We start from the raw sequence: 60,948 nt of genomic DNA on the forward strand, positions 1-60,948 counted from the left end.
TGACAAAGCTACAGCAGAGCAAATAGCAGAGCTGATAGCAGAGAAGCCTGCTGACCCACTGCTGAACCAGCTGCTCTGGTGCTCTGACAAGAACCTGACAGAGGCTGACTTTCTCCTCTGAGCTCCACCAGCATCACCAAAAACTAAACAACAGCGCCCTCTGGCGGTCAATGATAAAAGCAGCGAATAGTCAACAACCAGAATAAACTTGTCTGCAGAGCCCTTCTGGACCATCAGATACAGACCTTTGCCCTGAAAGAACAGAGCTTAAAACGTCTGTTATTTTACAACAATCAGTTTAACATCAAGCCTTTGATTAAAACTGTTACTCTAGTTTTTTATATATCACACCACTATTTTGTTCAGTAAACTGTTTCATTTGCAGAGTTTGAGATAGATCTTTATTTTTGGGGTCAAACTAACTAAAATAATTTAGCAATACATTACAGTAATTTAAAAATTCAGTTACAACATTTTTTTAATGGCACAGCTGTAGTGGACCTGTTGTTGTTAAATTTGTTTTAACTACAAAGGTTCATGAGCTCATAGTAAGCACAGCGGGTTAGAGTAAAGTTGAAGTGAGGTTAAGCATTACAATATGAAGCTGTATCCTGTTACATTTAAGACTATGTGAGGTTTAAGTTAAGGGGAAACAACTTCAGTTTCTAAATAATCTAATTCCACCCACAGGCTGCAGCTGTACATATTTTTTTTCAGCTGCTGCAAAATCTGACCTTCTTGTTGTTCATGTAAACTCTGAGTGACAAAAAGTTGAAGGCCATCCAATACTGTTAATATTTTTGCTTAAGTTATTTATGTCAATTATGACAGGGCATGACATTCAGTTTTATTTTTACATAGGTAAATATTTTTAAAGATGATTCTATGGGAGAATTTTCAACCTGCAACAGGGCACAAGAGTTATTTTTTATTATTATTATTATTATTTATTTATTTATTTATGGTTAAGTGAATACTCTGGAGAAAAGAGTAGGACACATTCACCCCACCAGTTGTGAATTATCCACCAGAAGCACTGGACACACTTCATGAAACTGCCACCACCATCCCCCACCCCCAGGACCCTAAGAGGTGAGATTTTGATGTAGTTGATGGTCAGTAATCAGTAATCATGATTAGCATTAGAGGTATAAAATGTGTAGCTGATTGCAAACTGAAAATAATACTTTCCAAATTGTGGTACCCTAATTTGATTACTTTAAGAATGTTTTTTTTATTATAAATTTTAATTGTAACATCTGTCCAAGGCAGCCAATGGGATTCTTTCCCTCCAGGTGGTTGGTGATGTAACCTCACGTTTCTATAACAACCCACAGCATCTGCAACAGAAGTTCTTTTGTGGTTCATTGACAATAACACGGGTGTGGGAAACTGAAATTAAATTGCTACTCATGCTCACTATATGGCACGTGTCAAAAGACATGACTGCATCTGGTCGGCTACATGATTATTTTCTAGAGACATTATGATTTAATTAATTGGTACAACACCAAAATATATTCTTGCATTTGTAAAATATATATATAAAACAAAATTTGTAACTCTTTATACAATAGTATAAATGAAATTATCAGTTAAAATCAAATTGATGTTTACAGTTTCCCTTAATATTAATCTCATTATAAACAACACATGCGAAATAAACCATTAATCCCATTATTTTATTTTTACCCATAATTTTTACATTAAAACATGAATGTTTTTCCCTGACATGTGATGGGATAATCAGCGTGTGCTCGGTCAAAACCATTGATCCCAGTATCAGGCAGCAGATCTCCTTTCCCTACAGGGTCACCACTTTCCCATAATCACACAGAGATCTGTTACACTCCCTTCGTTTACCCACAGTCTTCCACCTGTTCCCCTGAGACCTCACTATTATCCCCCAGGCATTAACGGCAGCATGCTGCTGGCTCCACATGGCTTATTGTCTCGCAGAGCACTCTGATTGGCTCAGACTGTGGGAAACCTCAACCAGACTAAGACCCACACATTCATATGGAGATGCTGGAGTATAAATGGGAGGGATGAAACCAGTAGAGATCAGATTCTCTCTACAGAGATCTCCACAGCACAGAGATCCAGGCATGGCACCTAAAATCCCTGCAGCAATTAACAGTTCTGAGGAGCATCTGACTCTGACTCACAAGGTAAATCAAAAATTAATGGAATTTGTTTTCTATAAAATTGTATCAATTATATTTTCTTGCTAACACAAAACTCCCGAACAAATTTATTAATTGCATTATTCTTCTTTGCAGCTCAGAAAGCCTCTGGTGGAGAAGTTACGCAGAGAGCGAATCAACACCTGCATTGAGCAGCTCAAGTCTCTCCTGGGTCCAGAGTTCCTCAAACAGCAGCCAGACTCCAAACTGGAGAAAGCAGACATCCTGGAGATGACCGTTTGCTTCCTGACACAGCTACAGCAGCAGAGAAACCTGCTGACGCACTGCAACAAGCTGCAGACTGCCTCTGATAAGAAGCTGAAAGAGGCTGACTTCTCTCCTCTGAGCTCCACAGTCCAGAACATGATCACCAAAAAAAACAAATGTCCGATCAACAGCGCTCTCTGGAGGCCATGGTAGACACGACAAACTGGAGTTAATACCAAGAAAAAAGAGACCATATTGGTCAAACGTGACAGGACTGAATTATTTGAACTTTCTGTGTTCTTCTGTGTGTGCAAGACGACATTTCCTGAGGAAATGACAGCAATAGAGCCTTTCGTGTTAAGGAAGAAAATATCTTGTCATGCATGTAGCATGAATGAAATCTGATTGCATCAGCGATTATTATCAATGCCTAATGTACGTGTTATGGTAACATAGTTGTATATATAGTACTATAGTTTTTGTCTGTTTTTTTTCTGTGCAAGATGACATTTCCTGAGGAAATGACATCTTGCACATTAAGAAAGAAAACCTCATGTCATGCATGTTGCATGAACCAAATGTAGTATTTTGTTTGTTGGTTTTTGACCCTTGTGATCTAAGATTGAAATGTCCTTTTTCTGGACTGATTGTAAAATTAAACTTGACCCCCATTTAATATCAAAACAGATCTGTTCTAAGATCCAGTTGTTTATCCTTTTAATTATAAAAGGCTTGATATGACCATTTTAACCCCCACTTCACTGAGGATTAAACAGTATATTATTTGTACCTTTTGACAAACACTGATCACTTTGTGATTACTGAAAACCAATCTGTTTTAAGATTAATATTTTATGTTTCACACTGTCAGCTTTTTTGTGATAGGTGTTTCTTTTTTTCCTTTGGGAACGTAAATGTGATCTGTTTGAAGGTCGATATTAATAGTTTTCATATTGATTAATGTGTTCTTAAATGCTGTAAATATTTTGTCTTTCACAAAGATGGTGTCCCTTCACTCTCTCTGAGCACAGTGTGCCTTGTAGAAATCTACAAGTTGTCGTTGTGATGTGTCATCACTTCCTGTTTAAAGCATTTATGTTTTATGTGGCTCTTGTTAAATAAACAAACACTGCCAAGTGAAAACTGTATTTCCATGTTGTTTGTTGTGGTTTTCATAAGTAATGGCAAAGATGTACTCCATTCACTTCCAATTTAGGTCAATTTAAGGGGTGTTTATCACAGATCTTTGTTTAATTTACATATCCAATTAAAAATGCTGCAGTCTAAAAACTATTCAGGTTAGAGCATACAAAAGAAAAACAAGGTTCAATTCTTTTTTTAATGAGGGGAACTTTCTGGATATTTGGGTTTTTAAAACAAAAATAAAAGACACTTTTTAGACACTGCTACTTTGATAAAATTAAGTGTTTCTGTTGTAGCTCTCACTTCCATGAAACCGTCACAAATGAAATCTAATGACATGCAGACTAAGACACACTTCTATTGTTCCTGTAGTGAAAGCACTGAAAGGACGGACTGTGGGAAACCAGAAGAAACTCACTCACAGAGCCTCAGAGGAACAATAGATCCAGACCTTTGCCCTGAAGTGACAGGGGATAAAAGGGAGCCTGACTCCCTATTTCTAATCGTTTTGTTGTTGTCTTTTTGGCCATGATTTTGTCCACACTGAAAAAAATATGTTGTTGGATTTACTTAATTCAATGGTGGACATTTGTTGCACACAGATGTTTTGCTTTGGCAGCAACTTAAACAATTGAGTTAAATTAACACAATTTATTCATGTTCAATAAACCTGTGCAATTTGTGTTGATAAAATGTGACTTAAACATGTTTTGATGAAGTAATTTGAGCTCTTGAAATATTTTAATCCTTCACAATTTTCTCACTTTATCCCAACACCATTCAATAACTTTTACCCAATACTACTTGGTCACTTAAATACTACATGTTATCTTCAAATTACATTTTGCTATTATATTCTAGTATCAAATACACAATTTTCAAATGGAGGCCTTATAACAGATTATATTGTCCTCTTCCAAGATGGTTGCTGGCATCCACCAGTAACCTTTCAAAACAAAATGTCTAATTTCACTGCATTGACAGTAGGTAAAGAATTAAACTGACATTACTCCACTACTGAATCTACATAAATCAACAGTTAAATAATGTCAGTTCTTCCGTGTTCTCTGGAATCAATCACAGCAAAGAAATTAGACTCTTTCTTTTGAAAAATGTTGGGAAAGAACAAATCAAAACATTCTATTTAAGGCCTCTGACGTCAAGATTCAGTTAAACAACAATTATAACTAAACAATTTGAGGTAATGTTAGTTTCCATTAACATTAAATTAGGTTACTGAATTGGCAAACACCTTCCTATTAACATTACCCATTTTACCCCAATAACTAAAGAAATTAGCACTTGCAGGTCAAAACCTTTATTCAAGAGATGCAAAAATAACATTGATACAGTGACTGTCAAAAATTACAGCACTGATCATACTGTGACATCTTGGTTCAAAACAGCACACTTAGAAATATTCAACGTTCCTTACTTCAACTGAATGAAACTGAAAATACCATTTCACACGACCCATATGGGATATTTAGACTGTATAACTGTTCACGCTACATCTCTTCACTAGTAAAAGAAAGAAAAAATACAAAGAGAAATTTAAAAATGCTGCCAAACAGAGAACTTGTACAGAGCAAAAGGAAAAACAAACAACAACAACAACAAAAAAACGGCTCGTCCTCATGGCAGTTGCAGTGTATATAAAAATGAACCCTGCGATCTGTTCCTGGAATTGAGCTTCAAAAATGCAGCAGAACAAGTGTGAGATTTAAATGTCTTCTCACCTAGAGCTGGTCACCTCACATGCATAACAGTGAGCTTTCGTTGCAGGAGCAGTTTTGTCTTAGTTGTGAACTTTTCTTGAGAGCTGAGTTGCTTCCAACTCCATTACCACCCTTTGAATCACCTCAAAAGTGTAGCAGAGTTGTGATGGGTAACTCATATTGAAGGAATAAAAAAGGTCCAAACAGCATGGCTACTGCAAAGGTCACGTTATCCAGATCTTGAAGAACTACTATACCCTCGATGATGATGCCAACATCAGAAAAGTCATTGCCTGGTGCATCCTCTGGAGACAGATGTTCATTGTGGTTTTCTCAATCTGTGCAGTGGCCTCAGTCAAGTCCTGGTTAAACACAAAACATTTTTTTAAGATTCCCTTTTAAACTCATCTCTTTTGAATCTACCAGTTCTAATGTTAGAGTAATTTAAACCAATGCAAGCAACATAGTAAATAGCTATAGCCAAAGAGTGGCCTGCCATGCTGCCATTCATGGTCTAACAGAGTTTCTAAGAGAGGGTGAAAAACATAATTTTACATTAGTTTTTGTTAGAAAGACACCGGCCCATCAGAAATCCAGGTTTTGTCACTCAGAAGATGTTAGAATTTAGACTTTCAGCCCCACAATTTGGTTAGCTGTTGGTCTTTTTTTTTTTTTTCAAACAAAAGCTAATGTAAATATTGGTGGGATTTTCCTTTGTTCACTAGAATGACAAATTTAAAGTTTTTTCACACTGATGTGACCCCTAATACAGGGGTGGGGCCTCAAGGGCCAGTGGCCGAGTTCACTACTAGGCCTCATGTGAACTTCAAATTATTAAAGAGGACTACTGGTCCTAACCAGTCCAATGAGGATCAAGTGGATAACTAAATGCATTTTTAAATGTTGCAAAGCCACAATCTACTCATAAAACACTCACCATGAACTCCTGCACCAAGATGTTGCAATTGTCTTTCACACAGATGCGGAGCACTTTGATGAGGGACTCCCTTCGAGCATTAATGTCATCCTAAAGTATTATAACAAAGAAAACAGAGATTTGTGAACTTTTCAGTAGCACAGAAGAAAATGATCCCAGACAAAAACTTAAACCAGTCAACATGCAACACCAGCATCTACAAAGCAATATCAAAAGTTCCTGTTTGACATCAACTTTATGGATATATAGTTTCCAGAACATTTATTTTTTTAAAAAGATCAATTTTTCTCAGTGGGCCAGTAAATGCATGACGAAAATTATGGCATCCTTTCGGTGGAATCAGTACTCACAGGTAATAGTTGACTGTTTCAATGGATGCAGCATAAAAATCTTTTACTGACCTAATGCAATACATATACACTTTGTAGTTAAAGAATTTTAAAGTTCTTACTGTCATTATGGCAGCTACATCCTTTAGCTTTGTGCCCTGTTCCCCTCCCCCGATCACTTTGCAAACACTTTCAGCAGACTGTCAGAGAGAAACTCAGCTCCGTCAGAAACCTTGACTGTAAAGGCATGGTTGGGATGCACTGGAATGCTGCATTTCATCTGAAATGACATAAAATTATTTTGAAATAACAGCAGGCACTGTGCTTGGTTAATAATCAGTAATGTTTTGTTGAATAAAAACTGTGTTTCCAGATCTTATGGGATTAAAAAAATCCAAAGATGTTTATTTCTGATTTGCAACCCAAGAACCCACAAGTTACAACCTCATTTTAGTTCAAGTGTGCATTAATGTGAGTCCAGTAATCACCTTTCTGACAATACATACAGGTATAAGTTAAACCTATGGCAGATTTTGGATTTCTCAGTTGTATTAATAGGGTGGTCTATTTGAGTATGCATGCACCTAATAATTATAAAAAACCTATTATAATTAAGTTACAGAAACCTTAAGCGAAAATAGAATATACTTTCTTACCATAACACCTTGAACCCACAATCCATCAGCTGACTCCTGGTGAAATGCAGAATAGATGTGGTCTCTCAATGTGCATCAACAAAAACAAAAACAAAAACAAAAGGACAGCAGGTGAGGGCAGGAGGGGTAGGGATGTAAGCTAGCATAATACCGCTGATGATATTAGCTAAAGCTGTTCAATGTCCAAAATCTCACTAACACCACGGTGCAGTAAATACACAATGTAACTGAAGAGTCAGTTGACAAATCTATTCACACAGAAAACCAAATTATGTTATGAGTGCCTCGCAATTAGGTTTAATGTGATATTACGGCTCTTGTGCCAAAGACAAATTCAAATGAAAAAGCGCCAATTCTTTGACAACAGATAAAACAGCAAATAAGCTAACGGCTCTTTTTTAGCATGTTACATGGCGGCACTTTAGACGTTTAACTACATTTGGCTGAAATATGGTAAACATTAATTCAAAAAATCAAGACATACCAAAAAACGTAGAGTTGGCTGCTTGACTTGACTGAGATGGATGCATTTTTTAAACCACGATCCAAAGCCCGCGAGATGAAATCACGCGTGGTTTCACGAGATTTAACGTTGCTATCTTATTGACTTACTTCACCTGAACATGATATGAACAATTTAATACACCCTTTCTGCATATCATGTAGTTTTTACACTATATAGTTACATTTATCTTTAAAACATGAGGCAATTGTGTTAAATACATGCAAGATGCTTACATAAATCCAAGAGATGGCCAGTCCCTTTTTTTCAGTGCATTCCTTACATAAAACAGTAACACCATTTTTTTTAATTGTCATTTCTTATTGTTAATCTCTATTTTAACAAGAGATCTTCGAAAGTGTCTTGTGTGGATTTAAATTAAAGACACGAATGAAAGAATAATTTTGTTATTGACAGTGCAAACTGCTCAACGTGTCACACATTCAATCGTTGTTAATTTTTTGGGGTCTAAAAATCTATTCGTCATAACGCCTATTGTAAGTTCAAGCCCAAATGAAGAAGCTCCCTGTCACAGATGGTTTCATAAGTATTTGTGGATCCAAGTTAAACTGAACAAACTAGAGGTCTTTAATTAAAAGTGCCCATGCAAACTCTTTAAGTAGGCATATAAAGGTTATTCAAAATGAACTGCAAGAAGCCTGAAGTTTACTTCAGCATTTCTTCTCATTCATTCACTTGACCCTTTGCCAAGTCTGTAGACAGTCTTTCTCTCTCTTGTCATGTTTATGTCTTGTTGGCGCTCAAATCAAAGTCGTTTCTTTCTCAGGAATATATTTTCCAAGATAATATGAAACAGAGAAACCAGATGAACATGTAACAGCTTGCCTCCATGCCCCTGACAGAAGGGAATCTTGCTCAACAAGACATACTGTTTCTAGAAACATGCTATAGATACAGCTTTACATTGGATGGATATCACTAATTCTTAGGTTCTGCAAGTTATCCGGTTAACATAGTCGATTTTATTAGTACCCCACTTTTCTGAGAGAAAACACAAGCTAATATTTAAAACTCACAAATCACCACTTTAAAAAACAATGAAAGTCACTGGGGATTTCTAGAAAACAGCTGTCTAATTAGATAGCTAGCTGGAAATTTATTGCAAAACACTGATGTTGTCTCAGTCTGCACAGGAGAAAATAAAGCTAGAGGATACAGAAAAGTTAAATTAATAGGGGTAGTGATGGCATCCATTCATAACATCCTAATAGAGGGGACTACATACAAATTCTGTACATAAAGGTCTCATGTTGGATTCAAACCACTGACCTTGTTAATATCAAGTATCAGTGCTGACCACCACACCAGTGAGCTGCCCTGCAGTCTTAACATATACAGCATAAGGTTTACAAAAGATTTAGCATCTCAGCAAAAGGCCAGAGGATGAAGAAATACTCAAACATTACCCATTATTAGCTGAGGTTAACCTACTGTAGTTGAATTCACTTATTACAGATCTTGAACCTCTGTATGCTTCTTCGTATGCTGCAGTATCTGGCCTCCCCATTCCTGATGTAAAGCATTCTAAGTCCCTTTCCAGTTTGTTGGAGTGATAATAATTTCAACTTTCACAAATTGAACTATGGGTAAATAATCTTCAAGATGAAAATTAACTTGTAAATTGGGGCATGCTTATTTAGGCAAATGATAGAAGTGTGGGAAAACCCATGAGACAAGAGTTCAGTGGCAATCACTCCACCAGCAGCCTGTGAATTCTCCAAAGGGATTTGACACACTTCATGAAAATTGTGTCACCCAGGAAGGCTCCCACCATCACAATCCCAAAATTTCAATCCAGCTCTCAGTCAGTTATCAGTCACAGATACGAACCGAGGATCAAAATGTGTCAAAGATTAAAAAAGTAGAAATTATTTTGATATAATCTTTTCAAATGTTATTATCCCAGCCAACCAATGGGATCCATTCCCACCAGATGGTTTGTGATGTAATTCACTGTCTCTATAACAACACACAACCAGCATCTGTGACAAAAATCCCCTTGTGGCTCAATGGCCACAGCACGGGGGTAAGTGTGGGAAACTGAGATCGACCTGCTACTCACAGTGGTTACAAGACACGTGTCACAAGACACAGGAGCATCTGGATTGAGTTTGTTTTGAGTATTTTAATGTATTATATTGAGTAATTCAAATTAAATTAGATACAGCATTCAAAAATCTTATGGAGTTTTCAAAATGTATTTTTTTGAATAAATTAAAAAAAAAAAGATGTTTAAGCTCTATGATAGGAAATACAAATTACAAAATTTTCCATTAAAATCAACAGAAGCAGACAATGCAGAGAAATTCACCTAGTCTATCACTTTTTTTGCTTACTTGAAATTCATACATTACAGCTTTGTTATTCCCGCACACGTGCACTGGGTGCTCAGTCAGAATCATTGATCTCAGCATCTGGCAGCAGATCTTCTACAGGGTCACCACTTTCCCAGCTTCATACAGTGATCTGTGGGCATGTCTCAGTCTCCCCCCAGTCCTCCAGCTGTTCCCCTGAGACCTAACCATTATCCCCCAGGCATACAGGAGCATGTTGCTGCTCCACATGCCTTATTGTCTCACAGAGCTCTCTGATTGGTTCAGACTGTGGGAAACCTCAACCAGAGTAAGACCCACACATTGATATGGAAATGTGGGACTATAAGTAGGAGCCAGGAAGCCAGCAGAGATCTTCTTGCTACAGAGACTTCTGCAACACAGAGATCCAACCATGGCACCTACAATTGCTGCACCAATGACCACTTCAACGGATCATTTGACTCTGACCCACAAGGTAAATTGAACACTGCCTGGATTTAAATTATTATTAAGTTGATAGTCTTTCTTTTCTTTTTCTAACAAAAAACAAACAAACAAGGTTATTTATGACTCTGTTCTTTTTTCTGCAGCTCAGAAAGCCTCTGGTGGAGAAGTTACGCAGAGAGCGAATCAACACCTGCATTGAGCAGCTCAAGTCTCTCCTGGGTCCAGAGTTCCTCAAACAGCAGCCAGACTCCAACCTGGAGAAAGCAGACATCCTGGAGATGACCGTTTGCTTACTGACGCAGCTACAGCAGCAGAGAAACCTGCTAACGCACTCCAACAAGCTGCAGACTGCCTCTGATGAGAAGCTGAGGGAAGTTGACCTTTGTCTTCTGAGCTCCACAGTTCAGACCAGCATCACCCAATGCTCTCTGGAGAGAAAACACAACAGCGTCCTCTGGAGGCCGTGGTAGACCACTCACACTGGACTCCATACCAGACAAGCTAAACAGACCATATCGGTCAGACATGACTGGACTGAATTGTTTAAAATTCTGTGGACTTTTTCTTCTGTATGTACAGAAGGCTTTACTTTGTGTGTTCTTGTGTATGTGTGTGTGTGTGTGTGTGTGTGTGTGTGTGTGTGTGTGTGTGTGTGTGTGTGTGTGTGTGTGTGTGTGTGTGTGTGTGTCGGATGATATTTCCTAAGGAAAGTGTAGTAACAATATCTTTCATGTTGAGAAAGAAAATTTCATGTCATGCATGTTGCATGAATTGAATCTGATTGCATCAGCAATTTTAATTGTTTCTTTCTGTACTTCATGTACTGATGATGTTATAGTAATGCTTTTTACTATTATTGATTTTCTTCAATTGACATTGACGTTACCTTTTATTGGTTTTCGATTTTTTGGATCGAAATTTTAAGTGTCCATTTTAAGGATTTATTGTGATTGTAGATATTAATCACACAAAATTGATCTGTTATAAGATCCAAATGTTTAGTATTTCTTTCATGAAGATTTTCTAACTATACGACTCAATGTGGGCAAGTCGTGTAATTGTGATGTTTGTACCTCTTGACTGTTTCTGATCAGTTTAACATTAATCTAAATTCAAGGTTGAATTTGTTATAAGATCTAAGTGTTTACAGCTTCTTTCTAAAAGGTTTTCTTAATATCACAATTTTCTTAGTCGGTAAAAACTTGACAGTGATATTGGTACTTCATGATCATTATTGATCAGTTTAATATCTTAATTGTTCTATGCGGACATTTAGATGACGTGTATCTCAATGTATGTCATTACTAAAACTGATCTGTTTTAAGATCAATATGTTTATTGTTTTACTGAAAACATTACTGTTTTTGTTAATGTCAGGTTTGAGAAGACAAAGTAATATTTACTTTGTGAGAAAAAATTGAATTTAGCAGTTAATAACAATGTATTTTAAGGTCATTTGCTGTTTAGTGAAAGTGGAAAAAGAAATCAAATGTCACTGAGTACTGGGTTTTTGAATATTGTAAATTCATTGTCTTTCATAAAGACAGCTTTTCCTCTACTCTTTCTGAGTACAGTGTGTCTTGTAGAAATCTACAAGTTGTTGTTGTGATGTATCATCACCACCTGTTTGAGCTTTCGTCCTTGTTGAATAAATAAACACTGCCAGTGTAAAACATTGTGCTTGCATATAATTTTTATGCAGTTGATCTGTTATCTTTTTACATTGATGCTAGTCAGACAGTGACTAACAAATTTATTAGAACACCACCCAGTGTAAGTGCATTGACGCATGCTCAATCATCAAGCTAATGAAATCCCAAAAAGCCGATTCTGTTTATCTGGACGTAGCGTTTTCAGAATGAAGAAGTCCATGTAACGTCTTTTTGGGGCACCCAAGGTTTACATTTGGTGGAACAGCTGCTATAAATGAACAGAATTGGTAATTGTGTTATTGTTAATCCACCAGTATGCTCAAACTCATTATTTAAAATTATATTTTTAATGCTAAAATATAATTGTTATCAATACATTTTTTGTTTTGTTTTTTACAAAAAAAAGTAAAAAAAAAAAAAGTAAAGCACATTATTATTTTTGCTTATGATACTAAATTACAATTACTTACTTGGATTCCAGAACAGAAAAAAAAAGTTTTAGTGATTGATTGTAATGCTCAATTAACTTCTGACTTCTCAGAGGCACCCAGTGCGCCGGCTCATATTTATAATGTAATTTCTAGTTTCTAACAAGTTTTTGACAGATTTCTAAGATGTCTGTTTTATTGTTTTATAACAGGCGGTTCAATAAATTTGTTGAGCACTGTATGTTCTTCATTTTCTGTCATGTGTCTCTATCTTTGTCTCCATTTGTTGTAGACAAATACTTCAAACCTTTAGAACCTTATTATAATTGTTTATCCAAAAAATGCACATTCAGTGAAAAGCCAACATTTGTAATGAGAAGGGCCATCGATGTTATTTCAATTTGTTCAGTTGGAAGTCAAATCTTTAAACTTAAAGATCAAATATGCAGTGTTTTAACTTTTCTGGTAAAATCATCAGATTCACATGTTTTAATAATTGTTTCAAAGTTAATCATTTAAATCTTAAAAGATGATGTATATTTTAGCTTATGTGGTGCTCAATAAGGCACACTTCTATTGTTTCTCAAGTGACAGCACTGAAAGGACTAAGTGTTGGAAAGCAGAAGAAACTCATTTACAGAGCCCCAGTGGAACAATAGATCCAGACCTTTGCCCTGAAGGGACAGAGGATAAAAGGGAGCGAGACTCCACAAGCGGAAAGATGTTTTAAATCATCATGATGGCTACGCTTCCTTTGAAAAAAGCAGCAGTACCATTTCCATCAGAAAACTGTTATATGATCTTCTTAAACTAGAAGCACTATTTAAACACAAGGTGTTTGAGAACGATTCAGCTGTGGACTAGAATCAAAGAGGTGATGTGGAAAATCATTGTACAAACCTTGAAAAAGAGTCATTCAGAAAAAGCTAAAGTTTTTTGAATAACAGGAAGTCTACAGGAACTACAGGTCACAGTAATTTTTTAATCTCTCTTCTTATTTTATATTTTTTAAGCATCCACCACCTGAAACCTGTGTTTTGCAGGTTGGGGATTCAGTGAAAAAGTTTTGCTATAACAATAAAGTAAAGCAAACATCAGAGGATGCTATATGCCGTGTGTACCAGTTTAGCTTAAGTAGCAAACATGCAACTCTTATTTAAAACTAATTATCAGAAATCTGTTTTGTTTTTTTGTTTTTTGTTGTAAGATTATTGAATTTTAATTTTTCTCAAAAAGGTTTGAACAACCAGTTTTTAAAAAAAAAAAATAAACTGGCAAGATTTTTCAGAAGATTTCACACACCTTTGCAATAAAAAAATATGTTGACTTACACACTGGCACATGTCAATTTTTTTTACTAAAGTGTGGGAAAACTCTGGAGAACAGAGCTGAGAGTGAATAACGATCAGCCGACCAGCAGCCGGCTAATTCTCCTGAGGGATTTGGCACACTTCAGGAAACCTCCCACTCTCACAGTTAAAATGTTGATTACTTTGATACTCAGTAGTGAGTGAGTGATTATCACCAAAGTTCAAAATGTATTATAGTGTTAGAAAACTTAAAATGTGACAGGTTTAAACATTCTGAGTTTAGTTTTGATAAACTTTTTAACAGCAGTTTTAAATTGAAACTGTCTGTCAGAGCCAACCAATGGGAACTTTTCCCTCCAGATGGTTGGTGATGTAATTCTTTCTTTGTATAACAACACACGGGCAGCATCTGTCACAGTAGTCCCTTTGTGGTTAATTGAACACAGCGCGGGGAGTCAGTGTGGGAAACTGAGATCAACTTGCTACTCACACTGGATATACGGCACGTGTCAAAGGATGACTGCATGTGGTCAGCAGCATGATAATCGTGTTGAGTAATTTCAGTGAGAAAATCACAGGCTCTTGCACTCAACCATGTTATTACAGGAAAAATTGGATTTTTTTTATTGAAAAAAGGTTTGATAAAAGTTTAAATAAAGTATCAAATGAAATATCTTGATAAATTACAAATTAAATATAACAATACATTCAATACACAATTCACTCTTCAGTTTTTTTGGTAAACAAGCAAAGAGCTAATGTCATCTACCTATCAGTTAGAGCTATAATTCATTAATTAGATCAAGTAAACTTGCACGTATTTGATAGGATGTTAAGGGTGTGCTGAGATATCAGATCTGCTCCCTTTCACAGATTCACAAAGCGCCCTCTTGCACTCTCTTTATCTCCTCCACCTGCTCCCCTGGGAGCTAACTATTATACTCCCGGTGGTAATGACAGAATGTCGCTGCCTCACATGCCTTATTGTCTCAAGCAGCTCTCTGTTTGGCTCAGACTGTGGGAAACCTCAACAAGACCAAGACTCACACATTCATATGGAGATGATGGAGTATAAATAGGAGGGATGAAATCAGAAGGGATCAGATTCTCTCTACAGAGACCTCTACAGCATAGCGATCCAGCCATGACCAGTTCTCGGGATCTGACTCTGAACCACAAGGTAAACTGAAGGTTTCGTTCATGTAAACTGTCAAATTGTAGAAAATATATTTTGTTGCTAACAAAAACAAAACTCCTGAACAAGTTTATTAATGACTTTGTTCTTTTTTCTGCAGCTCAGAAAGCCTCTGGTGGAGAAGTTACGCAGAGAGCGAATCAACACCTGCATTGAGCAGCTCAAGTCTCTCCTGGTTCCAGAGTTCCTCAAACAGCAGCCAGACTCCAACCTGGAGAAGGCAGACATCCTGGAGATGACCGTTTGCTTTCTGACACAGCTACAGCAGCAGAGAAACCTGCTAACACACTCCAACAAGCTGCAGACTGCCTCTGATGACAAGCTGAAAGAGGCTGACTTCTCTATTCTGAGCTCGAAAGACCAGACCAGCATCACCCAATGCTCTCTGGAGAGAAAAGACAACAGCGACCTCTGGAGGCCGTGGTAGACCACTCACACTGGACTCCATACCAGACAAGCTAAACAGACCATATCGGTCAGACATGACTGGACTGAATTGTTTAAAATTCTGTGGACTTTTTCTTCTGTATGTACAGAAGGTTTTACTTTGTGTGTTCTTGTGTATGTGCAAGATGACGTTTCCTAAGGAAATGACATTGACAGTATCCTGCATGTTAGGAAAGAAAAACATCATAAGATGCATATTGCATGAATGAAAACTGATTGAATCTGCAATCATTATTATATCTGAGAGGTACTTCTTGTACTGATTATGTTATAGTAATACTTTTTACCATTATTGATTTTTTAATCTAAAATTAAAATGTCCTCTTTCTGACCAGAAAGTAATAATGAACTTTACCTGAACTGGACTCACTAGAACCCATTGTGGGTTGAGTTGTGTAATTGGGTTATTTATAGCTTTTTATCATCAGTGAGAGTTTTTATTTGTATCCTTTGTGGATAAAACTTTTTTTTCATCAAGTTTACTTTAATGTAAGTGATTAATGAAAAGGGATCTGTTTTAAGATCAAATTAAATGTTTTGCAGAAAAGTCATTCTCAGATTTGAAGAGACAATGCAGTTTATTTTAATGGTTTTACCTGACCTGTTTTAAGGTCAATTTTTGTAAATTTTTTGCTTTGTTTGAGGAAAACATTGCTGTGGCTTCCTAAATACTGCAAATCCATTGTCTTTCATAAAGACAGCTTTCCCTCTACTCTTTATGAGTACAGTGTCTCTTGTAGAAACTATGAGTTGTTGTTGTGATGGATCATCACCTTCTGTTTAAGCTTTCATTCATGCTAAATAAACAAACACTGTACGATGAAAACACTGTGCTCTAATATTATTTTATGGCATAACTGACCTATCTGCTGAAAGATATGCATTCTTCATTTTCCTTCATTTTAAGTCTCCACTTTTTATAAATACCTAGAAGGTCCAGCACTCATTATAATTGTTTCTCAAAAAGACATGTTCACAGGAAAATAAAGCACAAAATTCTGTGATGAAGAGTGTTATTTAATTTAGTTTAGGTCATATTGAACCGAATAACAACTGGGGAACTGTGGGAAACCAAAATAAAATCACTTACAGAGCCCCAGTGAAACAATAGATCCAGAACGATCAGATTATAAATGGGAGCGTGGCTCAAAGTGAAACTTGTTTCTTATAAATTGTGTTTTTTGGCTCTTCCTCTGTTTAAAAAAAGCAGTGTCAACAGTACTTTTAAAACATTATAATTTAATATTGTTAAACAAAACAACCATTTCAAGCATTAGCTTCTGGAGAACTTTTTTTAGGTGGACCAGAGTTGAAAACATGTATTAAACTCGATTCTTTGATCCCCATGATAGAACAGAGAAAACCCGACTCAGGAGTGGTCAAAACATTTATAATTCTTTATTCAATCATCTTCCGGAAGAGAGAGCCCTGCACAGCCCAAAGCCAGTTGCAGAATCTCCAACATTAGAAGCTAAAAATGTGTCTCATATAGGTGTTATTTTGGTACTTTACACGTCACACATCGTTTCGATACAAACAACTCCTTATATGTTACTAGTTCCTCTTTTTCTGCCTGGTTTCCTGTATTTATTTATATGCTTGTACAGCTCTACACTAACTTCCTGTTTTTCAGTCTGGCTGAGCACTTGGTTTAGGAGTCAAAAGTGGCCTTGCTTTACAAGCCTTTATTATTAAAATACATAAAACAATATAATCAGAACATAAGCACTAAGAACACATATTGATCTTGTAACACATGGTCTGAAAGTATTTGTAAAGATGGTGATCAATGCTGTTTTATATGATTCACTACAAAGTCAAGTGCCACCATAAACCTCACTACCCCAAATGTGTTAGCTGCCGGTTTGTGAGTCCTGATGAAGTTCTTTGAGATTAGTTTTTCTGGGGCTATAGCAACTCATCTAGTCAATGATAATGTTTGTCAACGGATATTTTCACAGCGACACACTGAAAATTAAGGATTTAGCTCTAGCTGTGTATAGTCTAATTCACAGAATGAAAAGCTCATTTCAACTCAAGCCTTCAGGAGTAGACAGAAACCTACCACACAGGACTCAGGCGCAAAGACGTTATTTAAAACAGAAATACCTCAGCATAAAAACCACCAGGCCAAAGATTAGTGAAAGTATTCTTGTAGTATTGGTGACTTACTTAAGAAACCCTGTACAAGCATACTTTGGGGAAAAAAATACAAACTCCATGGTGTTAGAAACACAGTCCTAGCTTGTTAGCCAGTTAGCTACACAACTGAATTCATTGGTGACATTCTTACAACTGCATACAGTCAAATGTTGCAAAGCTTACTTCTGCAGCACAGCAAGGAAGAGCTTGTGGTAAAACAAAACGCTTTAGTCAACATAAACGTAAAAACTTGAGGGGACTGTTCTGAAACTTCTCCGAATAATTACCTCTTGTGAATTATGAATAGTTTGATATTAAATCTGCTCTCTTCTACTGGTTTTGCAAATAAACAGAATAAAGTTAAGGTTAATGACAACCAGGCTTGTTCTGGAAATTACCCATTATGCCTTGTGGGCTTTTTGAAATTATGCAGAAACACATTATTGTTAGATTCAGCACTGAAAACAAACCTTTGAGTTATATGACAGAGGCTCACAAGGCTCTCCTCCTTTACAATCTCTGATGGTTTCCTGGTTGAATTCAAAAATAGTTTTCTTGATAACGACTTCCATCAAAGACGATCAAATAATATAGTCTAATTGTTACACTTTTAGATTTTATTTGTTAGCTGAATGTCTGTATGTTCATGCTGTGTAATAAAGTGTTCACCTAAATGTTGTGACCCAGATTTAGAAAGCAAACACAGAGACTTGTCATACTATATTTTCCTGTATAAAGAGCACATATACAGCTGTTTAACAGAAGGGATACTGTCCTGGGTCAGATACATATTTTAAGAGGTTTGTCACACTTTGGCCCAAAGAAAAACAATCCTCAAACTAATTTGGAAATGGGCACATGCCAATTTTCTGTTAAAGGAGGAAGTGTGGGAAAAATCCAGAATATCTAGTTATCTTTCCACCAGCAGTTTGCTGTTTCTCCAGAGGGAAATGGCACACTTGAGGAAACTGCTTGCTCACAGGAAACCTTCTACCCTCCCATCCATTTGGTGGCTGGTAATTATCAGTCATATTTATGCCTTAAAGTAGAAAATGTAGTGAACTGAAAGTAGGACCTGCAAAACATTTTTACTTTGCTTCTTATAGAGTTTTCAAACTAATTTTAAAAATTTCAAGCTGTCAGAGCCATCCAATGGGATCTTTTCCCTCCAGATGGCTGATGATGTAATGCTGTCTTTCTTCAACAACACACAGGCAGCATCTGTCACTGAAATCCCTTTGTGGTTCATTGAACACAACACAGAGAGTCCGTGTGGGAAACTTAGATCAACTTGCTACTCACACTGGATATATGGCATGTGTGAAAAGACACAAAGGACACCAGTAAGTTTATTGCACTGAGTAATTTAAACTAAAACAATGGGAACAACACTCAGCTTACTAATGGTGCAGTTGCAAAAAATATGTTTAGTAATACTATAAACCAGCCCAGGTCTAAGCACTTTGGCCTTCCTTTAATATTCATTACATAAATGTGTACGATAGACGTTCTATACACTTGGAAGCCTATGTGAACTTATAATGATGGAGCCAAGTCTAATTATCTTTTCTTTCTCTGTTCAAGCATGAGTTTTAAAAGGAGTTTATGGGAGTGTGCCATTTTTCTGTACTTACAGGGTAAGAATAGGAAATATTGTTTGTTTTTCAAAAAGATTAGAGAAAGAAATTTTGCACTTAAAATTACTAATTCTGTACTAAACATTTTACAGCATAATCTGAGTTACCTTGCCTGCAAAACACACAGAATTTAGGCACTATTTAAATTGGCTTGAAATATAATTACTACTTCTTTCCTCTAAAACAAAATTACTTATGCACCACCTAAAATTACTTCTACATATTTCAAATTACATACAGACTACTTAAATTTACTTAAAGCATAATTAATTCCTTATTTCCTGTAAAAACGTGGCTCGTTACCCTCTTATTCTAGTGTACATCCTCTACCTATTTGCAGGTAAATATAATTACTTTGTAATTTGACATAAAATATGCTAAAATTTCACTTAATTACAAGTACACCCTTAGTTGTGGGACATGTTAAAAAGTGCCACCAAAAGTTTGTCATTCCCCACTCATGCAATGGGATCATGAGTGTTAGCTTAGTCAAAGTTATTGATCCGAGCATCAGGCAGCAGATCTGCTCACTGTAAGGTCACCACTTTCCCTGATTCACATAATAAGTACCTCTCCATCTCCCTCCAGGTCTCCTCCTCTGGGACTTAATATCACCCAGGCACACAGGACTAAGATGCTGGCTCCACATGCTTTATTGTGTCAGAGAGCCCGCTGATTGGTTCAGACTGTGGGAAATCTCAGCCAGACTTAAACCCACACATTCATATGGAGATGGTGAAGTATAAATAAGAGGGATGAAGCCAGCAGAGATCAGAACACAGATCTCCACAGAGATCTCTGCAGGACATAAAACCAGGAATGGCGCCTAGAATCACTGCAGCAATGACCAGTCCCCAGGAACATCAGACTCTGGCTCACAAGGTAAACTGAGGATTTTATTTGAACCAGTTTTGATATTGATTATAGGCACTTGCATTTTTAAAATTTTAACAAGTTTATTAACAACTTTGTTCTTCATTCTGCAGCTCAGAAAACCTCAGATGATTACGCATAGAGCAAATCAATAGCTGCAACGAGTCCAAGTCTCTCCTTGGTCCAGAGTTCCTCAAACAGCAATGTGAGAAGGCAAACATCCTGGAAATGAGAGTTTGTTTCCTGATGCAGCTATAGCAGCAGAGAGACCTACTGACTGGATTCAAGAAGATGCAGTTTTCCTCTGAGAAGAACTCTCAAGAGGTTGAGTTCCCTCATCTGAACTCCACAGTCCAGACAAGTGTCCAGTCAACAGCGCCCTCTGGGGGTGTGGTAGACACCTACAGACTGGAGTTAATAGATGAGCTAAAAAGGCCACATTGATCAAACATGATAGGAGTGAATTCTTTGAAATTCAATGAACTTCTTCTTCTGTATGCTCAGAAGGCTTTACTTTGTGTGTTCTTGTGTGTGTGCAAGATGACATTTCCAGGGGAAATGACGGCAACAGTACCTTTCGTGTTAAGGAAGAAAACATCTTGTCATGTATGTAACATGAATGAAATCTGAAATATTCTTTATCCTTACTGTACATGTTATAGTAGCTTTCATTACCTTTTGGTTATGATATTTGTGACTTAAGTGTCCTCTTTAAGGACAGATTGTAACAAAAATGTAATAATGATTCAAAGCTGATCTGTTATAGGATCCACATGTTTACGAGGTTTTTTTTCTAAAAGGTTTTCTTACTGTCACAATTTTCTTGATCCTTATTGTGGGTTAAAAATGTGATTGTGATATTTGCACCTCTTGATCAATATTGACCTGTAAGGTCAGTTTTTGTTTAGTGAGTTTTTAATTAATATTTTTGTGTTATTTCAAATTAATTTGTCAAAGACACTGAGTACTGTAACTGCTGTAAACTTTGTCTTTCATAAAGACAGCTCTTTCTGATTACAGCTTTTCTTGTCGAAATCCACAAGTTGCTGTTGTGATGTATCATCACTTCCTGTTGGAGCTTTTATCATTGTTGAATAAACGGACTGCCTGCTGAAAACAATGTCTACTCATTATTTTATGTCATCACTAACATCTTTATAAAGATCAAAGACAAATGTTCTTCTATTTCTTAACTGTTAAGTTGACTGTAAATGCCTGTAAAATGTTGCTGTTGTAGCCAAACATACATGTTTAGTGCAAAACAAAGCACTTTTATGTTATTATTAGGAGTGTTATTAATATAATTTTACTCTGTTTGATTATAGTAAGTCATGTCATCAAACCAAATAAAATTCAAACACATGTTGTGCATATCTATTTATATCACCTTTAGGTGAATAAGAAGTTTAACGTTTTTGGAGTCTGGATTCACGTGACACTCTGATGTGACACTCAATAAGGCACACTTCTATTGCTCTTCCATGGAAAGCAGTCAAAGGACAGAGTGTGGGAAACCAGAAGAAGCTGACTCACAGACCCCCAGGGCAACAATAGATCAAGACCATTGCCCTGAAGGGACAGAGGATAAATGGGAGCATGACTTCAAAAACTGATGTTTTTAACTGTTATATTGGCTATTCCTCTTTTACCCAAAGTAGGATCACCATATCACTGTCTTGCACTACAACTACAAATTTTATAATAAGGTGTAAAACCTATTTCATATGTAAAGTAGGAACAATGATGTGATGTAAAACAAAATTTGAAGACAAAACATCTTTAAAGTGTATGCAATTTTTAACAGAAGGGACAATTCAAGAATATTTGTATATTTTAAGAGATTTACCAATCATGGACAAAAAAAAGAATCAAGAATAAAGGAGGAAGCGTGGGAAATTTTTGGAGAACAGTGTTGACTGTAAATGACTATCACTCCACTAGCAGCTTGATAATTCTCCAGAGGGATTTGGCACACTTCGGGAAATTTTTCCCTCCCGGAAAGCTTCCCACCCTCACAGCTGAAACTACAGTCAATTATCAATCGTGATTGTAAATTTAAGTAGGACAGGCCAAAATATTTTGATCTTACTCTTGGTGGATTTTACAGTGTAATTGTAAGTTTAACTATCTGTCACAGCCATCCAATGGGATCTTTTCCCTCCAGATGGTTGGTGATGTAATGCTGTCTTTCTTTGACAACACACAGGCAGCATCTGTCACAGACGTCCCTTTGTAGCTCATTGAACACAGCACAGAGAGTCAGTGTGGGATACTGAAATCAACTTGCTACTCCCACTGACTTTACAGCATGTGTCAAAAGGACAGCAGAATGGTTCAGCAGTAATTTTAATAAAATCAATAGGCACAACACTTATAATGGTTTATTAAAAGATTAGGTTGTAATAAATTGAATATTTGATTAAATTTTCCATTAAAATTACACCAATTTATATATATATATATATATATATATATATATATATATATATATATATATATATATATATATATATATGTGTGTGTGTGTGTGTGTGTGTGTGTGTGTGTTCGATACAGTGCTTTCGGGGTTCGGTACCCATATGTATCGAACAATACAAAATAAATTTTTAATTTATTTTATCAACTTTCCTTCTGACTATGCTGTCTGTGTTGAGCGCTCAGTGGATCTGCGCTTGACAGTGCAGCCTAGGCGGAGTAGTCGAACGCAGATTCACTGAGCGCAGGGCAAGCTAGCGAGACAGAAGTTAAGCTCTCCTTGCAACATGGCAAATTGAACCTCCCCCACCCTCATTCAGATCTGGCGTTTGGAACTATTTTGGTTTTCATGTGACGTATTACCCTGAAGGTAAGCGCGTCATGGACTAAAGTAAAACAGTATGTTGGATGTGCCACGCAATGCTCAATTACATTGGTGGGAGCTAGTGTGTTAGCTCGTTCCAGCCCCATGCACAGGCCATCCGCATAGCTCATTAACGGAGATTTGCCGTGTTGTGGCGTTAACGTCATTTCAATGAGATTTACGCTGACAGCACTAGTGGGAACACAACAAATATGACTGCACATTTACACCGACATCATCCTAGTGCAAAGACAAGTGGAAGCAGACAAAAACAACAAGCACGCATGCTACAAACTTTACCCGAGTCATTTAGACAGCCGTTAGCACATGATTCTCCTTATGGGGACCTGATATGTTTAATATGCTGCTGAGAATATAGCCCAGAAGAAGCGTATAGTATAGCTTTTATTTTGGAAAGAGACATTTCTTTGTAATAAACTCTCTTTTCCAAAGATGAGTGATTCCTCAATCAGATACAGGGCTCGCAAAATCGCCTGCCCGACTTCCCGGGGCTAGCGATTTTTCCAGTCGGGCTACCAAAATCTATCTCTGCCCTGCCCGTCAGGCTATTGTAGGAAGGAAAAATATATGTCAATGCTTTTGCATTCTTTCGGAAATGTAGCTGGGTAATTATGTCTTTGGCATCGGTGAGCCACTGTCAATATGTGACATATTGAAATCGCGTTTGAATTTGCGCTTGTTTTTTGCTTTCACTTTGCAATCGCGCTAACTGTGTATAGAGAGCGACAGCACTGATTGGTGAGTGATGATAATTTGTGCACCAATTCCTCTGACATCGTCTTATCAATCGTTAGCTTACTATGCAAACATGACAAGTGAAATCTCCCGCAGCAAGCTTAAACATGTGAGAGGTTGATCGCGCAGAGAATCGCTGAGCGTTATGTGAGTGCGTGTGTAAAAGCAGCAGGATATATATTGTAGCAGGTCAGGGCTGTTCGGGGTTCTGTTTGTACAGTTATGTTTTGTTTATGTTGCCATAGTGACGGGTGTCTTGCTTCCCGTGAGCTAGCCAGGGAGCACAGCCGTTTATTGACATCTGCAGAAGAACACTGCCGCTAGCTAACTGCTCAGTGCAGCAACAGCACAGCAACAACAACAACAACAACACACAGGGCGCCCTCTGACCCCGGAAGGACACACCGTCGCAGTGAGAGGGCGTCACCCGTCACTATGGCAACATAAACAAAACATAACTGTACAAACAGAACCCCGAACAGCCCTGACCTGCTACAATATATATCCCGCTGCTTTTACACACGCACTCACATAACGCTCAGCGATTCTCTGCGCGATCAACCTCTCACATGTTTAAGCTTGCTGCGGGAGATTTCACTTGTCATGTTTGCATAGTAAGCTAATGATTGATAAGACGATGTCAGAGGAATTGGTGCGCAAATTATCATCACTCACCAATCAGTGCTGTCGCTCTCTATACACAGTTCGTGCAATTGCAAAGTGAAAGCAAAAAACAAGGCAAATTCAAACGCGATTTCAATATGTCACATATTGGCAGTGGCTCACCGATGCCAAAGACATAATTACCCAGCTACATTTCCGAAAGAATGCAAAAGCATTGACATATATTTTTCCTTCCTACGATAGCCCGACGGGCAGGGCAGAGATAGATTTTGGTAGCCCGACTGGAAAAATCGCTAGCCCCGGGACGTCGGGCAGGCGATTTTGCGAGCCCTGTATCTGATTGAGGAATCACTCATCTTTGGAAAAGAGAGTTTATTACAGAGAAATGGCTTTTTCCAAAATAAAAGCTATACTATACGCTTCTTCTGGGCTATATTCTCAGCAGCATATTAAACATATCAGGTCCCCATGAGGAGAATCATGTGCTAACGGCTGTCTAAATGACTCGGGTAAAGTTTGTAGCATGCATGCTTGTTATTTTTGTCTGTTTTCACTTGTCTTTGCACTAGGATGATGTCGGTGTAAATGTGCAGTCATATTTGTTGTGTTCCCACTAGTGCTGTCAGCGTAAATCTCGTTGAAATGACGTTAATGCCACAACACGGCAAATCTCCGTTAATGAGCTATGCGGATGGCCTGTGCATGGGGCTGGACGGCCAACACGTTAACGAGCTAACTGCACTAACACACTAGCTCCCACCCATGTAATTGAGCATTGCGTGGCACATCCAACATACTGTTTTACTTTAGTCCATGACGCGCTTACCTTCAGGGTAATACGTCACATGAAAACCAAAATAGTTCCAAACGCCAGATCTGAATGAGGGTGGGGGAGGTTCAATTTGCCATGTTGCAAGGAGAGCTTAACTTCTGTCTCGCTAGCTTGCCCTGCGCTCAGTGAATCTGCGTTCGACTACTCCGCCTAGGCTGCACTGTGGAGCGCAGATCCACTGAGCGCTCAACACAGACAGCATAGTCAGAAGGAAAGTTGATAAAATAAATTAAAAATTCATTTTGTATTGTTCGATACATATGGGTACCGAACCGAAAGCACTGTATCGAACGGTTCAATATCGATACGAGTATCGTTGCACCCCTAATATACACACATATATATATATATATATATATATAAAATTCCCCCATAGGTGAAAATTCCCCAACGGGATGATAAGCGTGCGCTTAGTCAAAGTTATCGATCCCAGCATCAGGCCTCCCTGGGAGGTCACCACTTTCCCTGATTCACATAGAACTCTGAACCTATCTCTCCCTCTCCCTCCAGTCCTCCAGCTGTTTCCCTGAAACCTATTATCCCCTGGGCATACTGGAGCATGTTGCTGGCTCCACATGCCTTATTGTTTGACAGAGCCCGCTGATTGGTTTAGACTGTGGGAAACCTGAATCAGAGTAAGACTCACACATTCATATGGAGATGCTGTAGTATAAATAGGAGGGATGAAGCCAGCAGAGATCGGTGCTATCTACAGAGACTTCTAGAGCACAGAAATCCAAGCATGGCACCTAAAGTCACTGCAGCAATGACCAGTACCCCAGAGCATCTGACAATGACTCACAAGGTAAGTGGAACATAGAATTTACATAATATTCACAGCATGCCAGTAATCATGAAAGCTTGTGTTCTGTTAAGGCTAACTTCATCCTCCCAAATGATGTTATTAATGACTTTGTTCTTTTTTCTGCAGCTCAGAAAGCCTCTGGTGGAGAAGTTACGCAGAGAGCGAATCAACACCTGCATTGAGCAGCTCAAGTCTCTCCTGGGTCCAGAGTTCCTCAAACAGCAGCCAGACTCCAACCTGGAGAAGGCAGACATCCTGGAGATGACCGTTTGCTTCCTGACACAGCTACAGCTGCAGAACCAGCAGCAGAGAAACCTGCTGAACAGCTTCAGCAAGCTGCAGACAGCTTCTGATGAAAATCTGAGAGAGGATGACCTCTTTCCTCTGAGTTCCACAGTCCAGACAAGCACCACGAAAGACAACAGCGCCCTGTGGAGGCCGTGGTAGAGACTCACATAAAGTAGTCCCTAATACAATGGTTTAAAAGACCATATTGGTCAAAGATTACTGGACTGAATTCCTTGAAATTCTTTGTACTTTTTCTTCTGTAGTTACAGAAGTCTTTACTTTGTGTGCTTAATGTGTAATTTCCTGGTAAATGACACCAGTACTGTTTTTCATGTTAAGAAAGAAAACATCTTGCCATGTATGTTGCATGAATCAAATTGATTGCATCAGCAATGATTATTATTTCTTTATTATTATTATTATTTACATTTTTATGTAGATGTTATTATTACATTGTGATTAGAACCTTTGATCTGTTTTAAGGTCACTTTTTATTTTGTTTAGTAATTTGGCGTTTTGTCTTTCATAAAGACAGCTGTTCCTTTACTCGCTTTGAGTAAAGTGTTTCTTGTAGTCATTTACAAGTTATTGCTGTGATGTATCATCACCTGCTGTTTGAAGATTTATACTTTATGCGCCTCACTTTGTCTCATTGAATAAACAAACACTGCCAGATGGAAACGATGTCTCCTGATATCTTTGGGTATTTTTTAAGGGCATTTGATCATTTTTGAGTAGAAGCTGAAGTTTCACTCTGCACGTTTAATCTAACTCTCTGCTTTCAAGACGCTTTATGGTCAACCTTTCAAAGAGAAGAAGCAGTTTCTGATAGGTTACAGCTTTTGGAACTTTTGAATTCATTTTCAGATCTCTTTTACTTATTTGTAGTTTATATTTTTTATTTAAACGAGATACAGTTAACATGACAATTCAAAAGTCTACATCAAGAAACACCATCATTCCTATGGAGTATTATCTATGCAAGGTTTTATGCTTGTACCAAAGAAAAGTTAAGATAAAAAGCTGGTTTACAGTGTTTTGTTTTTTCAAAAAAGCTAAACTTTTGTTGTCCATGTGTCCATGTGAACTGTAGACTCAGGGTCTTGGTCTTAACTGAGAGGTGGGGCCCTCAGTCCGACAGGTGTGGTCTTCTGCTGCTGTAGCTCATTTTTTTTTCAAGGTTTAACAAAGATGCTCTTCTGCATAACTTGGTAGTTATAATAATTGGTTTCCCCTCCTCTCAGCTCCTCTGAGGAACACAGATTAACACACAAGGGATCTGAGAGGTGCACAGAAGTGAGCTACACAATTTGCAGAAGGGGCAATTTGAGATAGGAGACTTAAAGGTACAGTAGTGGCAGAGGAGAATGTAGCATCTGATGGTATCCTGTAGGATGGCTTTGGAAGTGATGCTACATAAAACAGCGCTCACTTCAAGAAAAATAAGTGATGATAGAGGCAAAAATTAAACAGTGTAAGTTGAAGAACATTGTCCATAGTTTTTGTGGAATGAGTAAGTACAGGAAAGTATTCAAAGGTTAAGGCGATTAGGGACATAAATAGACATGGGAAGAACAAGTGAAGAGCGTGTGTTGACAAAATAGAAGGAGCACTTTGAGGAGCGGATGAATGAAGTAAATGAGAGAAAGAGAGAGGCAGAGAGATGGAGAATAGTTAGTGAAGAGGAAAGTTCAGAGAATTAATAAGGAGGAAATGAAGGCAGCTAAAAAAAGTATGGAGATTGAAAAGCCGGTTGGTCCAGATGACTGGATGCCTGGAGAATGGAGAAGAAGTGTACTGGTACAAATTTTCAAGGACAAAGTGAAAAAAAGGTTAAAACGAAGATTAAACCAAGGTTAAAAGCAAAGGAGAGCAGCAGAGATGATTCATGTGGATTCATTCATGTAGAGAAAGAGCACCGCAGATACAGTATAATGCTTGCTTTGTGAGTGCTGGGGTTGCACTGTCTTTGTGGATCTAGAGAAAGCATATGATAGGGAGCCAAGAGAGGAACTACAAATGAGAAAGTAGTTGTAGCATATATTTGAGGCTGGTGATGGACATTTATGAGGACAGGAAGACAGACATGTAGTATGCAGCAGGTGAGAGAAAAAGGTTCAAGATGGGGATGGGATTACATCAGGGATCAGCTCTGAACCCCTTCTTGTTTGCAGTGGTGATGGACAGGTTGACAGACGAGGTCAGGCAGGAGTCTCCCAAGTGGCCACATGAGAAACTGGGACTGTTTTGGAGGCTCCCACCAATATGTTTATAAAGAGATTAAATTAATATTGAGCAGAGCTGAGTTCATCTTATTGGGGTGGCCCTCCAGAGTCCTATTAGACAAAGTATAAAAGTTTAACTTTTATACTTTGTCTAACTTTACCTTCACACAACCAATATATAAATGCCATGAAATGTGGAGGGACCCATTCGGTAGTTCTGTCAACTGGGCTCCTTCTGTCTTTCAGGTACTGGGGTACTGCATGTCTACTTTTTGGTACTTTTTCTTTTTTTGATAAATAGCAAGCGTATTATTCTGTCAGTATTGAGCAAAATCACTTCCAGCACTTTGTTGAAATAACATGTAAATAGATAGATAGTTACCCTGAGAAGGTATACCTAGTAAAGTATCTGGCGAGAGTATCCACGTGGGCACACCAACTAGTTAAAAATCAGTAGCCACTTTCAGTCTTACAATACTACTATTGTAGTCTGTCAAAAGAACATTTTACTATAAAACCTTTGAGAAATGTCTGTTTTCTGTTTCTGTAATGACTGATGTAATGTCTTTTTATCTTTATGTTGTGCTTTTAAATACAGTGAGCACCCTAAAAAAATGCAAAACTGACATATAACCAGGCTCAAGTGGGTATACATTCTCTGCTTATCTCCTCTCCATCTGTCTGTGCTGTCTGTGTAGGGGCTCAGGTTTCTCATTTCCCTGCCTCTGAGCCCCCCACAGCTCCATGCACAAGGCCGAACGTGCCCCAGTCACACGCCCTCCTCTTTCTCTGCTGCTGGGAGCCACAGCGACACACGGCTTCCCACACTTCTGTATGCAGCCTGCTCAGCAGCACACACAATAGAAGTGTGTCTGCTCTAACAAAGCCTCGGGACCATTCTCAGGCAGGGAAAGCACAGAGGCCCACTTCACAACCATCTGGTTTTGCTATAACTGGCTGCTGAGAAAAAGAGACTGAGAAAATATTAAACATTAAAAATATTAATAATGCTTTTACCTCATTTTGAAAGTTATTTAATATTATTCATTTGAGTTGTCTTTTTTATCATTAGAAATAATTAAAGACAGAAACAGTGGTGCTATTTGAGAATAAAAAGCCACGTATTTAAAAAATGTTGTAGTGAGTATTTGCTGTTGCAGTTGAGATGTTAATAATATGTTAGTAATGAGTTTTATCATCCACACAGCACATTTTACAGTCTTTTTAGTGTCGATTAGATTTGTGTCGTTGAAGTGTCTGTCCTATGTCCCATCATGGTCCATGTGCATAGTCTAAGCTTCACAGAAGGAAACAAAATTTTCCCGTGTCCACTTCAGGAAGAGCATTTTCCCACTGATCTCTCTTATGTATGGCATACAGATAAAGCATCCCACCTGTTCTCTATGACAGCCATTAAATGTGCTCTATTGTCCTGAGCTCTGAGGCCCCTGATTGGCCAGAAAGCAGTGAAAGCGCAAGATGAGCAGCATAAATAAGGAGCAGGCACACAGAAGTAAACAGAGACGTCGTCTGAACCTTTGCAAGCAAGACCAGAACTTCCCACAAGAAAAAACAGACCTCGTCATGGCTCTCTACGCAGATCTCACTCTTCAAGACACCATGAAGGAGCAACTGTTTAGGTGAGCTGAAGTTCTGTTTCTCTATTCCTAGTACGAGCTGTTCACCAGAAATGTACTTTTCACCAAAAGGACAAATATGTTAACATTGTTGTGACTTTTCTTTCAGATGTAAACTTCACATGCTGGAGAAGAAATGCAGCACCGGAGTGGAGAAGCTGAAGGCTCTGATTGCAGAACATCTGCAGAATGGTCTCCCTCTCTCAGACTTACTGGAGAAAACAAAGTCATTGCTCACGTTAAGAAAAGCCCTGCTGACACACAACGGCTACTCCAAATATTCAAGGGACATTTTACGCCTGTTTCCCGATGCAGAGGATGACGTGGCTCCACTGTGCTTTTAAGAACAAAACACGAACTACAAAAAGTCATCGAAACTGGATTCAAACCACCGCATTTTTAATGGCAGTGATGCAAGCTGGATCTCTGTGTTAAAAATCTACTGACTGTTAAAAGATGCATTATTTGCATTACGACAAGGAGACTCTCAAGGGCACCTGCGGCACATTTCAACCATTTTACTGAGTATTTCTTTTTTTAAAAGGAAACATTTATTTTAGCTCATACGATATGATTTCAGTCGAGCTTTAACAGGAGCCTGTGAAAGATAACTGAATTCAGGGTCAAAAGTGGTTGTTGACTGTGCAGAAGATGTGTTTTGCTGCTATTTGTGGGATTTATGTTTCTTGTGGTTGTCAGATTTTTATGTGAAGGCCACAGAAGAAAAATCCAGCCTCGAAACTATGCAACAATTAGTTGTTGTTTGTGTAATTACTATTTTTTTTTCACCAGAATTTTAGCGGTATAATTTTTACATTTTATACCAACAGTAACACTGTGTGATTATATTTTTGCATATGTATTTTGCTGCCTTGTTTCAAGGTATATTTGATAAAATCCTTTAATACAAACCTTTCTTTTGAAAGGAGATTCATCTCTGTTTATGCTGTGTATGCATATTTTGTTTATTCATCAGTTTCGTTTTTATTCATCCAAAGTGGATTTTAATTTGTTTTTATGTTGTTGTTTTTTTGCATATTTCAAGAAAATAAATATGTGAAGATCAAATTCTTGTCATGTGACTTTATTTGAATTAATTTGGGAGAATCAAACTATTTAAATATATTGTGTTGATTCAAGAAACTTTATTATAATTTTATTAAATGTATTATATTTTCACACTCCCTTGAGTGGAAATTTTAAACACCATGTTTCATGAGAAAGGCTTGATCAGTGTGAAAAGATGCTAATCGTAGACTATGATAATGTCTGAATTTGATGACATAGAGCAAGGGTTCCAATGGCAGCCCTTGACAACCATTCGTGTGTGACTGACAGGCACATCCAGAAAGGAATGTAGTGCTATGCATTGCCTTTATCCACTTTATTTCATGCTATGATATAGCAGCTTGGAATGAGACAAAAAGAGATTTTCATTCATTTCTTCGATTTTAGCTCCTCTGTCCTGGTCATTATAGCAGACCTCACCTTCTTAGCACTGACAAATATTGTGGTTATCATGGGAAAAAAAACACAAGCCAGCACAACAACTTGTGTGCAGTTTTCTTGTGCAATTCTCAGTAACATGCTGACTCCCTAAATAGACACTCAGTCATCAGAGCACTGGGAGCATCTGATCTACAGTATCATATTTTAACAGGAGGACAGGACTTTAACACTGCTGTTAAGCCATCATTCAAACACTAAATTTGCTTGTGAAAAAGTGCTGCTAATCCCATCAGCATATGCAGTAGCTATATGTCATGCTGTTTTATATAACACCACATTTTAGAATGATGAAATATGGTGTAAGCTATTAGCTCAAAAGAGAAGAGTTTTACCAGCATCTGTCTGTCTGTTCTACGGTCCGTCACATTTTTATGTGAACCTAACAAAAACAGTCATAGTCAAGTGAGAAATAAGCAGTTTTGCCAAAAGATGTTAAAACATTTTTCTCAGTAAACAGCAGGTAAAGTTACCCTGTTGTTTCAGATAACATTGCCTATTAAAAAACACGTTGCTAAACATGCAGAGCAGATTTTCAGTTTTATATAATTTCCATGATTAAATAATCAAAATAAGTCAAGCAAAATGTGTTGTTTTTTCTGATTGCTTTATTGCGCATCACTTGGCTTGAAGAGATACATTCATTTTGAGATGTTTTACAAATAACAGCGCCTTCATTGAAGGTATGTGTGCTGTCACTCACAGAGTCAATAAGCAACACGTTTGTCTTGAAGGTTATCTGCTAAAAATGCAGACAGTTAACACATTTAAAGACCAGAAAGGACATTTCAATCAGTAAAGTATGTGGATATCACATAAAATTTTACACATGTTCAACATGCATACATACATCACTGTCAGTGTAACCAACATTATATAGGAATTCAAACTGGGAATAATAACGTCTACTTTACAATGAATCAGAATGCGACTACTTTTGAAACACAAAATAACAGCCAACCCGTTGTCTGCAAATATTGCAGAAACACAGAATCTGACCTTTACAAAAGGCAATAATATAGATTAAAGGAAAATGCTGCACAGGCACCCTTCAAAATAAGACAATCCCAGAAACAAGTACAATTACAGGTACTTCTACGAAGATAGAGTTTTTACTTCCAAGCACACTTTTACACAAGTCCTTCCAAGGCTTCTACCAAGGTCTCCATAGAGCAGTGCTGACTGGACTTTTGTCTTTGATGATGCTCGTCTGGACTGTGGAGCTAGATAAGTTGGCCTCTCTCAGGTTCTTATTAGAAGAAGCATGCAGGTTGTTGACATGGTTCAGCAGTCTTCTCTGGGACTGAGTCTTCACCTCATCTTTGGACAGGAAATGGACCATTTCTTGGACACACCTGGAGTAGCCCTGATCGACTGTTGCAGAGTTCACAGCTTGACGCTGCTGCTGCAGTCGTCTCAGGAAGCAAACTGTCATCTCCAGGATGTCCGCCTTCTCCAGTTTGGAGTCTGGCTGCTGTTTCAGGAACTCTGGACCCAGCAGAGACTTGAGCTGCTCAATGCTGGTGTTAATTCGCTCTCTGCGTAACTTCTCCACCAGAGGCTTTCTGAGCTGCAGAAAGAAGAACAATAATATTACTAAACTTGTTCAGTGGCACAGTTTTTAGCACAAAAAAAATCAGTTGGCTGTATGTGATATTAAAATATCTATGAGTCTCCAGTTTACCTTGTGGGTCAGAGTTGGATGCTCCTGAGAACCGGTCATTGTCGCAGTGACAGGTGCCATGGCTGGATCTCTCTGCTGTAGCGAGAATCTGATCTCTGCTGGCTTCATCCCTCCTATTTATACTCCCACATCTCCATATGAATGTGTGGGTCTTGGTCTGACTGGAGTTTCTCACAGTCTGAGCCAATCAGAGAGCTCAGCAAGACAATAAAGGATGCAAGACACTGAATGGTGTTATTGCCTTAAGGATAATGGTTAGATCTCAGGGGAACAGCTGGCGGGCTGGGGGGAGGTTGATGGAGAGAGACTCACACAGCTCTGTGTGGATCTGGGAAAGTGGTGACCCTGTAGAGAAAGCTGATCTGCTGCCTGATGCTGAGATCAATGACTTTGACTGAGCACAGGCTCATCATAACAACAGAAAACACATCTGAAACGGTCATGAAAATATGTTAAGCTTAGACAACCACATATTTCTGCCTTATTTACAACAAACGTGTCACAATTAGGTGTCATTTTAACTTGACTAGAATGCATCAAAGTAATACTCTTGCTCTACAAGAGATATTTTTGTTGATACTGTTATCGCACAAAATACTATCGCAGATACAACAGAAACTTTCCTCAACACATCTCCCTATCAACAGCTGGATTAATGAGATTTTTAATAAAGTTTGATTATTGATACAACCTAAACTCATCAGACCACAACCAGCACACGATCAATTCATGAGTGAACACCCTTTATCCTATCAAAATCATTATCATCATCATCATCAAAAAAAAAAAAAACTTAAGGAAAAAGAAATTAAGAAAAAAAGCCTGGAATGCAGAGAGACAATCTGAGTTCGAAGAAGGAGAAAAGGAGCCTTTGAATTTTCATTAATCCAAAAATGTCTGCATTCCTTATAGCAGTTTTACAAAAGCCTGGTAATGACGAGTCTTGATGGCTGGAATTTCCATTCACAGGCAATGAGACAAAACTCGTAAACTGACTCCATAATTAATGTGATGTGCAACCAGACACACTTCTTTTGTTCTTGAAAGCAGTAAATGGGGAGAGTGTGGGAAACCAGAGAAAACCCACTCACAGAGCCCCTGAGGGACAATAGAGGCAGGCCAGACAAAGATGTCTGTGAAGGGGGAGGAATTCTTTACCACTGAATTTAAACTTTTTACATAATTTACTCACTCAAGATGAGAAAATGTTAATTTAGAGTTCTTAATAATTATATTTTTTGTACAGATATTAAATATATTATTTGAAAACTTTTGTTATGATTTGTGGTTTTGTTTAAATAAAATCTAAATTATTTTTTTGAATAAATTTTATTTTTAAATACAATTTAAATTAAAGAAAAGTGCCAAATTATCACACTGTTTTTAAATTACATTTTTATTTGTAGTTCTACATTGTTACCAATGACCAATTTTAAACTCCCGACAGCTACATCATTATAACAATGTGTATTACCTGGATACATTTTCATGACAAAAGAAAAAGTAAGTAAAATAGTAACAGCTATAATAATGTACAATTAAAAAAAAATAAAATAAGACAAGGCATACTTTATCTAGTCCAAAAATAGCAGCCAATACATTAAATAGTTCAATAAAATACAATATGACAAATCAAAAAAGTTTAATAAAGTTAAAAAAGAGCCTAATTAACCTGAAAATAAAGTAGAATAAAATAAATGAAATATTTTAAAGTAAAAATATAAAATAAAAAAAGGAGAATGTCATATTTATTACATATTTTTCTTAATAAATACTTATAATGACCTTATATCATCTACCTGCTCAATCGTGTCTACACCCATCTGGACCAGCCGGCGAGCACTGTGAGGGTCATGTTTTTTGACTTTTCCAGTGCTTTCAACACCATCAGGCCGACCCTCCTGGGTGATAAGTTAGCAGCGATGCAGGTGGATGCTTCTCTGGTGTCCTGGATTGTTGATTACCTGACAGGAAGACCACAATATGCACGTCTCCCACAGTGTGTGTCTGACAAGGTGATCAGCAACACAGGGGCACCACAGGGGACTGTCCTCTCCCCCTTCCTCTTCACCCTCTACACCACAGACTTCAGCCACTGCACAGAGACATGCCATCTTCAGAAGTTTTCTGATGACTCTGCGGTGGTTGGATGCATCAGCAGGGATGATGAGACAGAGTACCGGGCTGTGGTCGACTCCTTTGTCACGTGGTGTGAGCAGAATCATCTGCAGCTCAACGTGGCAAAGACCAAGGAACTGATCGTGGACTTCAGGAAGACCAGGAAACACTTGACCCCTGTTTCAATTCAGGGGGTCAGTGTTGACATTGTGGAGGACTATAAATACCTTGGAGTACACATTGACAATAAACTGGACTGGGCTAAAAACACCACAGCACTTTACAGGAAGGGCCAGAGTCGTCTCTATTTTTTGAGGCGACTGAGGTCCTTCAACATCTGCCAGAAAATGCTGAGGATTTTCTATGAGTCTGTTGTGGCCAGTGCGATCCTCTATGCTGTTGCATGCTGGGGGAGCAGGCTGAGGGTCGCAGATGCCAACAGACTTAATAAACTAATCCGTAAGGCCAGCAATGTTGTGGGGATGGAGCTGGACTCCCTCAAGGTGGTGTCGGAGAGGCGGATGCTGTCCAAGATAAAGACAATGTTGGATAACACCTCCCACCCACTCCATGACATGCTGGTCAGTCACAGGAGCTCGTTCAGTGAGAGACTGAGATTACCGAAAAGCACCACTGAACGACACAGGAAATCATTCCTGCCTGTGGCCATCTCCCTGTACAACGCATCCACTTAACACACTGTTTGCTGCTACAACTACACATGTTTCTTTTCCAACTATTTATTTATGAGTGACTTATGTATGTATGTATGTATATATATGTATATATTGTACTATTCTTAGTTAGTGTATTGTCTGTCTTGTCTTAATGTTGGTTTAAAATGGAGCACTGTAACAAAAAATAATTTCCCCCAGGGATCAATAAAGTATTCTGATTCTGATTCTGATTCTGATATGTCTGTGCAGGTATAGAAAGTAAATGCTCATACATAAAATTTTAATATAAAATACACATCCAAATATACTTTGTTGACTAACAGTTAGGTCACATCCCTAACCAAAATATTTGTGTTTATACTCACTCTCCTAGCTTAATTACTGACAGTGTCTACACAACAAACTCTGCCCTCATGGGAGAGCCGGGAGCTGCTGGTGTGTAGATGAATTAGCATTTAACAAGGCACATGCCCATTGTTGAGTGAGAGCTCAGTCAATGAACAGAGTGTGGGAAAACTGTGAGAGAGCGAGTCACAGTTCAGTGTGATTAGCATCTTCAACCTCACCAGCACCTGACTATTCTCCAAAGGGGAATTGGCACACTTCAGAGGAAGATTTTCTTCACTGTTTATTCTCTTTTTCCTTGTATTTCTTTCTCTGCTGGTCTCTCTTTGGTGCCAATTCTGTAACTTTTGCCAGCTTCATTTCCACTCTGTGTCGTGGGTCATTATTTCAATCTAAACCTCTTTACTTTTTCCACTGATGGATACTAAAATACCATGGCAATGTGGTCCTTTTTAAACAGGTTATAAAGGCTTTTTCCGCAAAGTACATTTTGACAAAGACTTTTTTTTAAATCAATGCCACAATATATAATTTGACTAACGATGGTGGGTAATAAATACAGAAAGGGACTCTAATAGCTAATATCTCAGGTGATATCTTATTTCCTGACTGAGAAAGTTAAACTAAACTTACATTATGTAAGTTTGGTTTAACTAATGCACTCTATTAAAACAAAAAAGGTAATAATCAAACTTCAGCATATGGCCTTGTGCTATGTCTCAGATTATTGCTTAATCTTAAAACACAAATCTGCCTTTCAATCCTGCTATTTTATTTTAACATCATGGGATTTTTAATGTGAAAGGTGCATATGGCGTGTTCTCACATGTGTGATGGGATGATCAGCGTGTGCTCAGTCAAAGTTATTGATCAAAGCATCAGGGGGAAGATCTCCTCTCTACAGGGTCACAACTTTCCCAGATTCATACAAGCCCCACCCATTACCCCCACCCCCAGTCCTCCACCTGTTCCCCTGAGACCTAGCTATTGTTCCTCCAGCAATAAAACAACATTCAGCATGTTGCTTCATCCATATTGTCTTGCTGAGCTCCCTGATTGGTCAAAATGGTGAGAAACTTCAGCCAGGCCAGAACCCACATATTCATATGGAGATGTGAGATTATAAATAGTGAGATGAAGATGATAGAGAGATGAGATTTCTACAGCACAGATATCCAGGCATGGCACCTACAATCACTGCAGCAATGAGTAATTCTCAGAAGCATTCAACTCTGAATCACAAGGTAAATTGCCCACCAATACCTAAACATATCTTTACAAATTGTCTCATATAATGCTTAAGTTACACTCTGGATAAAGTTTATTTACTATTTTCTTTCCTCTTTTTGCAGATTAGAAAGCCTCTGGTGTAGAAGTTACGCAGAGAGCGAATTAACAGCAGCATTGAGCAGCTCAAGTCTTTCCTGGGTCCAGAGTTCCTCAAACAGCAGACCGTTTGCTTCCTGAGACGACTGCAGCAGCAGCATCAAGCTGTGGCTTCAGCAGCTGTTGATAAGGGCTACTCCAGATGTGTCCAAGAGGTGGCACATGTTCTGTCCAAAGAGGAGGCGAACACTCTGTCTCAGAGAAGACTGCTGAACCACATCAACAAACTGCAAAACTCCTCTGACAACCTGAGAGAGGCTCATATCTCTCGTCTGAGCTACACAGTCCAGACTACCATGACCAAAGATAAGACTCGAGTCAACAGCTCCCTCTGGAGGCCGTGGTAGACACCAACTGACAGAAGATGTTAACAATGTGACCATGTTGGTTAAATATAAATAAGATTTTCAATGTTAAATGAGAAATCTGTGACAGATTTTGAGCACAAAGTTCTGTTGCACTGATAGTTTCTTTCTTTTTTAGAAACACAATATTGTTTTCTATGATAACATACTTTCTCTCATTGATGCATGATATGATAACTACCATAAAAACTGACCAAGCTTGGTTAGGAATGATCATACTTAACTTATATTCCTGTTGACAGGAGTTGTGAATTTTCTACCTACTTTTTTGTTTTAATATCACCCTTTCTGATGCACCTTTATGCATTGCTTTCTTATCTGGAAGATTTGTTGACCCATATTGGGTACTGGAATTATGTGTTCTATTATTAACATATTTTGCAGTGCAAAAAAGCATAAATGTGTGCATAACTCAAAATGTATTTTCTCTGATTGAGATTTGGGTCACTTTCTTTAGTTTATATTAAATTATCCTGCTGTGCCTTTTTTTAAACATACTGGAGCTGCATCATCACCACTCATGCCTCAGTGAAAGTACGTAAACATGATGTGACCTCTTTATTCTTCACGATCAAAAATAAATAAATAAATAACTGAATATTGAGTTGTGTCACCTCATCCCTTCTACTGACAAAAGATCAGTGTTGGTCAAGCTTTTAGTGGAGCAGAGTTGTCATTGTTTACTGGAGCATTACATTGTTGAGATACATGAACCACATCTTTCAGTAAGGACACTTTCTGTTATGGCTGCCAAATATCTTGTAGCTGCTGCTGAAACACAGAAATCGATTCATTTCTTAAAACATATGATGACTTGTAAAATAAAACTGACAATTTGATCATTCCCATCTGTTGTTGTGCCTTTATTAGTCTTAAGGTTGGCAAGCTCCTCTTATTTCACAGTCTAGGATCACACTTCAAACATGTGGCCCTTGAGCCAGAACAGGCCATTTAAATGGTTGAATAAAGCCCTGAGAATGGCTTTTCAAAGCTGATAAATGCAGAGCAGAAGGTTTTCATGTTTAGACTACATGCTGCATTTGTAACAGGACTCTATTACTGAAAAACTGCAACATGACAGTTCTGACTAAACTCCCAATTCTGTCCAAGCTAGAAGTCAAGCTAATCATCAGTTTGACAGATTTCTGACTTCTTAAGGAGTTAACTCAACATGTTTTTTTTCATTTACTAAAGTAGTGTTGATTTCTAATGACAGTGGACTGGATGTGAAAAAAAGAAAGATCATTAGTTCTTGTACTTTGTAACATATACATTAGTACAAGTTATGCATCATATACGAGTGGGAGTGCATGTATTTGAGCCTGTATGTCTACTTTCGATCGTGCGCAGACAGGGACAATTACATTCAAACTTTTAGAAGGCTCAGCTTCCAATCGTCTCATAAATGCAGCGCTCCATAATTAATATTTATGGAATATGCTGTTTACAAATCTAATCAACGTAAATAATCAGAGATTCCAATCTAATCCACCCATTTTAGGGTGGAGCCTTTAGGTATCAAACCCGAGGCAAAGACTCAGTAATTAGAAGTGAAAGAAATGTGGCAAAGCAGATAAGATGACAAACAAGCACAACATTATTTCAGTCTCTTAACCACGGCAGTCCACCGAATCATCAAGCACTTATCCAGTACAGACACTGGAACATCACCTTGTCACTCCATAGACCTGTAAACAAACCAAACTGGTAATACAGTTGTTTTATATTAAAGTTTTTGAATTCATACAGTGCAAACCCTCTATTTAATATGCAGTCACAGCACAGAGCATCATGTACTCCAATTTCATGAGTGGAGAATAGATTTGTAGTCCCTTACATGGCAGCCGTCCTGTTCAAGACAAGTTTAGAGTGGTATGAATCCTGTAAAATGCGACCATTCATATCAATATGGGATCAATATGATGTGAGTCAACAACAGTACAAAACACTGCTTAGTTATGAGAAATCATCAATGTATGTGAGAAAACAGAAGCTACAGCTTCATCATTTCTGGTGAATTTGACTACATGTCTACTCTTTATTGTTTCTTTTTGCTCGCTCTCTCTCTCTTTGCTGTCTCCATCCAGCCCTCTTTATCTTCGTCTCTCAGTCTTGGTGCCGGCACAAAGTTAAATATTACTGGTAACAAAAAGCACTAACAGATTCATATCTATTTACAGCAACATTCAAACTGAATGCAGGTTGCAGACGGTTATTAACAGTCAACATCCTTTTGACTTGCTGTCACCTGGATCTGGAGCTGTACACTAAACAAACACTGAAGCCCAATTCAATAAGAACAGGAACAGACAATTTTTAAGAACTAAAATAAAAAAAATCATCTCCTTGGCTCGCAACTTGTGACATACCAGCAGACTACTGGCTCAGACAGTTAAAATTAACTAATAATCTCTAGTGATTTAAGATAGATTAGATAAAGTTTTTAACGCTATTTATAGGACAAATAAAAAAGCAGACATTTTATAAGTCACAGCAATGTCCCCTCAGTTTGAACTTTTGCTATATGTCAGTTAAAGTGTGTTTTAAATCTGCGTCACTGATTTGTGTCATGAAATTACATCTTCATCTTCTTGCTGCAGCCAAAGTCTTATTCAGTCTATTAAAATCAAACCAGCAACGCCTCTGTGTGAGCACACTGTAACATCATGATATCATCAACACTAGACATTAAACCTGTTTTCATTCTATCCTGTACTGGCGTCAGTTGACAAGTTGGGAAAATAAAACATTTGAAGATAATTTTAGAAAATAATACTAAAATGCGCTGTTATTACTACTATTACTACTATTAGTTATTTTTAGGGGTGCTCTGATGAAATTTTGAGGTGCCAAAGGGTTTCAGTCTCACTTGCCTATGTGCCTGGATTACAACAAAATCCAAAATAAATTCAAACTTGTGCGCTCAGTTCTTAGTTTAATTCTTTCACCCTGGAAAAAGAATACTTCAAATAAGTCATCAAAAGCCCCCCAAATATCATACCATTCACGTCTGTGACGAGTATAAGTAAACTTCTGACGTCAACTGTACGTCCACGAATTCTAAAATTATCCGTTTTTTTAATTAGTTAATACGTTTTTTACATAATAAAATAATTATTAGTGTGGAATGGGGGAAAAAACCCGCGTTACTACCTGTTAACGTTCACGTCGCTCCAGAACTTGTTTACCAGATGACGTGCACGCTCTGCACGCACTGCACTGCATTGGACGTCGCGGGGCACGCACGTACAGCACGCACACAGCGTCACGTAATTACCGACCATGGCGGAATGTGGTCGAGTTGACAGCAACACAAGTCACACCATGGATAAAAGCATTACTCTTCCTCCCGATGAAATCTTCCGCAATTTGGAAAACGCAAAGCGCTTCGCCATAGATATCGGTACTTGGAAATATGAGCGCTTTCTTTCATTTTGCGGCAACTTTTGTACACACTGAGCTAATCTTCGTGTTTGTAGACCAGCTCTGCCGCATCCTTAATACTCTGACAAACACTAGACTTTAGGTGAAAGAAGACAAAGCTAATGGTAGCGGCTTAACTTTACACGCGATGTTAATTTGTTTGACAGCCAGTCAGTTTATTCTAAAGATGGAAGTCTGATGAGCTTTCAGGATTATCGTTTTACCTTTAAGCGGATGTGTGCCTAAACACAACCTGGCCAACTTTGACAAGTGCACGAGCCTGCACGTTAGCTGTTAGCTACTCCGTTATAAGAACTTATCTCTTTCAAGACAACATCAGAGTTTGTCACTTCATTGCTCGTTTTAAATGTCGATTCGCCCTGCTGTTTTCTTATCGGACATTATCGATGTTGTTTTGCTTTAACAGGTGGCTCTTTGACAAAGCTGGCTTACTACTCAACCGTCCAGCACAAGGTGGCCAAAGTGCGATCATTCGACCACACTGCAAAGGTACGGATGAAAAATACACTGTTTATGCTTTAAAATGCAACCACCCAAAAATATGAATCAGCACACTTGTAGGATGTTCATTCAGCCTTGTTTTGTTTTTGTTTGTTACTTAGAATAACAAAAACAAACAAACAAACAAAAACATAGCAAAATCAGATCAAGTATTGGGAGAAGTGTGCTGACCCATCCTTACATCATCAGCTAGTACTCTGTACTTTTCATGAAGTACATGTCAGTACTTTCTTGCACCTCCTCTGGGTGTTATGATGTGCAGGATTTTTTGAGGTATATGCTCCACTATAAAAACCAAAGCTCTCCATCAATCTCCTTCTAATAATTTTAACTATAATTTTCAATTAGATTAGTATCTGGGTTGTTTGCTGACCATGTCACGGGGATGAGGAAAAGCTTTAACTGTAGCTTTGGGACGTCCGTAAAAATCACTTAATCATAATGATTGTCATCTCCCTTGGTCCTTTACATTAGATGCATTCCTACATCTTGAAGTCAAACTATTCAGCTACTAAATATATTTCTGAGTTGTTGTTTTTTTTTATTTGATTTGCTACAGAGTTTAAAAATAAGTGCTGGCTGTGCATCCTTCAAGTGTAGCAATTCCACATTTTTTGTCAGGGCTTGTATCAGAAGCCAACATCTGGACTGCTTGAAGTACTCAGACATTTCTCTTCCGTATGTCTGTTTTCTAGGCGGCTGCTGGTGACAAGCTGTATGAAATATCAATGCAGGAGGAGGTGACGGCACGCCTGCACTTTATCAAGTTTGAAAATGCTTACATCGAAACATGCTTGGACTTCATTAAAGACCATCTAGTTAACACTGAAACCAAAGTTATCAAAGCCACAGGTGGAGGGGCACACAAGTTCAAAGAGCTAATCGAGAGGAAACTGGGACTCAAGTCAGTATATACAAATCAATGTTAGCTATCACCAAAAAAAACCCTTTACCTGTGCTGTATCATTCAGCATTTGTGGCAGTGTGCTAAAGTGTAGAAACTGTAGGTATAAATGGAAACAAAGGGAGCTACATTTCTAGCATATTCTAGGTGACCAGCCTTGAATTAACAATAGTCCTCCGTTCTTGTTGTAACCAGTGCACAAAGCAATATCCTGTCCTCTTCCTGTAAAACAGGAAATTGCACGACAAATTGTATGGTTTTTTTTACAGAGACCTTTGGAAGACCTTATAAAGACTCCTCTGGAAAATATTTAATATTTGATGGCTTCCCAAGTTTGGCAGCCTTCTTTTTTTGTATCGGCTAATTAAACAGACGACAAAAAAATCATTAATGTGATCGAGAGCGAGATACAGTTTCAGTTTTCCCAGTTTGTTACTCTAGTCATTTAATACAAAAAAGTAACGTATTTGCATCAGCTGGTGCTTGTTTGTAATTATTACCTGTGTAGCCAGTGTAGCTTGAAGAGTGTAAATTTGTAGTCACATTGAATTAGATCGTTTGTTATTGTTGGTGATGATGCTCACCTGTTTTTGTGCTGTACTGTGGCAGAGTGGACAAAGAGGATGAGATGACATGCCTCATCAAGGGCTGTAATTTTGTACTGAAGAACATACCACACGAGGCTTTCGTGTACGCCAAGCATGCCGACTCAGAATTCCGCTTTCAGACGACTAATCCAGACATCTTTCCTTACCTGCTGGTAAACATCGGCTCCGGGGTGTCCATAGTTAAGGTAATACAATAAATAAGTAAGAGAATAAAGAATGCTCCTTCTTGTGCTGCATCTGCATTCATTACATTGGAACATGTTTCCATTTCTTCCCATCCTTTGCATTTGCACAGATTTTAAGAGTATACTTTGTTATACTTTCCAAATACCCTGTTTTTCCCACATGTCTTTGTGTCCTCTTAAAAAGCTCAATTATAGAAACAACAGACAAATACTGGCTTTTTAAAAGGACTTAAGATGCAGTGTTTTTTGTTAAATAGAACATACTATCACTTCTCTCAATGATGCAGTAAAAATATAATATTAAGAGGTTATATGATCACTTTCATTTGATTTACTAGGTTCTTTTGTGATTAACGCACTACGCTGTATCACTTTTTTTCTCACTTTCTCCAGGTTGAATCAGAGGACAAATTTGAGAGAATAGGAGGAAGCTCAATAGGTGGAGGGACATTCTGGGGACTTGGAGCCCTTCTCACCAAAACAAAGGTATCCTGAGTAATGTGGACTGGTTTTATTACAAGTCATTTATCAGCAACTACTTAAATCGTGTATTTAAGGTTGTCTTGACTTTTTTTTTTTAATTTATTTAAACCATAGAGATTTGACGAGCTGCTACAGTTGGCCTCGAAAGGTCAGCATGCAAGTGTTGATATGCTTGTTAAAGATATCTATGGAGGATCATACGGGTATTTGGGCTTGACTGGAGATCTTATAGCGAGCAGTTTTGGGAAGTCTGCTACTGCCGACAAAGGTGAGTCATGGACGAACAGGTTTCATTTAGCTAACCTGTAGTGTTATGTAAGTGTTGAGTCACTCCTCATTTCATTACATTTTGCTAAAAAATAATGGGAAAACGTGCAATAATTTATGTATTATTATTTATTTATTTATTGTAATTTCTGTAAGTAGTATTAAAGAGGACTTTTCCAGGCTTCTAGAAGGACATTCAAAGCTCTTCTTTGGATGTTGGCTGTGTTTTTGTTCTCACACTGCTTCAATGGGAAGGCCAATTAATGGCTGATAATGAATCATTATATCTTGGTTTGTTTTCACTGCATTGTCAGTGTGTTTGGGTTCACACCCATGCTGGACAATTAAGTTGTTGCCAGTCAGATACTTTACATATTGCACTGGATGATGGATCAAAATCTTTCTGTGATCTCCAACACCACTGGCTGAAACACAGCCGCAAACCATTACAGAGCCTCCTCTGTGTTTCAGAGATGGCTATAGACACTGACTGCTGTATTTCTACTCTGAACTCATCTGTACATATTAAAAATGAATTTAAACAAAAAAATAAATAAAATCATATCCGTCACTCCATGTGACCTGTTGCCACTAATTTTCAGTTCAGTTCTAGTGTAATTTGGCATACCTCAGCCTTTTTGCCCCGTTTCCCCTCCTGAAGAGTGTCTTCTTGACAGCCACCCTTCCACTGAGACCGTTTCTAATGAGGCTTCAGTGAACTGTAGATGGATCAACTGAAGGGCCATATTTATCTTTGGATTTTTTCCTTTTTCTTAAGGCAGTGAGTTTCATATACTGTTCATCTGCTGTAGATATTTGGCATGCCACTTCTTCTTTTATCCTCCAGCTTCCTCAAATATTTCTAATGGGTACACTGCACAGCATGCTGCAGTATGCCAAGCCAGCTAATAGCTCTTTGGGAATCACCTGGTCGTTGCAAAAAAATATTATCTTATGCCTGTTAACTGTTATCTTTAGCATTTTTTTGTGGATTCAACTAAAGAAATGGGAGCAAATTATATGTTAAGTGGCAGGCTGCTAATAAGAAAGTGCCTAAAGGGTCAATTTAAAATTGTTTCTTTTTTAAGTTGTCTGTTATGTGTGGACACAACACTGGTTCATCCCTTTAGTTATATTGCGCTTTTGTTTAATTGCGAAAATAGTACAAAAACTGGGCTGAAAATGAGCATAAAGCAGTTAATGTCCAAAGAAAACTCTCAAAGACCTTCAAAAAGCTCAAAGAACGTTTTCCCAAGAAAAAATTAGAAACTTGCAAGAATGTGCATCTCATGGAAGCAAATTATAAAGAAATTGTGGGTGGTTAAAGACAGTACTGTGCATCCTTGTAATGTCAGACTCTAACAACTTGGTTATATATTGTGTTTTGTATTTGCAGCTTATTCATTTATCATGACAAAAAAACACCTCACATCCTTTTAGTATGTTTTTAGTCCTAAAATGAAAGAGGCTTGCTCTGAAGATCAACAGCTGCAGGGCAACAGCTGCAGTAAGCTCAGATTATTCATGGTAAAATGTATTTCAGTGATGGCCTAGTTTCAAAGCGTAATATATCTGAATTTGCATTTAAACTCAAACCACACTAGTCCACCTCAGATTATTACATTTGAGTAGTTTCTTCCTCAGTATGTGGAAAAATGGCTTCTTCCTTTTTAACTGTCATATAATGGTGATTTTTAAGTGTAGCTACTGCAGTTTAAAGACGTAATTGATTTAAATAAATTGATTATAACCAGATACTTTTATTTCTCTAACAAGGCAGGATCCCTGTTCTTTTTTACCTTGTTAACTACTTCATGTGATGTTTTTGCTCAAAGACATATGAGCATGGCTGTCATGGCTGAGCATTTCTATTGGAATTGCAGCCCAGTTTAATGCCTAACAATCCTCTCACATGCCATATCTTTTAGGGAGGGTTTAACTTGTCAGAACTTGCAATTACAAACGAGTTTGAGCTAACATTAGTGACACCCTATATATTAGGTAATGTCAGGAAAAAAATATCCTATATAGAGCTTTTCTACTTAGTTTTCTACACATGCTTTCTATCTAACATCAACAGCAACTTGGGGTTTAGGATCTTGCCCAAAGATACTTTGGCAGACTGAAGACTGGAGACACCAACCTTCCAGTTAGTGAATGACCTGCTCTACCTCATGAACCAGGGCTGGTTTATTCATATATTACATATTGACTATACATATTAAAGGAGGAAATCGTGTTGAGTTGCTTCTAAGCCATACTTGGCCCTGTTGCCTCACAGCAAAAAGTTCTCACCCTGTCAGGTTTTCTTTGTGTGCTCCTGCTTCCTTCCATAGTCCAAAGACATGCACTTCCTGGGGTTAGGGGTTAAGTGATGATTCAAATTGCCCATAGGTGTGAATGTTACCATAAATTGGAAAAGTAGAAGAGGATGGATGGGTGAAAGCCAAACTCTATCATGATAAATTGAATTTTGTTGTCTCCAGGAAAAAAAAGCATCTAATATTTTTCAGTTTTATTACAGCTGCAGAATCAAATTGATGCCTCTTCATCCGGTGTTGTATTGGTGAATATTATGGAATAAAGGGATGGTGTTATCCCAGAAAATTCAACATCTTTTATAATTTATTGAAGTGAAGTCTGTAACTGTTCAGCTGCTACTGTTGAGCAATTATTGTAGGTAAGTAGTAATTCTAGGTTATAGTTCCAGTTTGAAAATTAAGGAAGTGTTTTAATATGTTTTTTTTTTTGTTTTGTTTTTTTTTGTTGTTGTTTTTTGTTTTATGGAGGCTATCACAGTGCCATCCCGGTGCTATTTATATACTAATATAAAGTCTTACCTCTTTTATGCCTTTATGTTCATATAACCTGCTCTGAATTTTAGACTTTTCTAAAGAAGACATGGCCAAGAGTTTACTCCATATGATCAGCAATGACATCGGGCAGCTGGCCTGTCTTTATGCCAAGCTTCACAACCTGTCCAGAGTGTATTTTGGAGGCTTCTTTATTAGAGGACACCCTGTTACCATGCACACAATCACCTATAGCATCAACTTCTTTACCAAGGCAAGCAAAACTTTGTGCTCTGACACAGAAACAACTTTACAAAAGGCAGTCGTCTATTTGTTTCATGTCAGTATAGCTGTGAACTGTACAATATTTAAACCACAGCCTTTTGACCTCCTCTTGCTTTGTTGTAGGGTGAAGTTCAGGCCTTGTTTTTGAGGCATGAAGGTTATTTGGGAACCATTGGAGCCTTTCTTAAAGGAGCAGAGGAAGACAGTAAGAAAGAAACAGCTAATGCCTGTTGTGGTTTTCAAACAACGATGATTGCACTTGACTGTTCTGCTTTGGTTTAGACAACAACCTGATCTAGTTGGTCTTTGACAGGGCTCTTGTTCTTATCTTATAATTTCTGCTGTTAACTATCCATCCATCCATCCATCCATCTTCATCCGCTTTGTCTGGGGCCGGGTCGCGGGGGCAGCAGCCTAAGCAAAGAGGCCCAGACCTCCCTCTCCCCAGCCACCTCCTCCAGCTTATCCGGGGGAATACCAAGGCGTTCCCCGGCCAGCCGAGAGATATAATCTCTCCAGCGTGTCCTGGGTCTGCCCCGGGGCCTCCTCCCGGTGGGACATGCCTGGAACACCTCACCCAGGAGGCGCCCAGGGGGCATCCTTGTCAGATGCCCGAACCACCTCAGCTGGCTCCTTTCGATGTGGAGCAGCAGCTGCTCTACTCTGAGCCCCTCCCGGATGGCCGAACTTCTCACCCTATCTCTAAGGGAGAGGCCAGCCACCCTTCGGAGGAAGCTCATTTCTGCCGCTTGTATCCGCGATCTCGTTCTTTCGGTCACTACCCACAGCTCGTGGCCATAGGTGAGGGTAGGGACGTAGATCGACCGGTAAATTGAGAGCTTCGCTTTTACACTCAGCTCCCTCTTCACCACGACGGACCGGTGCAGCATCCGCATTACTGCAGCTGCAGCCCCAATCCGTCTGTCGATCTCCGGCTCCCTTCTCCCATCACTCGCGAACAAGACCCCGAGATACTTGAACTCCTCCACTTGGGGCAGGAACTCATCCCCGACCCGGAGTGGGCACTCCACCCTTTTCCGGCTGAGAACCATGGCCTCAGATTTGGAGGTGCTGATCCTCATTCCCGCTGCTTCACACTCGGCTGCGAACCGCTCCAGTGCGAGCTGGAGGCCCTCACCCGATGAAGCCAACAGAACCACATCATCTGCAAAAATCAGAGATGAGATTCTGAGGCCACCAAAGCGAAAGCCCTCCGCCACTTGGCTGCGCCTAGAAATCCTGTCCATAAAAATTATGAACAGAACCGGAGACAAAGGGCAGCCCTGGCGGAGCCCATCACCCACCGGGAACGAGTCCGACTTATTGCCGGCAATGCGAACCAAGCTCTTGCAACGGTTGTATAGGGATCGAATGGCCCGTAGCAATGGGCCAGACACCCCATATTCCCGCAACACCTCCCACAGGACACCCCGAGGGACACGGTCGAATGCCTTCTCCAAGTCCACAAAACACATGTAGACTGGTTGGGCAAACTCCCATGCACCCTCAAGTATCCTGGAGAGGATAAAGAGCTGGTCCAGTGTTCCGCGACCAGGACGAAAACCGCATTGTTCCTCCTGTATCCGAGGTTCGACTAACGGACGAACTCTCCTTTCCAGCACCCTGGCATAGACTTTCCCAGGGAGGCTGAGGAGTGTGACCCCCCTGTAGTTGGAACACACCCTCCGGTCCCCTTTCTTGAAGATGGGGACCACCACCCCGGTCTGCCAGTCCACAGGTACTGCCCCTGATCTCCACGCAACATTGCAGAGGCGTGTCAACCAGGACAGCCCTACAACGTCCAGAGCCTTCAGGAACTCGGGGCGGACCTCATCAACACCAGGGGCTCTGCCACTAAGGAGTTGTTTAACTGCCTCAGTGACCTCGCCCCCGGAAATTGGCGGGTCATTCCCCTCATCCCCAGACTCTGCTTCCTCCTCGGAAGACGTGTCAGTGGGATTAAGGAGGTCCTCGAAGTATTCCTTCCACCGCCTGACAATTTTCTCAGTCGACGTCAGCAGCGCTCCGCCAGCACTATACACAGTGCAGGTAGAGCACCGCTTTCCCCTCCTGAGACGTCTGACGGTTTGTCAGAATCTCTTCGAGGCAGCCCGAAAGTCTTTTTCCATGGCCTCTCCGAACTCCTCCCACACCCGAGTTTTTGCTTCAGCCACTGCCCGAGCCGCATTCCGCTTGGCCTGTCGATACCTGTCGGCTGCCTCCGGAGTCCCACAGGCTAACCAAGCCCGATAGGACTCCTTCTTCAGCCTGGTGGCTCCCTTCACCTCTGGTGTCCACCATTTGGTTCGGGGATTACCACCACGGCAGGCACCAACCACCTTGCGGCCGCAGCTCAATGCAGCAGCTTTGGCAATGGAGACGCTGAACATGGTCCATTCGGACTCAATGTCCCCAGTCTCCCTCGGAATGCTGTTGAAGCTCTGCCGGAGGTGTGCGTTGAAGATCTCGCGGACTGGGGCCTCTGCTAGACGTTCCCAGCACACCCTCACTACGCGTTTAGGTGCACCAGGTCTGTCCAGCGTCTTCCCCCGCCACCTGATCCAACTCACCACCAGGTGGTGATCAGTTGACAGCTCAGCCCCTCTCTTTACCCGAGTGTCCAGAACATATGGTCGCAGGTCTGCTGATACGATTACAAAATCGATCATCGACCTACGGCCTAGAGCATCCTGGTGCCACGTGCACTTATGGACACTCTTATGTTCGAACAGGGTGTTCGTTATGGCCAAACTGTGATTAGCACAGAAGTCCAATAACAGAGCACCGCTCGGGTTCAGATCAGGGAGGCCGTTCCTCCCAATCACGCCCCTCCAGGTCTCGCTGTCGTTACCCACGTGAGCTAACTAGTAGCTGCTAAATCCTTTATATCAAGTAGCTTTCTAGATTCAACCTGTGGTTGGACAGACTCTCTACTCCCCCGTCACGGACTGCAGCTGGACAAAAGTAGTCTTTTTTTTTTCCTGCTCTTGAGATCCACTGCACGTTGAAGGCCCACTCTAACCAGAACCTGCAGCACTAGTGCTCCTTCACTAAGCTCTTCAAGACTGCACAACAGGGACTACCTTTGCTAGTTGGAGTCCAAGATGGTGAAGTTAAAGTCCATCCACAGTGACCACTGGAACAGTTATGGGTATTCTGTGGGAAACATTAAAAGGATCACTGAAAACTTAACAGTATTATGAGAATTTTTTTGGAAGCAGTTTTTAGTGAGATTAAGTATAAATAAAATCTGTGGAGGTGGTCCTTGACAAAAACACATTTCATAAACTGCCATAATAGTATATTAAAGGAATGGTGTATCATCAAAGACCAATAACGGTAACGTTTAAATACGTTAACTTTGCAAAAGACTTGTTTAAATATTAACTGTAATGATATTAAAATTCTCTGTAATCCAAACAGTGTTTGGTAAATATATTAACGTTTACATTTTTTCTCCTCTAGATCCAAACCAGTATAGCTGGGGTGAGAATTACGCAGGTAGCTCAGGTCTGATGAGCGTTTCTCCTGACATGAATCCTATGCAACGTGCTCGTAGTGGAACGGTGAGTCCACAGTGAGTTAGAGATTTGTGGTATCTGAAGACCTGAGGCTGGGCCACGTAGCACAACATGGCACATCAGCCCTCATTTGCTAATGTTTTTTTTCTTTACATCCTTTTCCATCTAATTATTGATAAGTTTGTCTATAAACTTCAATTAATGTTTTCGTTTTTGATGGAGATGCCATCATTATTGTTCTCGCTGAATACAAAGTCATAAAAAATTCATTCCGTTCATCTTTGTATTCTAATTTTTTTCCCATTTTCTGTCCACACACTCTTCTAACTCTCTCCTTCAGTTTCCTGTAAGTACCTCTGCCTGCTTTGCTTGTTTGGTGGTTTGATGGCACATTGGTTGTGTTCAACACGTCGTGTAACTGCAAACACTTAAACAGTTGTTGTGACAGGCATTCATTTGTGTGTTCACATTAGATGAACAATAGAAAATAATAGGTTGTTTGATGGTTTTAAAAGATGTGAAGTGTTTCAGGTGTGCACTTTGCTTTTTTTGTAATACCTTGAGCTTCTAGGCCACTGTAGTAGCAGGAGCAGCTATGTGCCCTCCCCACTCCCAGTCTCCCTCCCTCAGCCCACAATCACTGAAATACCCTTGTGCCCAACTCGCATTCACTAGTTTTCATTACTGCAGACTTCTTTGCTTTTCTTTCCTCTCGAGAAACCATCAGCAGATGTACTAAGTTCTTTAAAAGGAAAGGACTTCCTCTAATGGACTATTGATTGTGTCCATTTAATGAATCTGTTGGCTTTCATTGGCTTTTAGAGTTAAATTCTGGTTTAACCTCTCCTCTTTACTACATCTCACGCTCATCGTTTTTGTTGACACACTGAAGAAAAAATACTGACATGAGTGCCACAAAGAAGGGGAAATATTTTAAAATACATCCTGGAATGATGGTGTTTAAGAAGGGTAGTGGGAATAGGCTTGTACAATTTAACAGCTGGAATAAACGTCAAGTTATCTGAGTGGTTAGGCTTTTATCCATAAAAGCCTTTTATGGGCAAGGCGTGATAGCGTGAATGTTTTCTGTGTCTTTGTTGTACAGTTTGACATGTTGGAGATGGACCGTCTGGAGAGGCAACTGGTGAACCTGCCTCTGCTGCAAGACCCTTCCTCTTACATCCCTGACACTGTGGACCTCACAGAGGATGCTCTGGCCCGTGAATACTGGCTATACTGCTTCGAAGAGGCCCTAGATGGGGTAGGATGGCATCATAGTTGTAATAGCAAGACAAATGTGGTAAATATCTGCAAAATTATTCTTAAAAAATGGGGAAAAAACACAATGACAAAAATCAAGTCGGAGCCCAGCATTCGGCTTTGAAATCGAAGGTATGAATTCTAAGGTGTCTGTTTCTATTAATATTTTAACTCTGTCAGATTAGACAGCTACAAAGTAATGTTGTCTTCTCATTACTATAGACATGACTGACTGCACGTTCTTCCCACGTTACTCATGCATGCAGCATCATGAAGAGCTGCTAGCTAGTAATTTCCAGTAAAGAATGTAAACACAATGGGAACCAAAGCAGTGTTTGTAATGCTATCTGCCAGTCTAGTCACAGTTCCACCTGACTGCACTGGCAGCATCGTTGGCTGTCAGACTGCTCTGTGTTTATTTTGGTCAACCTCAATTAAATTGCTCAAAATAATTCTAACATGCCAGTCTTTCTGTTAGGACGTACTGAGGGATCTCAGATGAGGCATAGGTTCTCATAGATTGTGACACATCATGCAAGACAAAAAGAAAATGTTGTGCATGACATCCATTTTTTTCCTTCTGAACCCAAAGAAATTATCCCATCTTTGCTCATAATTGGGTTGATATATAGTGTAGTTTGATTTTTGGGTCACTGTTGGGGAGATCTGTCTCTTATGTGGTGGGATCTTTTTTTTAACAAAGGAATGAATTTTGACCTGATCCTGGTCTGACAGTAAAGCTTCACGTTTCCCTTTTGGATCTGGGAAAAGTTCTAGTCAAAATATTTGCCATTTACATGGTGATGTATACACATTTCTTTTATTTCTTTGCTCAAAAGTTGAAGTGTTTTTTGATTACTTTTTTTTTTTGGTCCTTGAGCAGGTGGTTAAGAGAGCTGTAGCGAGTCAGCCTGACATGCCGGAGGCAGCCCTGCGTGCTGAGAAGTTCCGTCAGAAATACAGACACAAGCTTCAGACCCTTCGTCAACAGCCGTTGTAAGGACTGCTAGTGGCTCTGCTACTGCATCTAGTTTACTCAGAGGTTGCTTTAAGTCGAACTCTTTCTTCACCGTCTGCATTAGTTTCATCTCTTTATACCGGCAAAATCTTGATGTTGATCCTGTTTACTCTTTCAGTTTTTAGGACTGGGCTGCACTCCATAAGTGTGGATTAGTAATAGAATCACAGCACTAGGTCTGTAACAGTCTATAAAATTTAAAGAAGAAATACTTCCAAATTCCAGATATTTATATATTTTAACTTTCTAATAGTTTATTTCAGAACATTAAAAAAGGGGGGGAAACTGTGGAAAAGTGCTTTGCATTTATTATCCCAGCCCGGTTGTTTCTATATGTTTCTCTCTTGCTAACATAGAGTGCTTCTCTTCTCACCTAGTGCTTATGGATCCCTCACTGTCAGAAGTTTGTTAGACACGAGGGAACACTGTTTAAACGAGTTCAACTTTCCTGATCCCTACTCTAAGGTGAAATCTATCAAATGTGTTGTTTTGCTTTTATGCACCTTTCTTGAATTTTACAGCTGAATTGGCCTTTAGTGACCAATGTCATGACTCTGTAGTTTTCTTTTTGTTGACTTTGTTTTTGTTGTATTGTTTTTTTTGTATTTCAGATTAAACAGAGGGAGAATGACATTGCTCTCAAGTACTATCAAAAGGCAGTGAAGTCCTTGGATGAGCTGAGCTGGGAGGAGAAACAGTTTGCCCTAGTCCAGGGTGTCCTGGCTGGGAATGTCTTTGACTGGGGAGCCAAGGCCGTGTCAGAGTGAGTGGTCTTTTTTTCATCTCTTGCTGGGTTCATAGATTACATCAACCCAGCTGCACAAGCTTTTAGAGACACAAAACATTTTAGCCTCAGTCTTGAAGTTTTGTTATTTTTTGGTAAACTGTTGCTGGTTTGAGCTCACTTTAGTCTGTTTCGTTTTGACACTTACAGCGTCCTGGAATCTGACCCCGAGTTTGGGTTTGAGGAGGCTAAACGACAGCTGGAAGGTATCCAAGTACTTTAACACAATTGCAGTTGCAACTGCACTGCAGAAGTATTGTTAACTACACGTTAGCAGGGCATAAGCACTGTCAGAGGTCTATCTGTGTCTCAGTCCATGCAAGCACATTGTGTGCAATGTGAGGGTCAACTGTGTTTCATAAGCACTCAGACAGACAGAACGTTTAGGCTTATTTTTATTATACTAACATGTCTCCTTGCTTCTCTCACTTGCTCTTACATTTTATCTCCTTCCAGTCAGGATGTGAGAGATGAGAAGACCGAGGAACCAAATTCAAACTTTTGTTCCTCTTAAGTAACTTGGTTAGTTTTAATGTCATCACATGGGTACACCTTGGGTTGATTGGATTGGATTTCCAATCACATATTAGTTTAAGGAGAGAGAAAAAACATTAAGCCTTAAGATAGCATATTGAAAATCTCCCAGCATCACATGACAACTGAAGCATGAAAATGAACTTTTAAGTGCAAGTAAATATTGTTGTACAGCTGGTGTGGAGGCAGATTAATATTTTCAAGAGGAAGGTATCTGTTTAGTTTGACATCACTTCAAACATTTCCTATAAGCTGTGTGCCTTTTTGCTTGCTGTTACACCTTCTGATGTCTGCTGATGATACACTGTCGGATTTTAGACCTGCTTTTATGCCTCTTGGTGGTCAGACTGACATTTGTATTTTCTTTTTTATTCCCCTCTCAGAGCGGCCATGGCTCGTTGATTCCTATGACCAGTGGCTTGAAAGACTAAAGGTCAGATTCATTCTGTTGGTCTTCACACTCACAAGCTGTTTTCACATGTGATCTTAGGGCAATATCTATAAAATCAGGCCTGGATCTTGGCTGAAGTTGTGCATTTTTACATGCATCACACAGCAGCAGACAGTTTGATTCAGACATGTTTTCACCTCTGTGTTGGATATAAGTGTATTCTTTCATTGGATGTCTCATTAGAAATTAAGCAAACTTTGTTTCCCTTTGGATCTGACTATGTGATTGAAGCTTTTTCACACATGTACTGCAGTCATGTACCTTTCTAGACGTTTCCCTGGAGGAGCTTCGTGTGAAAACACAAACTGAGACAATAAATGGTCTTAAACCTACCATAAACACCTTATGTTCAACACTTTTTGAACTAGGGATAAGCATGTTTTGATGAACCACAAAGGGATAACATCTTCTGGGTGGTCATTAGTAGTGTTTTGCATACTTGCAGGAATGTTTCTGTGTTTTATTTTCTTGATAATTAATGGCTGAATGTCATCCATCCTGGTTTTCTCTTGCAGGGTCCTCCTCATAAGTGTGCCTTGTTTTTCGTAGATAATAGTGGAGTAGACATCATTCTAGGGGTGATGCCTTTTGTAAGAGAGCTTCTCTCTCGAGGAACAGAGGTAGGAAACTGACAGAATAATTACAAAAAGAGAGTATTTGGTCAGATGTTCATTAAACTCTGCAATGATTCTACTGTTTAGGTGGTTTTGGCCAGCAACTCTGGTCCAGCTCTGAATGACGTGACGAATGGTGAACTGCAGATACTGACAGAAAGAATTGCTGCTATGGATCCCGTCATTGAGTGAGTGTATATAAGTGATTTTAAATGTGGTTATTGATGAGACAAACTCTTTAGGGTATAGATTTTTATTATTGACCTAAAGGACTAGATAAATTCCAATTTGCTTTAGTTGTTTGCTATAAATTAGTTTTACTTGTCATTTTAGTTTTACACATCTGAACAGTGATAAACATGAACATGCTTGTTTTTTTAAATCTTGGGCCATAGTGACCGTATTGAGAGCAAAACAACAAATAGTTGTGGAGATGTGAATGACTGATTAAAAACAACCTTCACCCCCAAAGATACAATAAATGACAAATAGCTTGTACTAACAGCTCATTCTTAAGGGTGAGCTGCCTTGCATTGTAAACAAAAACATTACTCATTAGGAGCTAGCATGAGCAACAAAATCCTTGTTGTAAATAATACTGTACACATGGCTGATGTCTACAAAGCACTGGGCTGTGGTGTGTTTGTTGTTGTGTAGGGCTGGCCTGAGAGAGGACAGGTTGCTGCTGGTGCAGAGCGGTTCCAGTTCTCCGTGTTTGGATCTGAGGTTAGTTGTTTTAGTTTGCATTGAACTTTTTAAATATTTTTTTAAATACTTTAAGTAAGATTTCTGCAAACTGCAGCCTGAAGCTGACAGAATGAGCTCCTCTTGCTATGAATGCATGCATCCAAGCTTCAGTCCATGTCTGTCGAATGAATGAATTAATAAGCACATTACATTTGACCTCCACAGCACTGATGGATGAACTGACTATTTTTTTCCAAAATGCCAAAAAGTCCCATGAAGTGATAAGAACAAGGTTAATCTGCTTTCAGACCTGTGATACTAATATTCTCTCATACAGTCCATTCTGGATTCACTTTAAAATGTTCTCACTACTTTTAAAAACCTATTTGTTTTTGGTTGTTTGCAGGTATGGTTGACGAGAGTACCTTGACTTTTTGTTATGCAAACACAGTCTTATTCGCTTTGTCTATTTGATTTTTTTCTTTGTATTTATTGTTGATTTAGTCACTAATATGTATAGTGTATATTTTGTATAACCTGTACAGCACTTTGATCAACTGAAGGTGTTTAATATGTGATGTAGACTCTGACCTGATATGACTTGACTTCTCTTGGCTCTGTATGTATAATACTGATATTAAAGTAATCAGCATAAGATAATAATATCACATTAGTGATGGCGGGAGAGCCGAATACTGATAAGATAGTTCCTTGTTTTTGGACCGTGTGATAGTCGTGGCTGTGCTTCTATAATGATAAAAATAATAGTGCAAAGTGTGGCTAACATAAGCTGTTAATTGACTCCTTGGGGAGGAGGAGTAAGATAAACTGATTAAAGCCCCTGTCCTGACAAGAAATCAGGTGATTCTACGTCTTTGTTGTTTCCCAGCCGCCTGGACAAAGTTTTGGCGATGGTTGTGCGGGAGCGGCAGACCGACCTGGTGATCATCGAGGGAATGGGTCGAGCCATTCACACCAACTACTACGCCATGCTCAGCTGCGAGAGCCTCAAGATGGCCGTTATCAAAAACTCGTGGCTGGCCGACCGACTGGGGGGAAAACTGTTCAGCGTGGTCTTCAAGTATGAAGTACCAGCCGGGAAACCAAACAAGGACTGCGGTGCTTTTTCTCCTTCCTGAACGTGACAGAAGTAGTTTGAGTTGAAGCTCTGAATGTAAGGAGGATGATCGTATACTGCCACTGAGTGAACAACCGATTTTAACGCTGACTGTTAAAAGTTTATGTGGGTTTTTAAGGGTGATCATTAATTGGGAGATTTGTATGTTTCATTTTAAAGTCGACTTTTGGCTTCATGAACATATTGCTTTCTTGCACATCCATCAAGTTTTCTGTTGAATCATATCATAGCTATCAGTACTACCAGTTTATATACATAGCTTTTATTTTGAAAATGTGCGCCTGTCATTCCCAACATGGCTGTGTACATCTAAGGGATTTGACTTTTTGGCTAGATAGAGACAGCAGCAGGAATAATTACAGCTTTCAGTGGTGAGACGTTTTTAATGTGCCTTAAGGTTGATGTGATTTCACTCACTCAGTTTTGCATTTAATTCCTGTTGTAGGTGTCATGTTACACAAATGTCAGTTTTTTCCAGCACTCTCAGGCCATAGACAAAGAAAAACTCACATTTCTTTTTATGACATTCACTCCACTAATCGAATTGAAATTAAGAATCACTGTCATTGTCATTTATGTAGCTGTTGATGTGGAATCAGGGAAGATCAGCTTGATCAGTGGGAGAAGCAGCACTTTATCACAGCAATTCAAGAAACCTACAGTGTTCCTCCACAAGGTGGCAGTATTCTACTGTGATGTAGATTTTTAGTCTTTAAGTCTTTCCAAAGGTGCTTGGTGTCAAAATTAACACAGCATATTTCAGGTTCAGTAAACTGTAAGCATCACATGGAACTTGATGTCACTGAGCTGGCTGTGGCATGAGTCCATGCATTCACTGTAATTACCTGGCATGTACAAATACACACTGCAGTCCATCCCAGAGTCAAAAGATATTTGTTTTAAGGCAATAATATGGCAGCTTCTAGTTGTAACAAACATCAAACCTGATGTGAAGTGGTTTATTGTATTGTTAACTTCATCACAAAGGTCTAAATTCAAGGCAGGCTCTGATTAAAAACATTCTTGGTATGAAAATATCTCCCAAAGTCACAGTTGCTTCACTTCTGTACTCATATTGCAATATTGTATTTTTCATTTGTACATATATGTGATATACAATTTTGTGCGTGTGTATGTGTGTGTGTGTGTGTGTGTGTGTGTGTATATATATATATATGTATGTATGTATGTATGTATGTATATATATATATATATATATATATATATATATATATATATATATATATATATATATATATATATATATATACATACATACATACATACATACATACATACATACATACATACATATATATATATGAGAAATTACATCACTTCAGTTAAGCACACCAAGCACAATTTTGAGTATTATTATTCTCTTGACAATCAATTTTAATTAAATGGTGAAAACCTATATTTTACCTTTGTGAGTGTGTGTGCGTGCGCGCGCGCGTGTTGCATTTTCTTTGTAGATGTGTCAGAAGAGTTTTGAACTGAGTAGAGAAATCGGGAAAGTTGAAAGTTGCCCCATATTAAAAAAACCAAACATGCCCCTGGCAGTATGAAAGCTCAGCACCCTAGTATGTGGCAGTTGATGCCTGCTGGGGAGCTTCAAGCTGATAATGCATGAGGAGGCCTGGCAGGGGGTCCTCCTGCTTTCTCTCTTGCTCATCACTCCCACTGCCAAAACCCACACGCAACCAGTTCTTCAGCCTGCCCTTATGGATGTGGTGACATCTGCTTATAGCCTATGAAAGGTCTGCTCGGGTGGAGGTTTTGTTTTTATTTTTTTGCTAGTTTTGGGGTTTTTTTTTTTACACTTTCCAGTGCAGACAGGGTTGTCTATCCATCAGTGCAGTCATGCACACGTCATGAGATAATGGGCACCCCTTGCCTCCTACAAGCTGTCTAGGTCCTACATAGGACCTAGACAGCTTGACAAAGTTTGGCTAGCTTGATCCACAGAACTGACACACCTGATGCTGTATGACTACCATCAGTGTTTGATCATAATCTGTGTGCATATACACCACTCTGCTGTTTTGTACACAGTGATCAACTCACATAATGAACATTTATTTCCACCATCTTTAAAAATGCACGTGATTAACAGAGAAAGATTTTTAAAAAAGAAAAAATGTCTAATTTATGCCAATTATTTAGTATTAATTGAAATATTCAGATGTAGCCTGTTAACAATCAATTCATTCCATAAATCATTACATTTCTTTTAATCTTGCATGATGCCAGTAGCTGTCCACAGCTGTTTTTAACAATAACAGCTATGAATGAAATTTATAAATGTCAGTATTGATGCTGATGGTCCCGACAACTCCTGGTGTTTCAAATCATACCAGACTCGTTGTTTGTAGCCATTCGGTATTTTTATAAAAAGCGGGTTGTTGGTTCGAGATCTGCCACTGAAAAAAGTAGTTTGTATAGAAAAGAAACAGCTTCATCTTGCTCGATGGCTAAATCTTATTCTTTACAATTTTTATAATGACTACTGTTTTTGTTTTAAAGAAATGTCAGTGTTGTGACAGCGTAGCGTGCAGCTGTAGCATATTGGACTGTATTTGGTTAGCGGTCTAATGGGGGCAAACTGGCAATCGGGACATCCTTAAGCTGTTTGAATTTAGGGTGAACTGCTCAAAGCCACTTCAAACATAGGCTCTGGCTCCAGGGAACAGGAACTCCCATTTGGTAACAGGAAAGCCTGTTAGATAATCCACTCTGGATACACACAGTATCTGGGTGAAATGTTGCTACATACAAAAAAATAAATGTTTTCCCCAAACAAGCAGATGACTAACATTTAACTAACAAAATGCTAAACTAAAAGATCTACAAGTACAAGATGGACTGGCACCAAACATTCACGGTTACCAGAATGTTACAAATTGGTTCAAAGGAAGTGAAAACTAGCATGTAAGACATCTGGAGGTTAATTGGCATTCATGGAAAATCAAGAAAACAAAGCAAACATAAAGAGATGTGAAAAAACATACTGAAACAAACTTAGTGAAATCAGAGACTTACAATGACACCACTCTAAATTATGCCAACATGTTTGATCACCTAGAAACCTTTTTTTATAGATTTGGAGAAGGAAATAAAACCTGTTGTGTTTCTTAATTCTGCGGGTATTCAGAAGAAACTCACTGCCATCTTTACAAAGTTCTCTAGTAGATATGCACGGATTGATTTATTTTTCGTAATGAACTCATTAAGTGACGG

The 60,948-nt window shown here is 38.9% G+C and overlaps 7 protein-coding genes, 1 long non-coding RNA gene and 1 pseudogene across 10 annotated transcripts; 7 read left to right on the plus strand and 2 right to left on the minus strand.

Annotated features, from left to right (window-relative positions):
- The first annotated feature begins 2,048 nt into the window (after positions 1-2,048).
- Positions 2,049-2,606, plus strand: LOC146632622 (transcription factor HES-4-like). Its single transcript, XM_085354534.1, has 2 exons — positions 2,049-2,171; positions 2,283-2,606. The coding sequence occupies exons 1-2, from the start codon at positions 2,049-2,051 to the stop codon at positions 2,604-2,606; spliced, it is 447 nt and encodes a 148-aa protein (XP_085210660.1).
- Positions 2,607-5,438: 2,832 nt separating this feature from the next.
- On the minus strand, positions 5,439-6,786 carry LOC146632623 (uncharacterized). The gene is made up of 3 exons (XR_014906218.1): positions 6,643-6,786; positions 6,192-6,281; positions 5,439-5,616 (listed from the first exon to the last, which is right to left on the minus strand). It is a non-coding gene; the product is annotated as an uncharacterized LOC146632623 (long non-coding RNA).
- Positions 6,787-10,381: 3,595 nt separating this feature from the next.
- LOC146632624 (transcription factor HES-5-like) lies at positions 10,382-11,132 on the plus strand. Its single transcript, XM_085354535.1, has 2 exons — positions 10,382-10,489; positions 10,605-11,132. The coding sequence occupies exons 1-2, from the start codon at positions 10,427-10,429 to the stop codon at positions 10,929-10,931; spliced, it is 390 nt and encodes a 129-aa protein (XP_085210661.1). The 5' UTR covers positions 10,382-10,426; the 3' UTR covers positions 10,932-11,132.
- Positions 11,133-14,980: 3,848 nt separating this feature from the next.
- Positions 14,981-15,606, plus strand: LOC146632625 (enhancer of split m3 protein-like). The gene is made up of 2 exons (XM_085354537.1): positions 14,981-15,031; positions 15,147-15,606. The coding sequence occupies exons 1-2, from the start codon at positions 14,996-14,998 to the stop codon at positions 15,471-15,473; spliced, it is 363 nt and encodes a 120-aa protein (XP_085210663.1). The 5' UTR covers positions 14,981-14,995; the 3' UTR covers positions 15,474-15,606.
- Positions 15,607-25,879: 10,273 nt separating this feature from the next.
- On the plus strand, positions 25,880-26,448 carry LOC146632626 (transcription factor HES-5-like). Its single transcript, XM_085354538.1, has 2 exons — positions 25,880-26,001; positions 26,128-26,448. The coding sequence occupies exons 1-2, from the start codon at positions 25,939-25,941 to the stop codon at positions 26,446-26,448; spliced, it is 384 nt and encodes a 127-aa protein (XP_085210664.1). The 5' UTR covers positions 25,880-25,938.
- Positions 26,449-30,098: 3,650 nt separating this feature from the next.
- On the plus strand, positions 30,099-30,495 carry LOC146632627 (uncharacterized). The gene is made up of 2 exons (XM_085354707.1): positions 30,099-30,154; positions 30,261-30,495. The coding sequence occupies exons 1-2, from the start codon at positions 30,099-30,101 to the stop codon at positions 30,493-30,495; spliced, it is 291 nt and encodes a 96-aa protein (XP_085210833.1).
- A 2,315-nt stretch (positions 30,496-32,810) lies between these two features.
- LOC146632628 (transcription factor HES-5-like) lies at positions 32,811-33,449 on the minus strand. 3 transcript variants are annotated; one of them, XM_085354540.1, is made up of 3 exons: positions 33,342-33,449; positions 33,051-33,227; positions 32,811-32,960 (listed from the first exon to the last, which is right to left on the minus strand). In XM_085354540.1, exons 1-3 carry the CDS (start codon positions 33,447-33,449, stop codon positions 32,811-32,813), a joined length of 435 nt encoding a protein of 144 aa, XP_085210666.1. The 3 variants fall into 3 exon arrangements, with proteins under 3 accessions (XP_085210666.1, XP_085210667.1, XP_085210665.1); XM_085354541.1 differs by having other exon boundaries at positions 32,811-32,954; positions 33,048-33,227; XM_085354539.1 differs by having other exon boundaries at positions 32,811-33,227.
- Positions 33,450-37,647: 4,198 nt separating this feature from the next.
- Positions 37,648-38,214, plus strand: LOC146632629 (transcription factor HES-5-like; annotated as a pseudogene).
- A 3,292-nt stretch (positions 38,215-41,506) lies between these two features.
- Positions 41,507-58,747, plus strand: pank4 (pantothenate kinase 4 (inactive)). The gene is made up of 19 exons (XM_085353417.1): positions 41,507-41,635; positions 42,083-42,165; positions 42,873-43,081; positions 43,691-43,874; positions 44,268-44,360; positions 44,472-44,625; positions 47,509-47,690; positions 47,825-47,906; positions 51,167-51,267; positions 52,328-52,483; positions 53,366-53,478; positions 53,878-53,965; positions 54,112-54,263; positions 54,435-54,490; positions 55,202-55,251; positions 55,785-55,889; positions 55,971-56,071; positions 56,541-56,609; positions 57,460-58,747. The coding sequence occupies exons 1-19, from the start codon at positions 41,515-41,517 to the stop codon at positions 57,707-57,709; spliced, it is 2,349 nt and encodes a 782-aa protein (XP_085209543.1). The 5' UTR covers positions 41,507-41,514; the 3' UTR covers positions 57,710-58,747.
- Positions 58,748-60,948: the final 2,201 nt, after the last annotated feature.

The sequence above is a fragment of the Diplotaxodon limnothrissa genome, linkage group LG5 (genome assembly GCF_057381915.1).
Source record: "Diplotaxodon limnothrissa isolate DT_005_m linkage group LG5, D_limnothrissa_male_GT1.1, whole genome shotgun sequence".
Classification (NCBI taxonomy): Eukaryota; Metazoa; Chordata; class Actinopteri; order Cichliformes; family Cichlidae; genus Diplotaxodon; species Diplotaxodon limnothrissa.

Excerpts from the sequence above, each read along its gene's own strand:
- LOC146632622 (XM_085354534.1), top strand. The coding sequence starts at position 2,049 with ATGAAACCAGTAGAGATCAGATTCTCTCTACAGAGATCTCCACAGCAC. Across the intron at positions 2,172-2,282 it reads ATCTGACTCTGACTCACAAG|CTCAGAAAGCCTCTGGTGGA; the intron begins GTAAATCAAAAA and ends TCTTCTTTGCAG.
- LOC146632624 (XM_085354535.1), top strand. The coding sequence starts at position 10,427 with ATGGCACCTACAATTGCTGCACCAATGACCACTTCAACGGATCATTTG. Across the intron at positions 10,490-10,604 it reads ATTTGACTCTGACCCACAAG|CTCAGAAAGCCTCTGGTGGA; the intron begins GTAAATTGAACA and ends TTTTTTCTGCAG.
- LOC146632625 (XM_085354537.1), top strand. The coding sequence starts at position 14,996 with ATGACCAGTTCTCGGGATCTGACTCTGAACCACAAG. Across the intron at positions 15,032-15,146 it reads ATCTGACTCTGAACCACAAG|CTCAGAAAGCCTCTGGTGGA; the intron begins GTAAACTGAAGG and ends TTTTTTCTGCAG.
- LOC146632626 (XM_085354538.1), top strand. The coding sequence starts at position 25,939 with ATGGCACCTAAAGTCACTGCAGCAATGACCAGTACCCCAGAGCATCTG. Across the intron at positions 26,002-26,127 it reads ATCTGACAATGACTCACAAG|CTCAGAAAGCCTCTGGTGGA; the intron begins GTAAGTGGAACA and ends TTTTTTCTGCAG.
- LOC146632627 (XM_085354707.1), top strand. The coding sequence starts at position 30,099 with ATGGCTCTCTACGCAGATCTCACTCTTCAAGACACCATGAAGGAGCAA. Across the intron at positions 30,155-30,260 it reads ATGAAGGAGCAACTGTTTAG|ATGTAAACTTCACATGCTGG; the intron begins GTGAGCTGAAGT and ends CTTTTCTTTCAG.
- LOC146632628 (XM_085354539.1), bottom strand. The coding sequence starts at position 33,449 with ATGAAGCCAGCAGAGATCAGATTCTCGCTACAGCAGAGAGATCCAGCC. Across the intron at positions 33,228-33,341 it reads ATCCAACTCTGACCCACAAG|CTCAGAAAGCCTCTGGTGGA; the intron begins GTAAACTGGAGA and ends TTCTTTCTGCAG.
- pank4 (XM_085353417.1), top strand. The coding sequence starts at position 41,515 with ATGGCGGAATGTGGTCGAGTTGACAGCAACACAAGTCACACCATGGAT. Across the intron at positions 43,875-44,267 it reads CCGGGGTGTCCATAGTTAAG|GTTGAATCAGAGGACAAATT; the intron begins GTAATACAATAA and ends CACTTTCTCCAG. Across the intron at positions 44,361-44,471 it reads CCCTTCTCACCAAAACAAAG|AGATTTGACGAGCTGCTACA; the intron begins GTATCCTGAGTA and ends TTTAAACCATAG.